Source organism: Delphinus delphis, chromosome 11 (genome assembly GCF_949987515.2).
Source record: "Delphinus delphis chromosome 11, mDelDel1.2, whole genome shotgun sequence".
NCBI lineage: Eukaryota > Metazoa > Chordata > Mammalia > Artiodactyla > Delphinidae > Delphinus > Delphinus delphis.
In genome coordinates this window covers 7,615,672-7,687,547 of record NC_082693.1, presented here as the reverse complement: position 1 = coordinate 7,687,547, position 71,876 = coordinate 7,615,672, and the positions used below count along the sequence as shown (strand labels likewise).

Here is a 71,876-nt window from a genome sequence, read left to right as displayed (position 1 = left end):
AGGTCTCAAAGAAATAGGACCTAAGAAGTGGCCAGAGCAAGCAGCTTTTATACTTTTTAAACAAAGAAACAATAGATTTGTGAAGAATTGATAGGACCAAGAAACTCAGACTTTGGGAGCTAAATTAGAGAAAAATCTAAACATAGTTTGGAATTGGGGTAGTAAATTAAAGAAGTAACAAGGTTCGGGGGTGGTGGTGGTGGGATGAACTGGGAGATTGGGATTGACATATATACACTAATATGTATAAAATGGATAACTAATAAGAACCTGCTGTATAAATAAATTAATTTAATTTAAAAATTAAAAACAAAAGTAACAAGGTTTGCTTACACCGGCTTCTTGGTCAGAATCCCCTATTTCTGAGGATGGCGGTGGACTTCTACCTGCATTTGTGGGGAGTGCACCTTTCACATGAGAGATTTATTTCTTGTTTTCAGGGAGACAGAGGGGAGGGTCAGAGTGTCCTTCTTGCATTGATCGTGTCTTAAGTAAGTTTAATTCAAAATAATCAATATGCCGTTGAGGCGCATTTTGGGGCAGTCCACCCTGGGCCCCAACATACCTTTCTGATGAGTTGGTACGTATTATGTCATTTATTTTTTATGTACATGAAAGAAACTGAGGCATAGAAATGTGAAACTACTGGTTACATAACCAGTGGGTGGAAAGGGGATTCAAATTCAGGCTGTGTCTGAAACACAAAAGAATCTGACAAAGGTCTAAGGAACTTGGATTTGGAGATTCCTGGGCCTCTAACAAAAATGCACGCTGGCCCGCTGGGGTGCAGGAAATGCCTTCTCTCTTCATCTGGGTGGTTGTTGCTTGAGTTCTATGCGTCAGTGAAAATTCATTATGCTGTGCAACTTGAGATTTGGTCACTTCACTGTACATTATTTCTCAATCGGAATTTAAAAAGGAATGTTACCATATGATATCACTTATATGTGGAATCTAAAAAATGACACAAATGAACTCATTTACCAAACAGAAACAGACCCACAGACAGAAAACAAACTTATGGTTACCAAACAGGACAGCAGGGCCATGGGAAGATAAATTAAGAGTTTGGGATTAACATATATACACTACTATATATAAAATAGATAAACAACAAGGACCTACTGTATAGCATAGGGAACTATACTCAATATTTTGTAATAACCTATAATGGAAAAGAACCTGAAAAAGAATATATATACAAATATGTGTAACTGAATCATTTTGTTGTACACCTGAAACTAACACAACATAGTAAATTAACTATATGTCAATAAAAAATCCTTAAAAAAGAATCCTTCCTTAAATTTGAATTTCTTTTTCAACACCCTGCTAATTTGCCCTAGCTCTGACTTCTCTCTTGAGGTGAACTTATTTACTCCCGGGGGGCAGGAACCTCCTGTTCCCTCTTCCTGTCACTTCTTTATAATATTGGAATACTCTGGTGTCCTGAAGTATTCTAAGTACAATATTTGGATGCAGTATTGTTAGGGTTTAACAGCTTCATTTCATCCCAACACCAGTCAACTAGAGGAACAACTAAGGTGCTGGATTGTTTCCCTTATTCCACCCCCACCAGCATCACCAGCATCACCATCACCCTCCTCAAACTCCTCCACAATCGCCTACTTTTTAAACTTCTCCTTCCTCATTCTCTAACACCTACTGAGAAACTGGGAAGCTTATTCTCTTCTGGGCCAATAGTATCACCTGGTTTCAGAGCAACTGTATACATTTGCTAAACTTTGGTAGACATTCCTAGAGGGTCCTCCCTTCCCTGGGGGCTAGACCTTATGGGGGTGAAAAAAAATCCATTTTTCCTTGGGGTCAAGGATCCCCTGAGGGTAGGGTGGGGAAGGGAGTGATGCTGTGGTGTCAATAGCGTTGCACAGGGTCAGGATTCTGACAATGTGATTTGATAATGGTTTCCCCTTCCGAACTCGCCACTAGGAGACGTTAGAATTTGGGATACAGAATAATTTAGTCCTTGCATATCAAAAGCCTTTAGTTAGAGTAAGATCTGACGAATCCAAATCAGAACCACAAGGAAGAAATTTGGGGTTTTTTTGTTTTTTGAGAGTTCTTGTAATTTTCCAATTTTCTGAATATCAGTGTTTTAGCCACTGGAGCTGATTTATTAACTTAATAAATATGCATGAGATTTTTTTCCCTACTGCCAAGCATTGTATTCTAAACCAGTGTTCCTCAAATTTTAGGGCACACAAGAATCAGAGATTCTTAAAAGACAGTTTCCTGGGCTCCACTCCCAGACTCTGATTCAGTAAATCTGGGGTAGCACCCAGCCCAAGAATTTGCATTTCTGACAAGCTCCCAGATGACACTGATGTGGTCAGAAAGCGGAACCATTCTTTGACTAGCATTGCACTAGGGTTATAGTAACAAACCAGGCTCTCAAGGAGTTATTATTCCAGCCAGAATCCAAATAAAAAAAACTATCCCTAAAGTGCAAAGTGACAGCTGCCGTGGGAGGAGTTAGGTGCAGAGAGAAGCACCTAAGTCACTGGAGAAGGGAGACTACAGCAGGTGACACCTGATCTGAGTCTTGAAAGACTAAAAATGAACCAACCAAAGAGAGGGGAGAGAAGCATTCAGGACAGAGGGTTTGCTTGGGTCGAGCAACTTGCCAGAGCTTGAAATTGGCTTGAGAGGCAGGCAGAGAGCAGGCTGTGAGCTTATTCAGAAAAGACTTAAGCAGAGGGATAATATGGTTGAACTGAAGGTAAATCATTCTGGAGCACAGTGGGTGCTCCGGAGTTAACCTGTGGAAGGTGAACTGGAGGTCTGCAGAGGTCTGGGCAACAGATGATGCCTGAATGAGGGTAAAGCGGGTGGTACAGAACATCCAGGGGACAGACTGGTGAAGTGTTAGGAAATGAATTGATCATGACAGAGCTATTCTTAACTACATGAAGTTTCAGACGCTGGAAAAAGGAGTCAATGATGTGTCACATATTTTCCTGTTAGTTGAATCTTTTATGATGATGTCTCACATATTTTCCTGTTAAGTGAATCTTTTATTGGACTTCCAAACTTGTACTCATGGCAAGGTCACTAAAACAAAATTGGGCATGAGTAATTTACTTAAGCAGGATGATAGATACATTTTGAGGGTTTATCACATTGTCTACTAGGTAAAAAGCTTCTTTTGGGGGAAAAAAAAGGTGTGTTTGTGCTCTTATAACACGCGAAGTAAGTGGAGAATATACTGTGTAATTCCATTTGTAATCTCTAAACCAGCAGTTTTGGTGGTTGTATGGTTCATTTTTATAACACAAGTAATTTAAGAGTAATCTCCCAGAGGAGCCAGAAGGATTATTTGTTGCAAATTAAAAGTCAGCTCTTTTCCAAGAGTTCCAAGGTCATTGAATTCAGTTTAGGGAACCTGAGGCAAAGAGCATTGTTGTTTTTTAAGGGTTATTTTGAATATCACATTGAAGTGCAATTTAATATTTAAATGTTAGGAAATGGCTCCTACCCTCTATTTACTTACAAAGTCCTAGATCTTTTTAAACCCATTCCTTCATTAACAAACAATGATCGAGAGCATCTACTATTGCCTATTACTGTTCTATTAACAGTCCTTCTCAAACAACAGCTTGCTAAAGATTCACCTGGAGAACTTTTTTTTTTTTTTTTTTTTTTGCGGTACACGCGGGCCTCTCACTGCCATGGCCCCTCCCGCCGCGGAGCACAGGCTCCGGACGCGCAGGCTCAGCAGCCATGGCTCACGGGCCCAGCCGCTCCGCGGCATGTGGGATCTTCCCGGACCGGGGCACGAACCCGTGTCCCCTGCATCGGCAGGCGGACTCTCAACCACTGCGCCACCAGGGAAGCCTGGAGAACTTTTTAAACAAAGATTCCCAGTCACTCCTACCAGAGATTCCTATTCAGCAATTCTGACGTAAAGCCCATCCATTTACGTCCCTAACAACTCCCAAGAGATGCTGATGATGCTGGCCTATGGACCACACTCTTCTAGGGCTGGAAAGAGCTGCCCTCACAGAATTTATATTTCAGTGGTGGTGGGAAATAGATGATGACAGATAGATAGAAGATAGACAGATAGATAGAATATACATTATGCAAGATGATGATAAGTACTATGAAGATAAGTCAAGTGGAGGATAGGGTGGGGGAGACATAATTGAGAATGGAAAATTAAAGATTTAAAGGAAGGGAGAGATCAAGCTGGGTATAATTCTGGGGGAGGAACTGATCAAGGGCAAAAAGCCCTGATTCTGGAGGTTTCCTGGTTTGTTCCAGTATCAGGAGAGGGAGGCCAGTTTTGTGGGGATGAGGGAGAACACAAGGACACGAGACAGAGGTCAAGTACAAGGCCAGAAGAGGGCTTCTGTAATTCAGTATATTGACTTGTTACTCTGAATGTGAGAAAACCTAAAGGAGGACTGTGGGCAATGTGTGACATGTCTTTAAAAAAAACCCATCATTCTGGCCAATACGTGGTGACTAGATCATAGCCTGAAGGCTAGGGTGCAAACAGGAAGACTAGTTGGGAGGCTACTGGAATAATCCAAGCGATAGATGGTGGTTTGGGGAGGGCTGTAGCCTTGGAGACACTTAGAAAAGGTCAAGTGCAGCTGGGGCTAGCACACATGCCAGTGTGAGCTTACTCTTTTGCCAGAGAACGCAGGTAATTCAAGCCCCCAGCTCTCCTGTGACGCAGGCAGTAACAAAATAAATGCATGTTCTTTATAAGAAATAACCATTTCTCGCTACTCTCATGATTTTCTATGCCCTAGTGCATGTGATGATCAAAAACTCTCTCAATGGGCTTCCCTGGTGGCGCAGTGGTTGAGAGTCTGCCTGCTGATGCAGGGGACACGGGTCCGTGCCCTGGTCCGGGAAGATCCCACATGCCGCGGAGCGGCTGGGCCCGTGAGCCATGGCCGCTGAGCCTGCGCGTCCGGAGCCTGTGCTCCGCAACGGGAGAGGCCACAACAGTGAGAGGCCCGCGTACGGGGGAAAAAAACCTCTCTCAAACAGTGGAAAAAGGAAACATGGGGAGAAAAAAAAAAATTAAAAGAAAGAAGCAATTAGATTCTTCTGTATTTTGATGGCATTAGTCAACAAAGATGCCTTTAGGATTTTGCCCTGAGTAACTAGAAGGATGGAATTGTCATACACTGAGATGGAAAAGACTAGAGGAGGAGCCTGTGTAAAGAGAAACACTGAGAGTTTGGTTTGGGAAATATTAATTTTGTGATGCCTACTAGAAATTCAAGTGGAGATGTTAAGTAGGCAGTTGGATAGATAGAGACTTGAGTTTGGGAAATAGGTCTGGGGTAAAGACATACATGTGAAAGACAAAAGCCTATATTGGTAGATGGTATTTAAAGGCATAAGATAGAATTCCCTGGTGGTCCAGTGGTTAGGACTCTGTGCTTTCACTGCCGAGGGCAAGGGTTCAATCCCTGGTCAGGGAACTAAGATCCTGCAAGCCTCGTGGCCAAATAAAATAAAATAAAGTCATAAGATAGGCTGAGATCACCAAGGTAGTGAGTATAGGTAGAGGTTTGAGGACTAAACTTGGGTACACTCTAATTTTTAGATATAGGGGTGAGGAAGAACCAGAAAGGAGACAGAGAACCACCAGGTTAGTAAAAGGAACACCAGGAAAGTGTAAACTAATGAGGGGAAGAGATTTAATTCAAAGCTTAGTTTTTTGTTTTTGTTTTTTTACTATTCCTGTGGTCACTGTTTACCTCTTAGGTCTCTCAACTCTAATTTCCAAGGACTTATTAAACATCTCCATCTGTATTTATTTATTTATTAAAAGCACAAAGCTCAAACATACTACATATCAGACCCTGGGCTAGATGCTAATTAATGTGGCTACAACACTGACACAAAAGTGCCTTATATGCAGCAAGAGCTCACTATAGATGAGTTCTGTCATTTTCTCTCACAATCCCTTCCACTGCACCTTGCCTTCGAGCCATGTTAAGTGACAGTATTGAAACCCATCATTTTCTCTAATGCCTTTGCCCAAATTGTTCATTTTCTGGAATTCCCTTCCTTATCCTCTCAACATTTTTCTATCTCAGCTCAAGTTAAGATCCTCCAGGAAGTCTTCCCTGGCTCCCTTCCCCTACTCCCATCTTCCTTGTTTATTCTCCCTTAGCATCTCTTGAATACCTCCTGGCATTTGTTTGTTTGTTTGGTTGGTTGGTTTTCAATACTTATTGCACAACATTGTAATTGTCTTTTTGGTCTATTTTGACTACTCTACGAAACTGTTAGCTCCTCAGAAGTAGAGATGACATTTATTTATTTTTTTCCCTCTCAGGCACGTGCTAGGCACTCTTTTACTATTAGTTGACCCAATGACAAATAAATATTTCCTGGCCCATCAATGTTTGTTATATCACTAAAATATATACACACATGTGTATATGTATATTGACAAGAAACTCAAGTTTACCTGATGGGGTGAAGAGTAAAAGCAATGATCCATCAATAATAAATTCAATAATTCCACCAGTAATAAATCAATAATAAATTTTATAATTCCACATCTTTGCTGTATACCCCATGCCTGAGAACTGGGGGGCGGTGAAAGTCTGTGTTGCTACTTGTGATGATTGCTACCGCCCCCTTATCCTTGACAAATGCAAAGTTAGCAGCGCCCGCTCTCTTAAAAGACTGTGTGGCCCAAAGTGCATTTCTTATCCATAAATAAAGAATAAATCATATCTGTAAAATGTTTCTCCTTTCTCATATTCAGCTTTTTTTTTTTCCTTCTTCTCAGATGCTGCTCTTAGAACAATAAAATTTACAATCCGGACTTCACTGAATCACTTTTTGCACTTGAGGCTCTGGACCCGAGTCCCCTATAACACACCCCTCCTCCACCCACCCAGAGCACCCCGACAAACCCGGGGTCTCTGACAGCTTCCGAGGCATTCTCAGCCTTATTCAAATTGCTTTCCTGGACAAAGAATGTAGTAAGCCTGCCTTCCAGCCAACAGCCCCCTGCCCTTTGGTCTTTCTCTCCGGAGGCTCTTACCTTAGATACAATGGGGCCCAGGTGGGGGGATGGGGTAAATTCGTCTCAGGCTTTCATGCAAAGACTCCCATCAGCAAAGAACAAAACTTCCCATACCTGCAGTTTAGAGAGCTGCAGGCAAACCAAAGTATTTGGTGTCCTTGACTGTCCCCATTTACCAAACAGTGCTGACTGAGAGCCAGGAAATCAAGTTTCCCCCTTTTAAATTTATTTTCCCCATTTTATTGAGATGTAATTGACATACAATGTTGTATTAGTTCAAGGTGTACAAAGTAATAATTTTATATATATATATATATATATTGCAAAATCATCACCACAATCAGTTTAGTTAACATCCATCACCTCACATTCCTTTTTTTTTTTTTTTCTTTTTTGGCCATGCTGTGCGGCGTGAGGGATCTTTGTTCCTGGACCAGGGATGGAGCCCATGCCCCCTGCAGTGGAAGCACGGAGTCTTAACCACTGGACCTCCAGGGAAGTCCCTCACATTCCCTTTTTTAAAAAAATCATATTCTATTTCTAATGAGACAGAGGCTATCTGCCTGAGGCACAATGTATTCCACCCCTCCAGAATGATGGTCTGAGAAGACAAAGAAAAGATTACATAGAATTTCATCCCCTTGTGTGGACCTGGCAATACTCCTGAGCTTGCAAGGTGGCATCTTTGAATTATGAGCAAAAATCAGCTTACGTGGGAGCAAAGCCCGCAGGTGGAGACCAGAGCAGCAGAGTGCATGGGAGGATTAGCCAAGAACTGTATCTTAGGAAAATATATAATTGGAATTTGCTAAGGGTTTACTTTTGGGGATAGGAGATTGGGAAAAAAGAAAAAAAAAAATCTTAGAATTCCTGAATGTTGAATTTGGGAATGGGGAGGAAAATTGAGAACCATAGATTGTTATACTTCTGCCCATAAATATGTTAGTGCTGGAACCCAATATTAAAAACTGTTCCTCTGGAAAACAAACCAAAAAAAATAAAAGAAGACGACGAGAATGAGGATGGAGTGGGGGGTTGAAGGGACTGACAGGATTGCCAGGCCAGAGAAAGAAAAGCTAATTTAAAAAAGCGCCAACATATATACACTACCAAACGTAAAATCGATAGCTAGTGGGAGGCAGCCGCATAGCACAGGGAGATCAGCTCGGTGCTTTGTGACCGCCTGGAGGGGTGGGATAGGGAGGGTGGGAGGGAGGGAGACGCAAGAGGGAAGAGATGTGGGAACATATGTATATGTATAACTGATTCACTTTGTTATAAAGCAGAAACTAACACACCATTGTAAAGCAATTATACTCCAATAAAGCTGTAAAAAAAAAAAGAAAGAAAGAAAGAAAGAGCCAGAGGGGAAAAAAGACAAGAAGATGACTGCTTGGGAAGGAGGAATAGACAGGAGGGCGAACACTGGTTCTAAAATGAACCTATCACATTTGTTCTGGCAAGTCCGTTACAGGAATATCACCTGCCTAGAGAACGTTCTTTTTTCTCCCTGTTTTCAATTGGGTTCGTTTACAGGTCAATAAATTTTATTATTTTATATCTAGGAGTCCAGTAATGTCCCAGGTAAAATAAGAAGGTGGTGCTTTCATTCTATCACACAATGTTAGATTTCACGTTCTCTAGATTAAAATAAAAATCACAACAAAAAGGTAATTTCAAATTTAGAGGTCATGGATATAGGATCCTGAAAGAATTTCTATTAACAGCCATGTTTGTAGATCACTGATGTGTCAAATGAGTATTTAACACTTCACTTTCCTTGATTCTTACAACACAGAGAAGGTACTTTTGCCCCTATTTATAGATGAGGAAACTGAGACTTATTAAAGTGGCTGAGCCAAGATTCTATCCAGTAATATGTGTATAAAAACAAATTTAAAATCCTCCATAGTAATGGTTTATGTATAATGACTAACCCGGCACCCAGGGTCCTAGGTCCGCAGGTTCTTTCCTCTGGCTTTTGTCTTGCTGAAAAGGCTTGCTTTTCTGAAAGCTAAAAAAAACAAGAAAGAACTTAGGTGGGAGTTGAAAACAAGTACTATTTTTTAACATCAACCGATGCCTTAACATTCAGTATGTATTTTATTGTGACCTTAGAGTGAACCAAAGAGGAAAAGGGCGCTTGTTGAAGTTTCTGCATAACTAGCCTGATTTTGAGACCCCAAGGGGTCTCAAGTCAAGGGCATTGTCCTAGTGGGAATTTCAACCACCTTAGCTGGGCCTCAGGAACTGGAAGTGCATCTTTGATTTTAAAAGGTGGAAACAGGGTGAACCGAGAAGGACTTCACTGCTGGGTTTATTTTGTTTCCAGGTTCCGAGGTCCCAGTTTTCCAGTTCCCCACCCAGTCTAGGCTACTCAGCAGCTCTCTTTTGCATTACAATGGCCTTGGTGAGGCTGGCAGACAGGATTAACTCGGAATTCGCAAGGGTGTGTGTGGGCGTGGGGCTGCCAGGAGGGGCGGGTCGAAGTATGGCTGAGCCTTACTTATAAGTCTAGAGCCTCCACAAATTTTTTTGTCATTTTCCTACACTGGGCTGGTAGGCTTCTGTTATCACACAGGTGACTTCCCTTCATCCCATGTTTTTAATACTTTTACACCTGGACATCTTCACCTTTCTCTAAGCTCTTCTACCTAGATTCTTAAGCCTGGACTTTTCCTACCATCTATCTAGCTCTTTGGTTTTCTCCCTCTCCTTCAATTCAACAACATGAGTGTGGACCCAGCTTGTCCCCAAAGCCTCCGTGGCCCCGAAGCATCCAATTCTAGGGAATCTTCACCAGTGCCTGAGATTTATGGGCCTGAAGAAAATTATGTGTCCTTGCAAATGTCATCTGCTGAGACCCACGACATGGAGACTGGTAAGAAAATACTGAACCCTTGAGAGGCTAAGTTCCTTCAGGGAAAGGGAAAGAAGGAAAGAGGCTAAGGGTTATCTGTTTCCCTCTTGAGCCCATCAATATAAGCAGGTGTCATTATCTATTCATCCTCTCGACACCTCTTTTTCAACGGTAACTTGATGGGGTCATGCCCTTTCCCCAATGTTCCGGGCGATAAGAGCTGTGGACGGAGAGACGCGGGATACGGGACTCAGCCATTCAACTGTACGCGGTGTATTTGAGAGCTTACGTGTGTAGGCGCTGTGGAAACGCAAACGTGATGCGATAAACTGATGTGTAAATCTTAACGTATATGGAACGCACCTTTTGGAAATGTTTTACCTCTACTACAGTAGCGGCTGGCTCTTCCCCTAACCTCTGGATGTGAGGACATTATTGGGCAGCTGAGCTTGTAGGCACCTGCGCTATGCTCAAGTCTCCTAAATCCCGAGGAAGTGTTCACCCCATTTTACGGTGGATGATTCCAAAAGGTTTAATATACCGACAAAGTGGCGAGAGCTCAGATTTGAAATCCAGTGTGGCTTTGAATTCTATACTCTTAATATTTAGGCTTCTAATTGGTAATTTTGGGTGTGAGAGGTGCTCGGGATATTGTAAGGCTGGCACAAACTTTTTTGGAAATCAGTTTGGCAGTAGTTGTTACAAATGAAAACTGTAACAGTTTTCATTAGACCAACCTTTACCCAGGCATGCTATTTTTAACATTTATGGCATAAAATAGCTTAAAATCTGTTTACATTTATGATTACTACCATAGAAGTAAGTTGTGGAGAAAGGAATAAGTAAACAAAATAACTTATATTTGAGTGCTGGATTTTAATGTTACCCTGTTTTTCCAAATTTTGTGTTAACGTCCTTTTATAATTTCAAATGTTGAAAATACAGCTACAGCGCTGGATTGTGAGACAAATAGCTCGGGAATGAGCAATGGACATGTCCTCCTAGCAAGCCAAGTGCAAGTCTGTATAGATAATTTTTTTTTTTGCGGTACGCGGGCCTCTCACTGTCGTGGCCTCTCCCGTTGCGGAGCACAGGCTTCCGGACGCGCAGGCTCAGCGGCCATGGCTCACAGGCCTAGCCGCTCCGCGGCATGCGGGATCTTCCCGGACCGGGGCACGAACCCGAGTCCCCTACATCGGCAGGAGGACTCTCAACCACTGCGCCACCAGGGAAGCCCTGTATAGATAATTTTTAAGACATGCTCCATTTCTAGTCATTAGCTGAGGACTTTCCTTCTTAGATCTACTTATGAAATTGTGAAGTCTTTTGCCTTTTAAAGCCTGTCCATTTATTCCACGACTAGGGTAGAATTGGAGTTAAGCACTGGGTATACGTCTGTGCAAATAAATCTAAGTAATACAGGAAATAAATTTTTAGTTACAAAGTCAATAATATATGCCAGGCCCTGTGCTAGACCATTTTTTATGTTACCTCATTTTGTTTTTAAATTTTTTATTTGTTACCTCATTTTAATCAGTGAAAGAGACTCCGTGAGATATACTGTACAACACGGGGAATATGACCAGTATTTTATAATAACTATAAATGAAGTATAACCTTAAAAAATTGTAAATCACTATATTGTACACCTGTATTTATATAATGTACAGCAACTATACTTCAGTCAAAAAACCACCAAAACAACCTACGATTAGCTTAGTCCAACTGCGAAAACAAACAAAAAAACCATGAGGGAGGAATAATTTTGGAGATGAAATCACAGAGTCTGGGTTGAAACAGGAGCTTTATCAGAATTCACATTTCCCGATAGTCCTGGTATTAAGACCGGGCAGCAAACTTCATGTTATAGGGTCCCCAGAACCCGGATCATCTGTTAAAATTAAGTACGTGGGAGTTCCCTGGTGGTCTAGTGGTTAGGATTCATCGCTTTCACTGCCGTGGCCCATGTTCAATCCCTGGTCAGGGAACTGAGATTTCCCCCAAGCCACGCGGCTCCACCAAAACAAAAAAATTAAGGAGGTGATGATTAAGGTACATAAAGGAAGTTGCGGAAGGACACAAAGGTGGGAGTCAAATGATGATTCTGACCTTTGAGAACAGCCAGGGTGTGGGCTCCTGAGCTTTGACTGGCAGAAAGAAGAGGTTTGCGTCCCCCTCCGCTTCCCAGCAATACATATTAGCCATGTCCCTGACATGCAAAATGGCATTTGTGCAAAGGTTAGCAAAGTGTTCAGGATTGCTTAAAAATAAAGTTATTACTTATTATCTAGCTCTGAGGACTTTAACAGTGCTTTGAAAACAATAAACGTTCAATATTTGAAGTTTTAGAGAAAAGTGTCATTTTGTTCCCAACAGTCTCTCCTCTTCCTTCCTTCTCCATGGATGTGCTTATTCAGGACAGTCCTGATTCTTCCACAAGCCCCAGAGTAAAACTACTGGCCACGGCTGCAGACAAGAGCACAGAGAAGAAGGAAGAGAAGGTCCTGGTCAAGAAGCAGAAGACCAGAACCGTGTTCTCTCAGACGCAGCTGTGTGTGCTCAATGACAGATTTCAGAGGCAGAAATACCTCAGCCTCCAGCAAATGCAAGAACTTTCCAACATCCTGAACCTTAGCTACAAACAGGTATGGTTGTTTTCTTGTTTGATACAACAAGAAATAAGAAACAAGGTTAATTTCTATGTACTCTGTTTATGCACCCCTACAAACAAGCTAACTTTTTTTTTTTTTTTTTTGCGGTACACGGGCCTCTCACTGCTGTGGCCTCTCCCACTGCGGAGCACAGGCTCCGGACATGCAGGCTCAGCGGCCATGGCTCACGGGCCCAGCCGCTCCGCAGCATGTGGGATCTTCCCAGACCCGGGCACGAACCCGTGTCCCCTGCATTGGCAAGCAGACTCTCAACCACTGCGCCACCAGGGAACCCCACAAGTTAACTTTTAATATGAAAATGGAACTTTTTGTAATGTGTTTTGTGGCAATGTGTCAATTTTTTTTGGCATTCTTTTCTTTATATTCTTTTCCATTACGGTTTATCACAGGATATTGAGTATAGTTCCCTGTGCTATACAGTAGGACCTTGCTTATCCATCCTACATGGAACAGTTTACATCTGCTAATCCCAAACTCCCAGTGCATCCCTCCCCCACCCCCTCCCCCAATGTGTTATAATTTATTTAACCACTTCCCTTGTTGCACAAACCAGAATTGTGAAAATGTTTCCAATTTTCCTTAAAAAAAGGAAGAATATATCCCCCTATCTTCCGAGTTAGAAGAGTCCCTAGGCAACACTTGTTCTTATTAAAATTAAAATTGTATGTTTTGTTTTTATCTGCTAATCATTTTTCATATATTTATTGGCCATTTTATTCAGTTACTGGCGCCATACTTGGAAAGTCCTATTCCATGATCTTATTTTATATATATATTCTTCTACCTCTCTGATCTCATTTTCTAACTCAGAGTTTACAAAACCATCTGCAAAGTTTAGTTTATTCTGTGCTGCAACATAATTTGATATTTTCTAAACAGCTGTCCTCCTTGTGGTATGTTTCATAATTCCTGAATTAAAATACCATTATCACATTAAGTGTAAATGTGCTTATATGGAGGTGGGCTTTTCATTGCAAACCAATTACCTTTAACTGTGACTAATGGCGTGGGTAGACATTTAAATGTGAACTTCCTAGTTAGTAGCAGACTTGTGGTATGTTCTGTTCTATCTGGTTAGGTTTATTAAACATAAAGTAGCCCACTGACTTGAGGGGCTTGAAATTCACTCACAGATTGAAGGTTTAAGAAAGGACTCTAGAAGTTAAAATTTTGTTCTGAGTTTGAGATAGTTGTAGCTATCGGAAAAAGCAAACCAAAAAAACTTAATATTCTTTGATCCCAGTACATCCTGCATTACTAGTATTTTGTGTTTTCCTGTTACCTTTTCCCTGCAGGTTAAGACCTGGTTCCAGAACCAGAGAATGAAATGTAAGAGGTGGCAGAAAAACAACTGGCCCAGGAATAGCAACATTGTGACTCAGGTAACAGGAAACTTATTTTTCTGCTCTTTCCTAACAAGGACTTTTTAGATAGATTTGTATCCATTGCTGAAGCATGCAATCCCAACTTCAGACAATTCTGATTTTCCTTGTACCTTTTCAATTAATCCATCCTTCTCTTTCAAAAGGGCCCAGCAACTACAGAATACCCGGGCTTCTATTCGTACCACCAAGGATGCTTGGTGAACTCTTCCGGAAACCTGCCCATGTGGGGTAACCAGACCTGGAATAACCCAACTTGGAGCAACCAGAGCTGGAACAGTCAGTCCTGGAACAACCAGAGCTGGAACAGTCAGACCTGGTGCCCCCAAGCCTGGAATAACCAGACCTGGAACAATCAATTCAACAACTATGTTGAGGAATTCCTGCAGCCCCAGATCCAGTACCAGCAAAGTTCTCCTGTCAGTGATCTGGAGGCCACCTTGGAAACTGCCGGGGAAGGCTATAACATAATACAGCAAACTGCTAAGTATTTCAATTCCCAACAGCAAATCATGGATTTGTTCCCAAATTACTCTCTGAACATACAGCCTGAAGATTTGTAACGATGGCTGTATTATTCAATCTCAATTTGAGCCGTGACTGTATTACTTCCCTAGAATTTTTCTTTTACAATTACGTCTCTCTGCCTTGATAAGCTGCTTTTCATTGTGCCTTTTGTGTCAATTTGGGGGTGTATGATTGGTGTCTAATCAAAGAGGTTTCAGAAGCATTGGCTTCTACGGACAACATGATAAAAGATGACTGGCGGCTACAGATAACTAGGTTATAATACTGTTTTTCGGATATCTTTAGGATCTAGAACCTAACCTCAAGAATAGGGAGCAAAAGTACAAAGATGTGTGAAGAAGGATTATTCGTATTTTCTGGGATGGGGAGGCTTTACTTGTTAAGAACCTCAGTTGTTAAGGTGAAGGGTTAAGCTACAATGTGCTTCACTGATTTCCTCTACCCCTTTTTCCTTATTATACTTACAACCCCTAATTTTTTCCACCACTCTAGTATTTGTAGAAAGATGTTTTGATTTGTCCACATCATAATACTACCAGTTGGCTGGTTCATTTATAAGTACAAATAAATAAAAAAAACTACCCATTTTACATTTAGTTGTCTCTCCCCTGATTTCACCCAGTGATTCAATGAGTAAAAATCTGACTAAACATGGGAATAGTTTTTGATACGGGGGGAAGAAGTTAATCTAGACATCTGGGAGACTACTATCTTAGGAGTAAAGGAAAGGTAACCAAATATACAATACTAGATGACTAATTAAACCCGAACAAACTTATTTCCTCCTCGTGTGTGTAATGTTGAAACAAAATTTGTGGTTGTTTGCAGTTAAAGGAGAGTGCCACATCTGGAAGATCGGGAGCAAAGACGTGATAAACAAGAGTTCTTAGGTTTGTAAAGAGGCTAAATGAAGGGCAGCCAGGGGCGAGGCAAATAATGTAAGGTAGAGGGAGCTGAGGGAGGAGGGGGAAAGGTGGACGAATTAGAATCTCCCCCTGTAACTCACATATGAAAGGTTCTGTGACTGCTCTTCTGCCAGAAAAAGCTATGTTGAAATAGGTTTTCTTTTCTTTTTCCTCTTTTTGGCTGCGCCAGGTCTTAGTTGCAGAATGTGGGATCTTCGTTGCAGCATTTGGACTCTTACTTGCAGCAGGCGGGCTCCTTAGTTGTGGCATGCTTGCAAGAGATCTAGTTCCCCAACCAGGGATCAAACCCTGGGCCCCCTGCAGTGGAAGTGCTGTGTCTTACCCACTGGACCACCAGGGAAGTCCCCAAATAAGCTTATTTTTAAATGACAGCTTTGACTTCTTTTAATTTTTTTTTTTTTTTTTTTTTTGCGGTACACGGGCCTCTCACTGTTGTGGCCTCTCCCGCTGCGGAGCACAGCCTCCGGACGCGAGGCCCAGCGGCTATGGCTCACGGGCCCAGCCGCTCCGCAGCATGCAGGATCTTCCCGGACCGGGGCACGAACCTGTGTCCCCTGCATCGGCAGGCAGACTCTCAACCACTGCGCCACCAGGGAAGCCCGACAGCTTTTATTTTTTACGACACTGTTTAAATGTGTAGACCAGCTACACAGCACAGGTTTTGTTTTGTGTTCTTGTTTTTTTTTTTGGTGGGGGGGGCCTGTGGGATCTTAGTTCCCTGACCAGGGTTTGTACCTGCGCCCCCTGCAGTGGAAGCGTGGAGTCTTTACCACTGGACCGCCAGGGAAGTCCCCCCAAAGCACAACTTAATGCATTGTTTTAATGTATCAATCTACTAATGTTTAACATTAAAAAAAATCATAGATCAATATATAAGTAAATTCTAAGGCTGATTTGGAATATAATTTTATCTTTTTTTCAGGTAAACTGTGTTCTCTCCTTAGAAGGAACTATGCCTGATACTAACCCTTTTTTTAAATGTCCCTTTCCCATCCTGGCTGGCCCCAAGTTGATCTGATTGGAAGCCCTTTAATTCCTCACTCTGCCTTCTTGTTCCATGGAAATCTCCAACTTGCTGCAGCAGCAGAGATACTGAGAATAACCAGAGAGGTTTTCTTAGTCATTTCCCTCGTGGCTTCCCCCGGTTTTCCAATGTTGCTCTATAATACTGTCAGACCCAATGAGTTTAGACATTTGACTAAAGAGGAAGTCAGGGATAATTAATTTCTGCCAAGACCTAAGTTCACACAGTATTCATTTTGACTGGCAGATATTTTTGCCAAGCATCGTGTTAACTGAACAGAGAATGGAAACAGAAAGCATTGATTGTGCTACATGAAATCACTGTCAGCACTTTTTTTTTTTTTTTTCCGGTACGTGGGCCTCTCACTGTTGTGGCCTCTCCCGTTGCGGAGCACAGGCTCCAGACGCTCAGGCTCAGCGGCCATGGCTCACAGGCCCAGCCGATCCGCGGCATGTGGGATCTTCCCAGACCGGGGTATGAACCTGTGTCCCCTGCATCGGCAGGCGGACTCTCAATGACTGCGCCATCGGGGAAGCCCAGAGAGATGGATTTTTGATGTTCATCATTTTATTTGCTTTTGGAAATTAGCCATTTACAGAAATGCCATTCATCTATTGTTTCTTTCTTTTTTTAAGATTTTTCTTTAATGTGGACCATTTTTAAAGTCTTTATTGAATTTGTTACAATATTGCTTCTGTTTTATGTTTTGGTGTTTTGGCCCCGAGGCGTGTGGGATCCTTAGCTCCCTGACCAGGGACTGAACCCGCACCCCCTGCATTGATTGGAAGGCAAAGTCTTAAACCACTGGACTGTCAGGGAAGTCCCTCATCTATTGTTTCTTATCCCCAGTAGGTATTAAAGGTAAAAATCCTAAGGCGGCAGGATAGTAAAATCCACAACCACCTAGGAACCAAAGAAAGTTTTTATTTTTTTTATATATATTTGTTTATTTTTGGCTGCGTTGGGTCTTCGTTGCTGCGTGCAGGCTTTCTAGCTGTGGCGAGCGGGGGCTACTCTTAGTTGCAGTGTGCGGGCTTCTCATTGCGGTGGCTTCTCTTGTTGCAGAGCACGGGCTCTAGGCGCACGGGCTTCAGTAGTTGTGGTTCGCGGGTTCTAGAGCACGGGCTCAGTAGTTGTGGCGCATGGGCCTAGCATGTGGGATCTTCCCAGACCAGGGCTCAAACCCGGGTCCCCTGCATTGGCAGGTGGATTCTTAACCACTGGGCCACAGGGAAGTCCCCCAAAGGAAGTCTTCAAAAAGTCTTTTTTTAAAAGACTGGATATTTTGATTGCAAAACTAAAAGAATCTTACTATTAAAAACTAATTTAAGCAACAGAGAAATACATAATGAAGTGAATCTAGTAAACATTAGCAATTTAGTATATTCCTACAGGTGTTTTTAGTATATGTAACATGGGTGGTTTTTACAGGTCAATTTTAATGGGCTGTTAATACATTGTAACAGGATTATACCATACATTCCTCTTCTGAAAGCCTTTTTTTTTCCACTTGGCATTACACTTTTCAGCCTCTTTGCATGTCAAAATTTAGAGATCTATCTGAGATACTTTAGATGAATGTTAAAACCTGACAACTACATTCAAGCACATTAAGATTCCCTATTTTCCTCATTAAATGTTTTAGCCGAGGTTGAAATAGTTTCTTCCTTCAATATTCTCTATCAAAGCATTTCTGATAACGAAAAGAGTGAAATTCAGGTAAGCATGTATCTTTCCCCACCAATGAATTTAACTGCTGTATTGACTCATGCTAACTGCTGTATAATATTACACATAATTTGTTTCTGTTTTGATTATTTGCCATTACAAATTATGTTGCTGTTAACGATAGCAATTTAAAGTCTTTCAGTTATCCTTGCTTTTGGTCATGGGATTACCAAGTATATAAGTATAATAGAAGGGAATAAGGTGAAAAAGGAAATTATAAAGTCACCTGCCAGCCTCTCTCATCCTTCCACATCCCTTTTGAAAATCTTGCTCTCTTCATCCTCCTAAAGGAGGTGGATGTTACTTCCAATGTCATATTTACTTTATTATATTTTAGCTTTTAAAATTCACGTTGTCTTGATTTTCAGCTTGCGTCTCCATTTCAGTTTGTGACTGAAGAAAAGAGGCACGCTAGGTTGAATTTGCCTGGGTCTTCTGAATTCCACAGTCTGGATTCAAAGCCCAGAAGTGGGAGGAGTATAGACTTTGCTTAGTGAATTTCAAGCACCCAGTTCTCGGGGTAAAGGACAAATTTCATCCTGTTCTGAATAATCCTACTATTCAGAAAACTTGGTGTCTACAGGGAAAAAAACGCCATGACTTTGAGACCCAAAGGTAAAGGCAGACAACTGCGAGACGAGGCAGGAAAGGGGGGAGGGCCCTTAGTAAATACTGCATGCCTCCCGGGGCCCAGTGAGCTTTGCCTCAAGTGGGAGATAAAGGGAATTTGTTAGATAAAGAAGCAGTTGGGGCCGACAAAAGCTTCTGGCACAGGAAGTTAGTTCGACCGAAATGTAGGCATTTGAATAGATTCCTCTGTGTGAGGTTGAAGTGAAACCAGATTGAAAAGCAGCAGCTGGTGGCGAGCTTCTCCTTAAGGGCTTCCCAGTTCCTGGGTGGTTGATGTCTACCCTGTGGTCCTGGGAGAGAGTGTCCTTGAGAATTTTAAAAGGTTAAATGCCTGGGAAATTAATGCAAAGTAGCTCTACCTCCAAGTATTAACTGCGAAGCAAGCTACTGAACAGAAAACCTCACAGATCAAATTGAGATGCTAGAATCCTATTAAATGAATTAAATTCACATGGCACAAAGCACGGGGCAGGAGATGGGTCAGTCTAATGCACTTGGGGTCTCAAGAGGGACAGAAAGTGTAGCAATGTTCGTGAGACCCATCTCTCGGATGCATGATGTGACAATGACTGAGGATGGAGGACGAGAATTTGAGATTGAATTAAGGCCACGGTTTTGCAGAAATGTAGCTGGACAGTCAGGCAGGCTTGCTCTGTCTAGGACATTGAAGGCGGCAGGTACTCCTGGCCACAAACATAGTTCTCCTTAGCTTGATGAGCAGCCGTGGAGTTTATTTTCACAACTTAGGCAGAATACAAGTGGAGTTGGAATGGGTGTCACCAATGGATGGCCAGTTTAAGAGCTATGGATGTTGGGTGCCTCTAGGACATAAGGATATTTAGTGATGGAATAAATAAGAGTATTGGGTTCCTCTTGCTCCTCCCATTCTGTTCTGTGTTCTGTGCACATGTACATCTAAATCTCATGTCTTATTTAGCTATAGTTAATGTGCCATATAGGTTACGTAAATTTCATTTGTTTTCCATAGTCAGAGTGAATATCCTCAGACAATACAGTAAATGCGCTTTACACCGATTTACACCCATTAGCCACACAATTCCTGTCCTTCTGCAACTCTTCCCTAATTCTTAGTTAGCCTCCCCCAGATCCTAGATATCATTTCTTAGGTCTCTTATCCGTCCTCAGCCACTAAAACCAACAATCCATTCCCCAAACTGAAAGGTTTTGTGGATTCCTTCAGTGCTGTCTGATGAACCATTAAACACAAGTGCGCCAATTCCCACAGATTCCCTGATCAATTTCTATCTCGTTAAGTCAATAAAAATGGTTCCTTTTATCTACTGAGACTCTACCCTCTACAGATAAAAATCCCTTAAGTATCTGCTATATCAGCCTTTGTCAGGATAAGAGAAAGATGATTTATTATTCTTAATTCCATGGATGGCTCTTTGCCTTTCCTTACGCTGTTTGCATCTTCCAAAAGAATTGTAAAAAAATCGAGTTTCAGGGGCTTCCCTGGTGGCGCAGTGGTTGAGAGTCCGCTTGCCGATGCAGGGGACACGGGTTCGTGCACCGGTCCGGGAAGATCCCACATGCCGCAGAGCGGCTGGGCCCGTGAGCCATGGCTGCTGAGCCTGCGCGTCCGGAGCCTGTGCTCCGCAACGGGAGAGGCCACAGCAGTGAGAGGCCCGCGTACAGCAAAAAAAAAAAAAAAAAAAATCGAGTTCAACTTGGAGGAAAATACTTATAAAATTATTTTACATTTATACAGGCCTCTTTTATGTAGGAAAATAGTTAAAAATTTTATTTCATATGATCCTTAAGCTACCCTCTGAAGCTAACTACCTTTTTTTTTTTTCAGGGAAAAGAAAGTAGAGTTTATTGGTGGGCATGGGTAGGGAGGGGGCAGCGCCAAGGCTCTCACGAGTGTAGGGCCCGCCATTTGTCCAGGGGGCCACGATTAGGGATGTACTTGACCCCACAGCCATCTGGAATGAGCCGCTTTTCTGCCACCATGTTTTCAAGTTCATCTGCATTAAACTTAGTAAAAACCCACTTCTTGGAGGTGTGGATCTTCTGGCGGCCAGAGAACTTGAACTTGTAAGTACCATTTATATATAAAAAAACTGAACTTCCCTGGCAGTCCAGTGGTTAAGACTCTGCACTTCCAGTGCAGGGGCACAGGTTCCATCCCTGGTCCGGGAACTAAGATCCTGCCATGCAGCAGGGGCAAAAAAAAAAAAAAAGGAAAAAAACTGACATTCTGGAAACTTAAGTAACATCCAGTGTTGTATTAGATATTATCTTAGAGGACTCCAGCTAACGTTTATAGCAACTATGAGCCCGGTACTGTGATAACTACTTAAATTTCATTCTCTCATTTAGTTTTCGTAAAACAAGATGAGATATTCATTTTTTAAAAACTTTTTATGGCATGTGATTTTTAAAAATATATTTTATTTACTTATTTTTGGCTGCGTTGGGTCTTTGCTGCTGCGCACGGGTTTTCTCTAGTTGCGGCGAGCGAGGGCTACTCTTCGTTGCGGTGCGCGGGCTTCTCATTACAGTGGCTTCTCCTGTTGCGGAGCACGGGCTCTAGGCGCGCGGGCTCAGTAGTTGTGGCGCACAGGCTTAGTTGCTCTGAGGCATGCTGGATCTTCCTGGACCAGGGCTCGAACCCGTGTCCCCTGCATTGGCAGGCGAATTCTTTTTTTTTTTTTTTTTGCGGTACGCGCGGGCCTTTCACTGTTGTGGCCTCTCCCGTTGCGGAGCACAGGCTCCGGACACGCAGGCTCAGCAGCCATGACTCACGGGCCCAGCCGCTCCGCGGCATGTGGGATCTTCCTGGACCGGGGCACGAACCCGTGTCCCCTGCATTGGCAGGCGGACTCTCAACCACTGCGCCACCAGGGAAGCCCGGCAGGCGAATTCTTAACCAGTGTGCCACCAGGGAAACCCAATAATCCACATTTTTAACAAGTACCCTAGATAATATTCAAGCACAGTAAAATCAGAGAATCAGAGTCTCCTGAAAAGAATGTGAATTCATTTTTACAACAAAAAAATCCTACCGGAGGAGGTTCCAGGCTGGTGAACATATGGAGGTGCTGGGAGGGTGATGTTCCTGGAGAGGGCATGGAAGCTCCACACCTCTCCCCCATACCTGGCCCTGTACATCTCTTCCATCGGGCTGTCCCCGAGTTATATTCTTTGTAATAAACCAGTGATCAAGGTCACAATAAGTACATGGCTACAGCTCCTTCAGGAGGTGCACATATGCTAAACCAGGCATCTTCATTTTTACATAAACCTGAGAAAATCTGGAAAATAGAATTTAAAAAAAACCACTTTTGAGAAAATCATAATTATTTTAGCCAAAAGGAGGTAAATATAAAATAAATTGGATCAGTTTAGGTATGAAAAAAATCCTACTGGATTTCTGTAGCTAATTTTGCAAACTTTTACACTAGTTTGGCCCATCTTTTACAGTCATTCCTTTTTCAATGCTCAAGTTGTATTGTCTTAGGACAATGAAAGTTCCTTCAGGTTAGTTGTCCATGTACTTTTGTTGGGAGAACACTGGTCATATCGTTCCTTGTTGGAGGGACAGCTGGCTGTTCTGGCCCATTTTATACATTCCCCTGGAATTGGCCATTTCTCCAAGGAGCCTTGTTACTTTTACTGAGGAATGATATTCAGAGACCAAAATTCTCATCACTGATGTTGCCTATGGTTACTCTGGTTCCCAAGAGAGCTGCTGCTGCTGTTACTGGCTTTACATGCAGACAATTAAAAAGCCAGAAAAATTTCAGAAGCCTTTCAGCAGACTTTCCCTCACATATTACCCAGAATTGATATAAGCCCATGATTAAACTAACAATTTGACCAGACAAATGAGATCAGCATACTTGATTTACATCAAATAAGATTCACCTCCTGATAAAAAGACAATGGCCTTTACAAAGGAAACAAAAGCAAAAATAAACAAATGGGACCCGATTAAACTTAAAACGCTTTTTGCACAGCTTTTTCTGATGACTGTTGATTTTCAACAAAAGGAAAAGACAACCTACTGAATGGCATAAAACATTTGCAACTTATTTGACCAATAAGGAGTTAATGTCCAAAATACATAACAGCTCATACAACTCAATATCAAAAAAAAACCCAACCCAATTAAAAAATGGGCAGAAGACCTGAACATTTTTCCAAAGAAGGCATACAGATGGGGACTTCCCTGGTGGTCCAGTGGTTAAGAATCTGCCTTCCAGTGCAGGGGACGTGGGATCTGGTTGGGGAACTAAGACCCCCCCATGCCACGGGGCAACTAAGCCTGCGCACTGCAACTGGAGAGAAGCCCACACACCACAGCTAAGACCCGAAGCAGCCAAAAATAAATAATTTTTTTTTGAAAGAAGGCATCCAGATGGCCAACAGACACATTGAAAAGATGCTCAGCATCACTAATCATCAGAGAAACGCAAATCAAAACCACAATGAGAGGGCTTCCCTGGTGGCGCAGTGGTTGAGAGTCCGCCTGCTGATGCAGGGGACACGGGTTCGTGCCCCAGTCCGGGAAGATCCCATATGCCGCGGAGCGTCTGGGCCCGTGAGCCATGGCCGCTGAGCCTGCGCGTCCGGAGCCTGCGCGTCCGGAGCCTGTGCTCGGCAATGGGAGAGGCCACAACAGTGAGAGGCCCGCATACCGCAAAAAAAAAACAAAACAAAAACAAAACCACAATGAGATATCATGTCACACCTGTCAGAATGGCTACCATCAAAAAGATCACAAATAGGGACTTCCCTGGTGGTGCAGTGGTTAAGAATCCGCCTGTCAGTGCAGGATCCCACATGCCACAGAGCAACTAAGCCCGTGTGCCACAACTACTGAGCCTGCGCTCTAGACCCCGCGAGCCACAACTACTGAAGCCTGTGCGCCTAGAGCCCGTGCTCCTCCACAACGAGAAGCCACCGCAATGAGAAGCATGTGCACAACAACAAAGAGTAGCCCCCGCTCGCCACAGCTAGAGAAAGCCCGCGTGTAGCAACGAAGTCCCAATGCAGCCAAAAATAAATAAATTAAAATAAATAAATTTATAAAAGAAAAAAGACCACAAATAACAAATGTTGGTGAGGACGTGGAGAAAAGGGAACCCTCCTACACTGTTGATGGGAATGTAAATTGGTGCAGCTGCTATGGAGAACAGTATGGAGGTTCCTAAAAAAACTAAAAATATAACTGCCATAAGATCCATCAATTCCACAGCTGGTATATATCTGAAGAAAATGAAAACACTAATTCACAAAGACACATGCACCCCAATGTTCACAGCAGCATTAGTTACAATAGCCAGGATAGGGAAACAAACAAAGGATCCATCAACAGATGAATGGATAAAGAAGATGTGTGGGGGTGTGTGTGTGTGTGTGTGTGGACCTGGAGGGTATCATGTTTAGTGAAATAAGTCAGACAGAGAAAGACAAATACTGTATATTATCCTTTATATGTGGAATCTAAAAAATAAAACAAATGAATATAACAAAACAGACTCACAGATATAGAGAACAAAGTAGTGGTTACCACTGGGGAGAGGGAAGTGGGGAGGAGGAAGATAGGGATAGGGGATTAAGAAGTACAAACTACTATTTATTGATATAAAATAAATAAGGAGACTTCCCTGGCGGTCCAGTGGTTAGGGGTCCACCCTTCCACTGTGGGGGTCACAGGTTGGATCCTTGGCCTGGGAGCTAAGATCCCACAAGCCGTACAGCATGGCTAGGAAAAAATATAAAGCTACAAGGATATATCGCACAGCACGTGGGATATAGCCAATATTTTCTAGTAACTATAAATGGAGTATAATATTTAAAAATTGTGAATCACTTTGTTGTACACTTGAAACTTATATAATATTGTAAATCAACTATACCTCAATTTAAAAAAAGTCAGTGGCATCTAGGACAAGTTAAACCAATAGGGTATGAGTAGAAAACGAACAGTTTCTGCTACATAGTAATGAGTGTAGAGCTGCTGCAGATACACAGTTGTAAGGTTAATTTTACAAGGTAGAGTGCCCATGAATACTACCAAATATATAAGGAAACTGCATATTTGACTGAGTTCACTTTAATATTAAGTTTAAAAAGCAAGCCAAAAAATCATATGAATAATTTATTCTATTTGGATTTAAAAATACATGCCACAGTATATGAAAAAAAAGTTCTTGTAGGTTACAAGTATATACCCAGAGTTTGCATTTCAGATGAGTGGATAAATGATGAATTATTTAGGACATAGAAATAATAATTGCTTTTTAGCTTGGGTGGTGGAAAACTGATAGAGTCCTGCTTCATTGTTTGGGTCACCTATATTTTAGATTTGGTGCACCACCCCAAGAAACAGTAGTAGGGATATGTTTTTAAGTTAATAATAAAAACTCTATATTAAAGAATTTCAATTAATTTACTAATAAAGGAATTTCTTATGACTTGATTTTTAAAACTTTCATAATTCAGACATCTGTTTTGAAATTTGAAAAGAAAAATCCACGTTTATTGCACAATGTTAAAAAAAAAGAAATTCTGAAGGATGTATAGTTTTTTTTTTTAATGCAATTTCTTCCATCATGTCTGTCTATTACCCCTCTCCAGCTCTCATGCATAAGTAACTTTAGAATTTGGTGTATATTGTGACTACAGATCTCTCTACATAAATGTGTGTGTGTGTTAGTAGTTTCATATATTCTATCTCAATTGCTGAGACATTGATTATATTCAGATTATGAAACCAGTTCACAAAGGAAAAAAACTTGGAATGTAATATCAGCTATTATGTATTGTGTAAAAATGTTTCACTTTATCAACTGGCTTATCCCAGGGGACAGCAAGTATTTGATATCAAGACCAAAATAAATTTAAAATGCATTAAGGTTTGCTGTGAGGATTTAATTAGGTAATCATCTGATATGTTTTTTTTTCTAGCTCATAGAATATATGCAACAAATGTCAGTTATGTGCATGGAAATATAAAGTATGAATACCCTTGAGCATTTCTAGGAATTTATGTAAGGCATTATTCAGACAACCACACAACGATACTCACTGCAGCATTGCTGGTAATAGATAGAAAAAAAAAATGTTTACGTTTAAATGTCCACCAGTAGGACTTTGCTTAAACATGTCCTGATATAGCCAAATACTGCAGTATTTATGCAGCCACACACACACAAAAAAAAGGATGAGGCAGATTAAATGCATGGGGAAAAATTTCCATTGCTTATTAAGGTAAAAAGGCAAGTTATTTTACAAGTTAAGGTGATTCTATTTATGTAATATACAGACATAAATAAAATGTGGTAAAGATAGATATATACCAAAAAGCAGTGTTTATCTTTAGGAAGGAAAATTTCGAGGGAATTTTCACTTTCTATTACTGGAATCTTTTTAGAGCATCTATTATCACATAAAAATAATAAATATTTCTATTTGGGAAGAATAAGAGTAGCATCTATGGAAATAAATAATTACCAGTCAGTAAAAGTAACCTTTTTGAAATATGAAAATAGATCATGTATTTGTCTTATTACCTTTAGGGAAGGCTAGAATCCTGGAACTCTGGGTTCTGAACCACAGATTAGACAAGTCTGCTTTGGGCAAAGCCACCAAAGGCGGCATGAAGCTCACTTGGCGGGTCACACCTCTTCCCAGCGCTCTGGGCTCACCAATTTCCTGTTTTAGAACCTTGGGAAGTTTCCTTCTCCTCACCATACCTTCCAGGACAAGGGAATGGTTGCCTAGGCATGTTCAATTAATTGCGTGTAGTTCAGATGGAAATCCACGTACAATGGTAATTAGATGTACATAGATATGCCTGATAAATGACACTTGTTTGACAAGTGACTCATAGTGGTTCTGACCCCAAGTAGTGAAGGAAACACGCAAACGTTTTGGGCAGAGTGTGATTAGGTATTGTGATGAAGGTACAAATAAATGGCTGAGGACAAGCAGAAAAGAGATCTGCTGTTATGGGCTTTTAACTGAAAGCATTACCCATCTCATTCATATTGATTCCGTGCATCAGCAGGAAGATGGGGCGGGAGGGGGGGGAGGGCATCAAAAAAGAAGTATGAGAAAAAATACAAACCCCAATATTCTATTCCAAAACGTACAGGGAGAACATGACCAAACCCACGTAATGATTAATGCCATAAATTCACTCATGTGTTGAACGAATATTTATTAAACATTGCTATTTGTTATAGACGCTGTTCTCTTTTTTTAATTAATTTTTTAAATTGAGGTACAACTGACATATAACATATTAGTTTCAGGTGTACAACAGAACGATTGGATATTTGTATTATCGGGGAGTGGGAAATTTCCCCCTCTGCCCCTTGGGTTCTTGTGGCCAGACTAATAATAAAATTAACACAAGAAATATTAACAGGAGAAAAAGAAACATTTTAATTCATGTGCCTGGAGGTTTCACGGAAATAGGACCTAACAAGTGGCCAAAGCAGCCAGCTTTTCTACTTTTTAGACAAAGAAACAATAAATTTGTGAGGAATTGATATGATAAAGAAACCTAAGTTTGGCGTGCTCAGTTAGTGAGGAATCTAAATGGAGTTTAGACTTGAGGAAGTAAAGCAAAGAAGTAACAGGCTTCTTGGCCTGAATTCCCTATCTCTGGCAATAAGGGTGGGGAGCGAACCTTTCAAAGGAGAGATTTATTTCCCGCTTTCAGAGAGAAAGAGCGGAGGGTCAGAGTGTCCCTCTTGCATTGGTCATGTCTTAAGCAACTTTAATTCAAAATAATGAACATGCCATTGGGGAATATTTGGGGATGGCCTGCCCTGAGCCCCAACAGTGTATACTGCAAAATGATCACCGCAATGAGTCTAGTTACCATCCATCCCCATACGTAGGTACAAATTTTTTTCTTATAATGAGAACTTTTAAGGTCTACTCTCTTAGACCAATGTTCTAAGCGCCAGAGATACAGCCGTGAAACAACCAGAAAAAAACACCTAAAAAAATATTAGAACCAGGAAACTGTAGCAATTCTAAGCATTCACTATGTGTTTGCGACTGTATTTTATACTATCTCCAAGATTACAATTTCAAATAATTTGACTCATTTTCATTCAACATCACACATCATATCCAGAATGTTTTTATAGTGAGAAAATATTAACACTTTTGGTAAGACTTTGTTACGTGAAGGAAGGTTATAAATTGTATAAAGCAGTTATTGATTATAGCATCCATTTCAAGATGGCCTAAACAAGTTGGTACAAGGTAACCATAGTTCATAAAAGGAAATTGCCCATGTGCAAAATCCACTCAAATATTTGTCAAGAATAAAGGCTGGGGCTTCCCTGGTGGCGCAGTGGTTGAGAGTCCACCTGTCGATGCAGTGGACACGGGTTCGTGCCCCGGTCCGGGAAGATCCCACATGCCGCGGAGCGGCTGCGCCCGTGAGCCATGGCCGCTGAGCCTGTGCTACACAACGGGAGAGGCCACAACAGTGAGAGGCCCGCGTACCGCCAAAAAAAAAAAAAAAAAAAAAAATCATTTCATTATTCTATCTTTTTTTTTTTTTTTTTTTTGACTGCACGGCGCAGCTTGCAGGATCTTAGCTCCCCGGCCAGGGATTGAAACTGGGCCCTGGGCAGTGAAAGTGCGGAGTCCTAATCACTGGACCACCAGGGAATTCCCTATCACTCTCTTTCAATACTATTTTTTTTTGCGGTACGCAGGCCTCTCACTGTTGTGGCCTCTCCCGTTGCGGAGCACAGGCTCCGGACGCACAGGCTCAGCGGCCACGGCCCAGGGGCCCAGCCGCTCCGCAGCATGTGGGATCCTCCCGGACCGGGGCACGAACCCGTGTGCCCTGCATCGGCAGGCGGACTCTCAACCACTGCGCCACCAGGGAAGCCCAATACTACTTTTCTTGAAGTATATTTTATCTGATATCCTCCCATTCTATTTTGAACCTATGCCAATCCAATTTTCAACGACATCAGTCAACCAAAACTGTTCCTCTCGAGATCACTAACAATCTCCATATTGCTAAACCCAATGGCAATTCTCAGTCCTTATCTTACTAGGCTGTAAGGAAGAACTCAGCCTTTCCATAATAAAAATAACTCTAAGTCACGTATTAAGATAAAAATTAATAAAAAAGATGCTTACTGTCTAACTCCCTTGGAAAAACATCATATAATATCTTTATAGTTTTTCAATATTATACTCTTCTTTGTTCTTCTAAAGTGTTATTCCGGGACTTCCCTGGTGGTGTAGTGGTTAGGACTCTGAGCTCTCACTGCCGAGGGCCCAGCTTCAATCCCTGGTCAAGGAACTAGGATTCCATAAGTCTCATGGAGTGACCAAAAATAAATAAAGTTTTGTTCCTTTTGTTTTCAAATGTATATTTGACCTCTTTTACAATATGTGTTATCAGTACCTCTTTTACATGTATGTTATCAGTAGACCTTTCCAATAACCTTTTTGGAGTTTACTAATTTATGATAAGGTCTACCTTTTCCTTACTTGCTAAACATTAAATGTCTCATCTTCCACACTGATGAAGCCCCTCTTTTTCCACCTACTATTGCCTAATGATAGGTGTGCCTCACCTTGGAGTGGGTCTTTGGTGTATTCATGTATATAAAGGAGAGCCTATAATTTTCATTGAAAAGCTGGGGTGCTGGTACCTAGGTCCTATCTGTTAAGCATTTTACTTACTTCCTATACTACAGTTCTCATAAGTGACAGTGTTTTACTTCTACTAGAAAATTGGCACATTCCTGGACGAATCTAGAGCAACACAGCTCCTGAGACCAGTGGAGGTGGGCTTCCAAGATCTGAGCTAGTGTGTATATGGCATAATCCCTTGGTGCCCTACTTCCTTCAGGTGCCAAGAAAACTCCATTTTTCTGAGCTGTTTTCAGAAAGATACTGCTGTTTTCAGGTCAGGATAATAAACTGACCCTGTCTGTCTGTTTACCCATCTCCATGTAGCTTCTTTGTTACTGCTTCTTACTTGAACACCAGATTTCAGTCTACTATTTTTGGACCTAGACTACATCTACTTTGTATCAATATGGCTTATCCCAAGGGTCAGGATGGGAGCCCACTCCTACTTAGTTCATTGTAAACTATTATGTTTTTCTTTCTGCAAATTTGGAATTGGTATACCAGAAAAAACTTTGGTGTTTTCCTTTTTTTCTTGGTTTATTCTGGCAAAATTTCCAACATTAATGTAAAGCTCTAATTAAATTTCAACCACCCTCAGGGCTCTGATGAGGTAGAATGGAAACTATGACACTAAGCAAGGATGTAGTAATTTAGAAACAAAATGTGCTTTGAGTCATTATATGCTTCTAATTATCACGAGTATCCTGTAAACTGCAAGTTAATGAATTGTGGAGTGCAACCCACAGGAAATCCTCCTTGAGCCCAGGAAGATTCCAGCAGTTCACCTTTAACACCTAGAGGGCACATTGTAGTCTTATTTTCAAGGACTCACTTCCAAGCTCTTTTTCAGAATGAGCACAGGCTATTTTCTTGTCTGTCTTCTCTAACGGAAAATGGCCCCAAATGATTGGTAAACTCCTGCAGAGCAGGGCATTGCATGCCACTGTTTACCCAGGATCGTGCTTAGTGCTCAATAGAAAAACATGCATAGACATCTGTGATAAGGAAAAGAATGAAAAGAAATAGAAATGAAGAGAAAAAGAAAGACAAAGGCAAGAAAGCAGTCTAATAAGTGGCAGGGGGTCTTAGCAAGAATGAACCTCCCAGTCAGAAACAGACACATCTTACCTACACAGATAAGAGGTGAATGTTTGGGTCCAGGGAGTCAGGATCCTTCTGGGAGTGCAAGCAAATTTTTGAGTTTGTGCATGTATGTTTTTCTCAGTAGAGTCAAAAACTTTTATCAGATTCTCAAAAAGTTCGACTAATACAGAATATAAGCTGTATTCAGAATCAGCTGTTACCAACCCCTGACCCTTCCCCTCCCCATCCCACCTCTATGACTGCAGTGATGATTTCACAGGTGTATACATCATAGATGTATAAATTACTGAATTGTACACTTTATGCACAGTTTGTGGTATGTCAATTAAACCTCAATACAGCTGTTTTTGGTTTTTTTTTTCACTAATTTATTTATTTATTTATTTTGGCTGCGTTGGGTCTTTGTTGCTGTGCGTGGGCTTTCTCTAGTTGCAGCAAGCGGGGACTAATCTTGTGGTGCGCAGGCTTCTCATTGTGGTGGCTTCTCTTGTTGCAGAGTACGGGCTCTAGGCACACGGGCTTCAGTAGTTGTGGCACGTGGGCTCAGTAGTTGTGGCGCACGGGCTTAGTTGCTCCGTAGCATGTGGGATCTTCCCAGACCACGGCCTGAACCCGTGTCCCCTGCATTGGCAGGCAGATTCTTAACCACTGAACCAACAGGGAAGCCCTACAGCTGTTTTTTTAAAACTCACTAATAGGCAGACAAACAAGCCACTTTAAAAATGGGCAAAATATTTGAACAGGCACTTCACCAAAGAAGACACTCAGATGTCAAATAAACACACGAAAAGTTGATCAACATCACTGGTCATTAGAAATCTGAAAATTAAAGTTACAATGAGATTCACTACACATCTCAGGGATGTCTTTTGGCTAAAATAAATAAGATTGGTCATATCACATGTTGGTGCGGAAGTGGAGCAACTAGAATGTTCATACAATACTGCTAGGATGTAAAATGGTTCAACCACTTTAGAAAACACGTTGGCCATATTTCATATCTCAACTCGTGATGATCAGTCAGGATTGGGAGCCAATCCTGGGCTGCGTTTAGAAAGATGATAGGACCTAAGATTGAAAGACTTAAATTCTAACTCAACTCTCTTGCCTTTTATGGTAATGTTGGGCAGCTGCCTGAACCCCTCTGAACCTCAGTTGCCCCAACAGTAACATCAAATTAATAATAACTGCCCTTTCCATTTCAGGGTTTGGGGGAAAGTAGATATGCAACTGTCTTGTAAACTAGAGGCAGCCATACAACTGTTATTATTTATTATTAATAATAATAATAATTATTATTATTAATAAATAATAAATAATGCAGCAGTGGGCAGTGACCCAAAAAGGCAGAATTAAGTATGTTTCCATTAAGAAATGAAGGAGTTACCTGGTCACTTAGTTCTAAAGGAAACTGCTGAAAGTAAATTTCTTGGGACTTTTCTTTCCCATTCCTTGCAATTATTTTTTTTAATTTTTATTAGAGTATAGTTGATTTACAATGTTGTGTTAGTTTCAAGTGTACAGCAAAGTGAATCAGTTATACATATATCCACTCTTTTTTTTGGCTGCGTTGGGTCTTCATTGCTGAGAGCGGGCTTTCTCTAGTTCTGGTGAGCGGGGGTTACTCTCGGTTGTGGTGCACGGGCTTCTTATTTCAGTGGCTTCTCTTGTTGCAGAGCATGGGCTCTAGGTGCGAGGGCTTCAGTAGTTGCAGCAGGTGGGCTCAGTAGTTGTGGTGCAGGGGCTTAGTTGTTCCGTGGCATGTGGGATCTTCCAGGACCAGGGATTGAACCTGTGTCCCCTGCATTGGCAGGAGGATTCTTTTTTTTTTCTTTTTAATATAGTTAGGCAAATCCATTTTTTAAAAAATAAATTTATTTATTTATTTTTGGCTGCGTTGGGTCTTCGTTGCTGCACGTGGGCTTTCTCTAGTTGTGGCAAGCGGGGGCTACTCTTTGTTGCAGCGCTTGGGCTTCTTATTGTGGTGGCTTCTCCTGGTGCACAGCACGGGCTCTAGGTGCGCGGGCATCAGTAGTTGTGGCATGCAGGCTCAGTAGATGTGGGGCATGGGCTTAGTTGCTCCGCGGCATGTGGGATCTTCCTGGACCAGGGCTTGAACCCGTGTTCCCTGCATCGGCAGGTGGATTCTTAACCACTGCGTCACCAAGGAAGTCCCTATCCACTTTTTTTTAGATTCTTTTCCCATATAGGCCATCACAGAGTATTGAGTAGAGTTCCCTGTGCTATACAGTAGGTCCTTATTAGTTATCTATTTTATATATAGTAGCCATTCCATACACTTTTAAAAAAATATTTATTTGGCTGTACCAGGTCTTAGTTGCGGCACGCAGGATCTTTGTTGCGGAATCTCTCGTTTCGGCATGCAGGATCTAGTTCCCTGACCAGGAATCGAACCCAGGCCCTCTACATTGGGAATGCTGAGTCTCAACCACTGGACCACCAGGGAAGTCCCTCCGTACACTTCTAAGGTTAATGTATCAAGAGTTGCCAAGACCACCCCCAGGCTCAGTGATTCACTAGGAAGACTCATAGGACTCAGCACAGAGTAGTACTCACAGCTAAGATTTATTATAGTGAAAGAGTACAAAGCAAAATCACCAAAGGGTTCGTAGGGCAAAGCCTGGAAACTGGGTACAAGCTTCCCCGAGTCCTCTCCCAGGGCAGTCATGGGTATACTTGATTCTCCCAGCGATGACTTGTGACAACATGTGTGAAACACTCTCTATCAAGGAAGCTCATTGGAGACTCAGCTCCCTTGCCCCTTCCACACAGTTATTTCTGCCTTACTCTATTGGCCAAGTCAAGTCATACGGCTGAACCTAAAGTTAAGGGGAAGCATATCTCTCCCTTTTAGTAGAAGGAACTTGTCTTTGTTCATTTGGGCTGCTAAAACAAAAATACCAAATACCAAATACCATGGGTGGCTTATGAACAGCAGAAATGTATTTCTCACAGTGCTGGAGGCTGGGAATTCCAAGATCAAGTCACCAGCAGGTTCAGTGTCTGGTGAGAGCCTGCTTCCTGGTTCGTGGACTGCCATCTTTTTGCTGTAATCTTACATGGTGGAAAGGGCAAGGGAGCTTTCTTGTGGGGCTTTTATAAGTGCACTAATCCCATTCATGAGAGCTCTGTCTACATGACCTAATCATCTCCCAAAGGCCCCACCTCCTAATACCATCACCTTGGGGGTTAGGATTGCAGTATATTAATTTTGGGGGACACAAACATTCAGACCATAACAGAACTACAAAAACCACTTGGTAGAGAGCATGGAATTGGGTGTAGGGTGGGGTGGGTGAAGAATAGGGGCCATACATATTCCACTTTCCCACATAAAGTCAAACTGTTTTCTAAAGTGCTGGTACAACTTTACACTCTTTTTTTTTTTTTTTTTTTTTTTTCCGGTACGCGGGCCTCTCACTGTTGTGGCCTCTCCCGCTGCGGAGCACAGGCTCCGGACGCGCATGCTCAGCGGCCATGGCTCACAGGCCCAGCCGCTCCGCGGCATGTGGGATCCTCCCAGACCGGGACACGAACCTGTGTCCCCTGCATCAGCAGGTGGACTCTCAACCACTGCGCCACCAGGGAAGCCCACAACTTTACACTCTTACTAGCAGTAAAGACAGTCCCCATTTTGCATTCTTGCCTGCAGTTGATATTTACAGATATTCAAAGGTCTGCCAGTCTGGTAGGCACGAATAACAAAAGGAAAACATGGATGAACTGGACTTAATCAAAAATTTAAAACTTTTATAAACTATCTTAACTGCTGTGGTCTGAATGTTTGTGTCCCCCCAATTCATATGTTTAAATCCTAATGACGAATGTGATGGTATTAGTTGCTGGGGGCCTTTGGGAGCTGATCAGGTCATGAGGGTGGAGCTCTCATGAAAGGGATTAGTGCACTTATAATAGCTCCATAAGAAAGCTTCCTTGCCCCTTCTGCCATGAAAGAATACAACGAGAAGACTGCAACCCAGAAGGTGGCCCTCATCCAAACAAGCAGGCACACCGAGCTTGGGCTTCAGCCTCCAGACCAAAACTGTGAGAAATAAATTTCTGCTGTTCATAAGCTATCCAGTCTACAGTAGCTTGTTAAAGCAGTCCAAAAGGACTACGATATTAACCATTTTTAAATGTACAGTTCAGTGGAGTGAAGTATATTCACATTGTTGTGAAGAAGCAAATATCCAGAACGTTTTCATCTTGCAAATATGAAGCTCTATACCCATTAAACAACTCTTGTTTCCCCTTCCCCCAGCCCCTGGTAACCACCATTCTCCTTTATGTTTCTATGAGTTTGACTGCTTTAATATTTTTTTCTTTTTTTAAAAAAAATTTGGGGACTTCCCTGGCAGTCCAGTGGTTAACACTCCGTGCTCCCAGTGCAGGGGCCCCAGGTTCCATCCCTGGTCAGGGTACTAGATCCTGCATGACACAAAGAAGATCCCACATGTGGCAACAACGATCTCGCACGCAGCAACAACGATCCTGTGTGCCGCAACTAAGACCCAGCGCAGCCAAATACATAAATTTAAAATATATATATATATTGAAAAAAAATCTTTTTTTGGCTGTGCCGTGCAGCATGTGGGATGTTAGTTCCCCAACCAGGGATCAAACCCACATCCCCCGCATTGGAAATGAGAAGTCTTAACACTGGACTGCCAGGGAAGCCCTGAGTTTGACTGCTTTAAATACCTCGCGCAAGGAGAAGTATACAGTACTTTTATTCTTGTGACTGGCTTATCTCACTTAGCATAATGGCCTCAAGATTCACCCATGCAATGGGATATGCAGGATTTCCTTCCTTTTGCAGCCTGAATAATGTTCCCTTGGATGTGGGGCTTCCCTGGTGGCGCAGTGGTTAAGAATCCGCCTGCCAATGCAGGGGACACGGATTCGAGCCCTGGTCCGGGAAGATCCCACATGCCGTGGAGCAACTAGGCCCGTGCGTCACAACTACTGAGCCTGCGCTCTAGAGCCTGTGAGCCACAACTACTGAGCCCATGTGCCACAACTATTGAAGCCCGCATGCCTAGAGCCCGCACACTGCAACGAAGAGTAGTCCCCACTCACCACAACTAGAGAAAGCCTGCACACAGCAACAAAGACCCAACGCAGCCAAAAATAAATAAATAAAATAAATTTTAAAAAAATTCCCTTGGATGCATATTGGACACTGTGTTTATCCATTCATCCATTGCTGGACACTTGGGTTGCTTCCACTTCTTGGCTATTGTGAATAGTGCTGCTATGAACATGGGTATGCAAATATCTAAGACCCTGCTTTCAATTCTTTTGGTCATATATCCAGAAGTGGGATTGTTAGATTATATAGTGCTCTATATTTAATGTTTTGAGGAAACTCCATAGTATTTTTCATAGTGGTTATACCATTTTACAAGCCCACCAACAAAATTTAAAACTTCTGTATGTCAAAGGACACTATCAAGAAAATGGAAAGAGGGAATTCCCTGGCAGTCCAGTGGTTAAGACTCCACGCTTTCACTGCTGAGGAACAGGGTCTGATCCCTGGTCAGGGGACTAAGATCCCACAAGCCGCAGTGTGGCCAAAAAAAAAAAAAAAAGTTTAAAGACAATCTACAGAATGGTATTTGCAAATCATATATTTGATAAGAGACTCATCCAGACTATATAAAGAACTCAATAAAAATAATAAATAAAAAATAAAGAGGGCTTCCCTGGTGGCACAGTGGTTGAGAGTCCGCCTGCCAATGCAAGGGACGCAGGTTCGTGCCCCAGTCCGGGAGGATCCCACATGCCGCGGAGCAGCTGGGCCTGTGGGCCATGGCCGCTGAGCCTGTGCATCTGGAGCCTGTGCTCTGCAGCAGGAGAGGCCACAACAGTGAGAGGCCCGTGTACCGCAAAAAAAAAAAAAAAAAAAAAGAATAGCCAAAGCAATCTTGAGAAAGAAAAACGGAGTTGGAGGAATCAGGCTCCCTGACTTCTGACTATACTACAAAGCTACAGTAATCAAGACAGTATGGTACTGGCACAGAAACAGAAATATAGATCAATGGAACAGGATAGAAAGCCCAGAGATAGACCCACACACATACAGTCACCTTATCTTTGATAAAGGAGGCATGAATATACAGTGGAGAAAAGATAGCCTCTTCAATAAGTGGTGCTGGGAAAACTGGACAGCTACATGTAAAAGAATGAAATTAGAACAGTCCCTAACACCATACACAAAAATAAACTCAAAATGGATTAAAGACCTAAATGTAAGGCCAGACACCATCAAACTCTTAGAGGAAAACATAGGCAGAACACTCTATGACATAAATCACAGCAAGATCCTTTTTGACCCACCTCCCAGAGAAATGGAAATAAAAACAAAAATAAACAAATGGGACCTAATGAAACTTAAAAGCTTTTGCACAGCAAACGAAACCATAAACAAGACAAAAAGCCAACACTCAGAATGGGAGAAAATATTTGCAAATGAAGCAACTGACAAAGGATTAATCTCCAAAATTTACAAGCAGCTCATGCAGCTCAATATTAAAAAAACAAAACCCAATCCAAAAATGGGCAGAAGACCTAAATACACATTTCTCCAAAGAAGATATACAGATTGCCAACAGACACATGAAAAAATGCTCAACATCATTAATCATTAGAGAAATGGAAATCAAGACTACAATGAGATATCATCTCACACTGGTCAGAATAGCCATCATCAAAAAATCTACAAACAATAAAGTGAGAGAGTGGCATGGACATATACACACTACCAAACACACTACACACTACCACAAAGTGAGAGAGTGGCATGGACATATATACACTACCAAACGTAAAATAGATAGCTAGTGGTAAGCAGCCGCATAGCACAGGGAGATCAGCTCGGTGCTTTGTGACCAGCTAGAGGGGTGGGATAGGGAGGGTGGGAGGGAGGGAGATGCAAGAGGGAAGAGATATGGGGACATATGTATATGTATAACTGATTCACTTTGTTATAAAGCAGAAACTAACACACCATTGTAAAGCAATAAAGGTGTTAAAAATAAATAAATAAAAACTCATGTAACTCAATTAAACAGAAGCAAAGGACTTGAATAGACATTTCACCAAAGAAGATATAGAAATGGCCAATAAGCCCATAAAAAAGATGTTCAACAGCATTAGTCATTAAGGAAATGCAAATGAAAACCACTCTGAGATATCATTTCACACCCACTAGGATGCATAAAATCAAAAAGTCAGATATTAATAAGGGTTGTTCAGAATGCAGGGAAATCAAATCCCTCACACACAGGACACAAATATCTACCCATTCAATTACATTGACTATCTGCATAATATTCTATTACAGGATGGTTCAAAATTTAGTTTTACCAGTTTCCTATCAGGACATTTAGGTTTTTGGGTTTTTTTGCATACGCAGGCCTCTCACTGTTGTGGCCTCTCCCATTGCGGAGCACAGGCTCCTGACGCGCAGGCTCATTGGCCATGGCTCACGGGCCCAGCCGCTCTGCGGCATGTGGGATCCTCTCGGACCGGGGCACGAACCTGTGTCCGCTGCATCGGCAGGCGGACTCTCAACCACTGCGCCACCAGAGAAGCCCTGCATTTAGGTTTTTATATGACTACTTATTCTCTTATTTTCCTTTTTGTTTTAATCTTTTTATTACACAGATTTATTTTTACATAATTTATATATAAGGTTCACCCACTGAAAGCGTACCATTCAATAATTCTTAGCATTTATACAGAGTTGTGGAACCAGATTATTAGATGAATAATCTAATTTTAGAGTGTTTCCATCACCCTAAAAAGAAACTTTGTACCCATTAGAAGTCATTTTTTATCTCTCTGTGTCCCCACCCCCCTTTGTTTTTCTCCCCTTAGTTCTAGGTCACCACTAAGCTACCATCTTTCTATAGATTTGCCTGTTCTGGAAATTTCATATAAATTGAGTCATATAATATGTGGTCTTTTGTGACTGGCTTTATACACGTGTGGTTTCAAGGGTCATCTATATTACAGCATGTATCAGTACTTCATTCCTTCTTGTGACTAAGTACTATTGCATTGTACGGATATACCACATTTGGTTTTCCGTTTATCTGTCAATGGATATCTGTCAATGGATATATGGTTTGCTTCCAGTTTGGGGTTAGTGTGAATTATGCTGCAACAAACGTGTGAACAAGTTTTTGTGTGGACAAGTTTTCATCTTTCATGGGTAATATATCTAGGAGTGGAAATGCTGGGTCATACAGTAACTATTTTCTTTATAAACTCTACTTATTTTGTCTTGTTTCTTCTCCAAAACACATCTTTTTCAAAATATTCCTCCTCTGACATATACAAATGGTATGCAGATAAGGAAATACAAAGACCGAAAAAATGCTCAATCTCGTGATAAAAATGCAAATTTAAAATACAGGACTCGGGATTCCCTGGTGGCACAGTGGTTAAAGAATCCGCCTGCTGGGCTTCCCTGGTGGCGCAGTGGTTGGGAGTCCGCCTGCTGATGCAGGGGACACGGGTTCGTGCCCTGGTCCGGGAGGATCCCGCGTGCCGCGGAGCGGCTGGGCCCGTGAGCCATGGCCGCTGCGCCTGCGCGTCCGGAGCCTGTGCTCCGCAACGCGAGAGGCCACAGCGGTGAGAGGCCCGCGTACCACAAAAAAACAAAACAAAACAAAACAAAAACTGGTACCCTTAAACCTTATTGGGTATTTAACTTTAGTCCAGTTCTGGAGCATATAGTCAAGAGACAGGGTGCCGGTTCCAGTTTTGACGATTCAATTTTTTAAAAGTGAGATTTGAATTTAATCTCTGAAACCTATGCCAACTCAGATGATTTAGTCATATCAATTAAGTCACAAAGCTTAGAGCAATCCAGAAAGGGTAGTTAAATTCTCTTCAGAATAAGAAAGGCGGGAAATACCTGCCTTTGAAGGTCTGCACTTCGCCAAGCGTGTCCTGCGTCTTAGCCCGAAATGGCTTCAGCCGCATGGAATCTAGCGGGCTGCTGGTGCCGCCCGAGCCTGCGCAGCGAAGGCTCGCGGGAGACCTGGCGCGGCCGAGGCCCCGCCTCCTGCAGCGTCCGCGGTTTGGTCCAGAGCCCGCCCAGCCTCCCGTGACTGCGGGGCGGAGGAGGGGGCGGGCGCAAGCAAAGGCCCTAGGCCAGCCCTGGAGCTGGAGCGGTGGGAGCGGAGGGAGGTGGACGACCGGCGGGATCCGCGGCTTCAGCGGTGCCGCCGCCACCGTGGCCCGCCCGGATCACGGACAGATGTTACTAGATTCGTTGGTGCCACCCTGGGACTTGACATCCAAGAGGGCGCGCGGTGAAGACCTAGAACGTAGAGCCAGAGCGGGCCGGCTCAGGCTTCACCTGGACCCTCGATCCAGACATCGTCCTGCAGCTCAGAGGCCTCAGGCGCAGAGGGGCTCCCTCTGCATCTCCCCCTGTCTCACTTGCTGGGTCCTGGGCAGGGGCCTCCAGCGCAAGCTCAGCTGGAGCCAGCCAGTTGGAACCTTGGCCAAATTTCTGAAGCAGACACTTTTGGGACCCCACACCTCCCCACCTCCTAAAATGGCACTTTGCAACTTGAATTGTATCTGAAGTTCAGAAGGCTCTGGGAGTTGTGGAAGAAGGAGACGCTGTCAATCAAGGACCCCTTCAGCCAGCCATCTAACAATTGTGCCAGTTATCGATTTACTGCCTCAGCTCCAAATTCGTCCTTCAAGACCTGTCTCGTGGGCCTTCCCCGGTGGCTCAGTGGTTAAGAATCAGTCTGCCAAAGTAGGAGACACGGGTTCGAGCCCTGGTCCGCGAAGATCCCACATGCGGTAGAGCAACTAAGCCCGTTCATCACAACTATTGAAGCCCGCAGGCCTAGAGCCCGTGCTCCGCAACAAGAGAAGCCACCGCGATGAGAAGCCCGCGCACCGCAACAAAGAGTAGCCCCTGATCTCAGTAAATAGAGAAAGCCCGTGTGCAGCAACAGAGACCCAATACAGCCAAAAAAGAAGACCTGTCTTGTGGTAATGCATGGAATTCCATTTATTTACTTACTTATTTCTTCATTCATTCATGCTGCGCTGGGTCTCCGTTGATGCGCACAGGATTCCTCTAGTTGCGGCGAGCGGGGGCTACTCTTCGCTGTGGTGCGTGGGGCTTCTCATCACGGTGGCTTCTCTTGTTGCGGAGCACGGGCTCTAGGCGCACGGGCTTCAGTGGTTGCGGCGCGTGGGCTCAGTAGTTGTGGTGCAGGGGCCTAGTTGCTCCGTGGCATGGCACGTGGGATCTTCCAGGACCAGGGATAGAACTCATGTTCCCTGCACTGGCAGGCAGATTCTGAAACCACTGCACCACCAGGGAAGTCCCTGGAATTCCCTTTAGATCATCTCTTAGCGCGTTGAGTGCAATCAAGTTTTCTCAGTAGATGGTGCTAGAAGGATATTGTAGAGGGAAGTGGGCTTCTGCTGGTTCCAGCGGCTACACCACAGATCAGCAGGGTGGATGAGCGAACATTTGGTGGTGTCCTGCCCCAGCCAAGCACGAAGAATGCAAGCACCCTCAGCCACCTCATGGCCCCGGCCCACGTCTGGCAGTCGCTATTCACCCCAGGCCCCAGGCCTCTCACCTATTGGAGAGTTGTCGACTGCTTGCCTGAGGAATGCACACCAGCTCTGGCCTGTGTAATCTAGCAAACTCCTCTGTTAGCCAGTAGACTGCTACTATGCCTTTTCCAGTGAGATCTGAACCTCAGCTTTGGGGAGGTGGCCTCCCAAAGTTGTCCTTCCTTGGATACTCTCCCTCAGCCCTGGGATACCATATTGAGTTCTCTTCCATCATTTTTAACTTGTTCTTATCGTAGCCTGATTTTTTTTTTTTTTTTTTTTTTTTTTTAGTTAAACTTTCCCTGTTTAAGTCAATGTGTGGTTTTGGTCTTCTTCTTTATGTTTTTAGTTGTAGAAGTTTTGGTATTCTGATAGGAGCCAGACTGATATACTTAATAAAAATCAATTATATGTCAGGCAGTGTTCTAGGCATAACAAGACAAGGTACTTGCTTTTATGGAGCTTATCCTCTGCAGAGATTAACTAAACCCTAATCCACAAAGTAGACTCAGCCATACAAAATTCTGAGGCAGAATATTCCAAGCACGAGAGGATACATGTCAAGAACCTGAGTGATCATGAACTTGATGTACATGAGAACTAGAAAGACCAGTGGGGCTAAACTTCAGTGAGCAAAGAAAGTAACAAGAGCAAATCCTTTGAAGCAGCAAACCCTTTAGGCAAGGAAAGCAGAATTTAGTGTCAGGACAGTTATGAGAATGAATGCAAGCAGATACAAAAAGCTACACCAGGGTCATAAGAGTAAACTAGGCCATATGGTCACCCAGTTTATAGGCCACAGCAAAGAAGTCTGGGTACTATTTTTTTTTTTGCTTTTTTGTTACTCAAAAATCTCCATTTTTATTTCATTTATTTACTTATTTTTATTTTTTTGCCGCACCGTGTGGCTGGTGGGATCTCAGTTCCCCAACCAGGAATCAAACCCAGGCCTCTGCAATGAAAGCGCCAAATCCTAACAGCTAGACCACCGGGGAATTCCACCCCCAACAACAAAAAAAATCTCCATTTTAAAATTTAGCTCTCTGACTCTGTTCTTTTGCCTTCAACACTCTTGATTTTCTGCCCAATAAGGAAAGCATGCTTGATCCTGTCATGGACACATTTACCTCCCATGGACCCACCACAGGTCCTGCTGACATGCTAATTTATCTATCTATCTATTTATTTATTTATTTATGGCTGCGTTGGGTCTTTGTTGCTAAGCAGGGGCTTTCTCTAGTTGTGGCGAGCGGGGGGGCTACTCCTTGTAGTGGTGCGCGGGCTTCTCATTGCAGTGGCCTCTCCCGTTGCACAGCACAGGCTCTAGGCACGCAGCCTTCAGTAGCTGTGGCACACGGGCTTAGCTGCTCCGCGGCATGCGGGATCTTCCCGGACCAGGGCTCGAACCCCTGTCCCCTGCACTGGCAAGCGGATTCCCAACCACTGCACCCCAAGGGAAGCCCCTGACATGCTTTCTCATTTTAGACAACCTTATAAAAAGTTTAGGTCTCACAGCACGAGCCCCTCAAAGTCAGCCTGGGCACACAGTATATGTAGGTTTTGGGGTTCCAGATGGCCTAGTTTTGTTAGAGGCTGTTGTAGGACAGTCTAGGACGTACCTCAAACGCTGGGCCATTCTGCATGCCTCTAGATACCATCCCCTGGATACTATTTTAAGTGGAACTGGAAGGCTTTGGGCAGCGAGTGACATGATCTGATTTTAAAAGATCACTCTGATCATGTGAAGAATGAATTATAAGGAAGCAAAGGTGGAAAAAGGGAGCCAAGGCAACCACAATTTTGGGGAATACGGTGCACTCACTGGGGCTCTTTCAGGATAGCCAGGGTGTTTCATCCTTTCATCCCCTCTAACACACAGAGTACCACAGTGTAAGGACTATGTTGGGGGTAAAGAAGCCTTTATGGAGCTCCTGCCTGGGCTAGTAGAAATATCTGTAGTAAATGAATGGAAACTAGGGAAGGGAGTGTCAGAACTACATGAAAGGAAAGCATGGAGGTGTGGAGTGCCTGTAGTGGGTATGAGGCGTTATTTTCTGTTTTCTAATTATTTATTTATAACTAATTTTATTTTTATTTTTTATAACTCATAGCACTCTTATTTACAAAACAGAAACAGACTCACAGACTTCGAAAACAAATTTATGGTTACCAAAAGGGAAAGGTGGCGGGGAGGGGGACAAATGACGAGCTTGGGATGAACATACACACACTACTGTATATAAAATAGATAATCAACAAGGACCTACCGTTGAGCACAGGGAGCTCTACTCAATATTCTGCGATAACCTATATGGCAAAATAATCTGAAAAAGAATGGGGATATATATATATAGAGAGAGAATACATATGTATAACTGAATCACTTTACTGTACACCTGAAACTAACACAACATTGTTAATCAACAATACTCCAATATAAAATAAAAATTAAACAAAAAAAGAAAGAAATGGTGAATCGAAACGAAAGGTAGCAGGAACCTTGCCCCTGGAGGGGTTGTTAAGCCAGGGGACTGTTTTTCCTGTAGTCCACTGGAAGCTATTGAAGAATTTTTAAGCAGGACAGTGATTTAAATGTATATGTATATGTCATATGGATGCCCTGACATCAGTGTAGGATGAATTTGAGAGATTGAAGACTGGAGGAGAAAGGAAATAGGTAGGAGCATAAGAGAAAAATCAGAAGAATTCTCACTGGGGAAAGCAAGCAACATAATTTATTAAGTATGCAAGGCAATGCGCTAGGGCTTTTCCATTTCATCTGCATAATAAACAAGTATTGCTATTTTCATTTGTACGAGACTCTCGTAGAAGAAACTTACTTAAGGTTACAACAGGTACTGGGTGGCCACATTGGGATTAAAGCTGATTTTGTTGTCACAGGAAGGACCGAAACAAAACAAAAAAGCCAAGCCTGTGATGTTATATATACATTCAGAATTTTTATTTCAAAACAAAGAACCATAGTAACAATAATAGAAAATCCGTTTGGAAATTATTCACAATCTGGTCACTGAGAAATGGGAAGACCTCCACACTGCATGACTGCCGAGCCACTGGTTCTGAGGAGCCAGAGTGGAGGTGCAGTTAGAGGAAACTCAGCCGTTCCAGCAGAGCCCCACCCCACGGCTCTGTGAGTTTTTATCCAAAGGCTCAAGGACCAGAGGGAATGGTGAGAACTTAGAACCAAAATCCTGGCAACAGGCAAGGGTTTGGCTAAGGGGCCTGAAATATGTAAGCACCAAAGAGGGAGAGGGAGATCAAGCAACATATGAAAAAGGGAAGAAGGGCCCAATCTCCATTTCTAAAAATACTGGGTAACTGGATGGGCGTGGAGGTGTCCATGGCCTCTGGCAAGTGTAGACCCCTCCATCTCACCTAACTCTCTGAACCGCCCCGAATTTAGAAGCTTCAGTTTGTTTCTTACTGCCTTCAAGGAATGCCTCCCTCTCCCCTGTGACTCCCCTCCAGCACCCCCCAGAGGCACCGAGTCCCGGAGCATGGAGTGAGTCCTCCACTCTCAGTCTCAAAATTTAGGGAGTTCTCCCCTTCCTCTCCAAAAAGGAAAGGCAGCCAGGTAAGACTGAACTCTAAAGTTTGAAAGAAAACCATAGATTCAAATTCTACCCAGCAGAGGCAGTGCTATCGACATTCTATCCAAAAGGGGGCCTTAGGAACATAGAGGAAACAAGTTACCCATAAACTACTTCCACCCAGAGCGAGGTGACAGTGCACATACACTCACGCTCAAGTGTGGGCTCCACTGCACATCCACGCATACTGTCAAGTGTGGTCTGTGGGAAGGTTCAAGTCCCTGGAAGGACACTTGACATAATACTATGGTAACATGGTAACAAGGGTAACTTGACATGGTAACAGACATAAATGAGCATGAGATGACCCTAATGTAACAACATACTTCAACTGGATAATAATCTTTCTGGAAAAATCCTCTCCCAGAGCTGAGGTTACAAATTCCAAGGTAGCTATGCACATCTCTGAATTCTTTTAAAGCTATGGCTTAAAACAAAATAAAAATCAACATCTAAAATCTTCTAAAGAACAAACTGAAGAAATAACAAACCTCTACCAAGAACCAATATTTTGGCTTGTTCATTTGGAAGGCTCTCCCACCAGATGATAGGAGTATTAAAAAAAAAAAAAAGTGAGTTCACTACAAAGAAGCCATTTGGTCCAGTGAGGGGAAAGAGGATTTCTAGAAATAACCATCCCTTCTCTGGACTCCATCCAAAATTAGAACCCATCAACTACCATTAACTACAATGCCCATCTTAGTGATAATCCTAGATTTCAAGTAATACTACATATAATCTTAAACAAAGGAAAAAGTTCCAAAGGATCTAATAGCTTCTTCATACAGGCACATGACTTTTCTGAGATTTGAGTTTTCACCTGAAGGACAGAAATTGTTAAGAGGCAACGTGCAAACCTCACGCACCACGTCATACACCCTGCAACAATGCATCACATTTCTCCCTGAATTTGTCCCTCTTATTGCACCCTAACCTCTTCGGTATTAAATCTTCCACCCCATAACCTCTTTTTTTCCCCCCCCCCCATAACCTCTTTAAGCACCTCCCTCTAACCTCAATTTCCTCATGCTTTTATTATTTGGTAAAATTACTTTATACTTACAAAAATAAATATTTATGCAATAAAACCAGAAGATCAAATAAATAAAACTCAAGTTAGTTTGCTCTGCAGAGCCGTATGGAAGTGAGGAAGACGGTCTTATGGAATCCCTCTCTGCCCTCCACATTCTTACGTGTATCTGCTTCCTGGTAAGTCGAGGTCGGAGGAACTGCAGCCTCATGCCCACTCCCCTAGATGCCCTCGAGAGGCAATAGTAGAGCCTAAGGGAGCAGGAGCTGGCAGAGTTGTCATATGCCAAGCAGCCAATCCCTCCTGAAATGAAGGCAGGTTCCCTTGGTCTCTCCTGAACAGAAGAGATTGTCCAAGAAATGAAAATTTTAAAAGCCTTTGAAGATAACAACTAACCCCAGCATTGGGATCCTCTGAGCGCCCAAGGGTGTGTGGGATGAGAAAAGAATTGAGTAGCAGCATTCAGAAACGGTCCTGGGTTACAACCTGATGAGGTCTCTCCCCTGCTTAGGGAGAGGTTGCTTTTTCATGACAGGAGGGAGGTGGGAAGGAGGCACTGCTTAGACGTTGGTGTCCTTCGTGGGCTGGATGCTGTTCATCTCCACGATGGGACCTTTCTCACCTCGGTTACCCGCCGGCACCGACCCTTCAAAGGCTCGTGTAATTTCCTCAAAAGTCCTGCCACGAGTCTCAGGGACTTTGAAGAAGGTGAAGACCCAGAAGATGACAAGGAAACCCGTGAAGATAATGAAAACGTAGGCTCCTAAATAGAACTAGGGAAAGGCCACAAAACAAGGAGAGTCGGTGTCAAAATCTGGTTGCTGATAAACTCCAGTTTCCCTCGCAATCGTTATTTCCAATGGGCCTGAAGCCATAACCCTTCTAAGACTTCATGAAGACAGTAAGGTTTCTTCAGAGACTTGTTTATGATTTCATTGGTAGCTTACTATATTTCTCTGCAATTTTTTGTCATTCCTTTTCCGAGTCATTGAAGTTAGCCGTTTCCAAATACCTATTGAGTTATTTTAGGCCTTCTGATTATGAGTTTTAAGATCTGGGTTTCTGAAAGACTCATGGGAACTGGGAATGCCTTCTAGATGTCCACGGCTGGTTCCTTTACTTAACAAATCAGCTCTAGGCCATCTTATAATAGGACCCACCTCATCATCAACATCATAAAGCCATTAAGGCTAAGCCAGATGATGGATTTTAAATACTGGTTTGGAATCCTAAGGCTTATTATTACCATTCTGTTTCTAGGCAGAACTATGTATTCGCTGGTCTCGAGATGGGCTGGGTGAGTTTTAGGTTACTTACTGCAGCTGAGGGGAAGAGCAGTCCAACCAAGAAGTTGGAGGTCCAGTTGGAACAGCCAGCCACTGCCATGGCAGCCGGGCGGGGTCCCTGGCTGAAGAGTTCAGCCACAATAAACCAGGGGATGGGGCCTGGGCCAATTTCAAAGAAGGCCACGAAGAGTAAGATGGCCCCAATACAGATAAAGCTCATCCAACCGTAATTATCCTACGAGAAGGGAACAAAGGAAAGTTAGTATCAGAGAAAGCAGGCCCCAGGCAGCATCCAGCTCCCCAGAGATGAGCACTGACTGATAATGAAAAGTTCCTTCCGTCCCGCGGTATAAGGGAGTTACTGGACCTAGAAGCCTTAGGTCCTTGTTTCTTTCTTCTTTTTTTGTTTTGGCCTCACCATATGGCATGGGGTATCTTAGTTCCCCCACCAGGGATTGAACCCGTGCCCCCTGCACTGAGAGTGCAGAGTCTTAACCACTGGACCGCCAGGGAAGTCCTAGAAGCCTCGGGTCTTTGAAACCTAGCAGTGTGATCACAAGTGTCATTCTGCACTGAGACCATCTTATGAGCTGTAAAAGGGGAATAATGACCTCAAGGTTTCTTTAAGAATTAGATGAGATAATGTATTTTACAAACTATATGTTATATAGATATAGGGATTATAGCAATTTAATCATCTATCTCTGCTAAGCCACTTGTCTTAAAACTCTGGGCATGTTGCCTCTCCCAAATGTCATTTGTCTGATCTCCAAACCTCAACTACCCACCCCCTCACCTTTCCGCACCACCCCCTTCCCACCCCCTTCCTTCGCAAAGAAGACTCACCTTTAATAACAAAGAAATCGTCATGAGGACAGAACAAAAAGCCATCCCTCCGAGGCCTATCAGGTGTAGCGTCCTCCTCCCTGCCTTTTCTACCAGGAACACCTAAAAGAATAAAAAAGAAATATCTGCATTCCCTTTCATGAAAACAACTATATGAGCTCTGGAACCTGCCTGACGAACAGCAGGCTACCTGCTATAGTTACACTTGCTCTCTTCCAGCGTCAAGTTAAAAGCACCCTACAGAATCCCCTCTATACTTCCTCTTGCCCATCCATTCCCTATGTGTTTGAAGAGTGAAGACTGTCTTACCCATTACCCATTCAATAGCCCTTTTCCCCCAAAAGGAATTAAAGGAGAAAAAGTTTAACTAAATGACGGAAGGGGGGTGTGGAAGGACATGCAACCCATCCTTGAACGTGTGTAGCAAGAATTCTTCTCCCACCTCAACAATGATCAAAACATCCAACTTACAGAAACCACAGTGAAGATGGTATTAACCACGCCTGCACCAATAGTGGCGTAGATCGGCTCCTTGACACCTGCATCTTGGAAGATTCCTGTCGAGTAATAGAACACCTAACAGGGAACAAAAGATGCAACTGTGAAATACAATTGTGCATAGCAGTTACATGGAACCCTCCAAAAAATCAACTCAGAAAAGTCCCAGAAGTTAAGGAGTACTTCCCAGGGATTTTGTTCAATCACGGTATCTTTTCCGCAAACAATGATCTTCTGTTATCTTATCTCTATTCTCTTCTTCAGTCGTCTTCAATTCTAGCTACTTATTTCCACTTTTTTTTCCTTCTAACTATGCTTCTTCTTACTGCTCCATTTAGCCTCTTCCTTAAGTTTACTTTAGTAACTTACATATAAAGGCTTAAGTCCCTTTAAGTTTTTCAATTACACTTTTCCAATAGACTTACTCCAACTCCCACCCCGACCAACAATGACAGGCATTGATGTCTCCACTTGATAGTGAAGAAACTGAAGAGTAACCTCAGCCTGATCGTGATTTAGAAGCAGAACTTGGGCTGGAATTCCAGGGACTAGGTCTTTGCAAGTGTTTTACAAACTAACACCAGCTATTATTTTAATTGAATAGACACTATTAAATAAACTACAATTTAATGTATACTATTTTTATTATTTGCTCAACACTGTGCTAATACGTAGGGCTGCTGCAACTACCACAGCTAAAGAGATGTCAAAACACTGGCCTCAGACCTCAAGATAACAAGGGAACAGGATCTAGATGGCTCAGTCCCTCAGGTTTGGTTTAGGGGTTTATGATTTCACCCAGAGTACCTGCCCTCGTAGCAGCCAGTATTCATCAGACTTTTTGATGAACATATGCTTCGACAATGGGAGTGACCGTCTCCAGAAACAAGTCTTCAAATCCCTACAACCTAAGATAGAAACTATGTATATTTTCCAAAATAAGATTCAGGCTGAGCTCTTGGAAACTGAGATATAGGGTGTCATCCTCATTGAAAACTGCTGCTCTAGGAGAGAAGCATGGAATTAAAAAAAAAAAAAAAAAAATCGAAGAATATTTAATAATATAAAGCTTGTGAGGAAAGACGTTTGAACAGTTAAAACCAGAGATGAACAGCTATGCCAATTCTCTTCCTTATATAAAAGCTCACATGTCAAAAACCTAACACGTTATATGCTCATCTCAAGCAAACTTCTTACAGTAAAATCTTGCTGCCTGGCGCCATGGAGCTAGGCCACATCATCTTACCTGAAGGCAGTTTACTCTGCTGGGTAAACACTATCCAGCCTCTTACCCCCTCTGCCTTTAAGGGAAATTAGAAAACATCCTTTGTTCAAAGGTAGGTTGGAAAACTGACTTTCACACACCATTTCCTGAAAGGGCGGAGATAGGGGCTGGGCGATGGGTAGGTCCTACCAGCAGAGCACTCATCTATCATTTGTAACTTTCCCGGGGTGGTCTTTTTCTGATCCTGTTTTGCAGGGCTTCGACTCGGGGGAGGCAAGCAGGCGCCTGGGGTATAGAATTGAAGAAGGCGGTCCTTCTCAGGACACGTCTTGTATCTGGACACCTCACTCTAGTCCCAGCCTCGCTGTTCTGGAAAGTCTTGAGAGTATATTTGAATTACAGTGGTTTTTCAAATGTGGAAATTGGAGATTGATATCCATCAAAACCACCTGAGAGGCTTTTTCAAACTATCTTTCCTCCCAAGGTCTGATATGACAGCCTCTGAGTCCTCAGGAGATGCACTGCGATTTCAAACACAAGTATCCTTGTGGTGCGTTAGGCAGAAAAGGCTAAGGACAAACTTTGTATTTTGAGTTATCATGTGTTTTGCAAAACGCTTTGTCACAAAACGATTTGATCACACTGATCACATTACGATGGGAAACCCTCAGGGCGTGAACCAGTACTTAGAAGGGGGACAGGGGTGGGTGTTCTTCATATCCAAATATTTTATCTGCAGAAGGACAGGTGTAGGAATACCCTCTCTGCCCACAACCAAAACTCAAGAGCAGAAGCTGATTTTTGCATAGAACACAATGGCTACCTGCCCACTGCTAGCTTGCATTTTGCCTCACACTTAACTATCATAGTCACTATTCTAAGTTGTAAAAAATATAGAGAATGATAAGCCCAGCTCACTCTGAGGTTGCCTGTGTGCCCACACACCTCCTAATTGCTCCCCAGGGCTTTACACTGATTTTAAATTGTACAGTCCTGGGAAAAAACCCAAGGTATAGCAACTCTCAGATCTGCTTTGATTATATGGCTTACGTTATCACCGATAACATCATGTAATAAGACAGATCAGAGTTAAAGAGGACTGAAAATTTCTAAAATGAGTGGTCAAAGAAAGAGGATTAATAAAAATTGACAAATTGTGATACTCTGTATATTAAAAACAAAATCTGGAAGAGGACAAACGTTAACTATAAGTTCCAAGGCTAAGGGTGACAAACTTTTAGCTGATTCTCTCATCTTTCCACATGGAAAACATGTACTATAGATAATTTTAAGAAATAGGAATTCCCTGGCAGTCCAGTGGTTAGGGCTCCATGCTTCCACTACAAGGGGCATGGGTTTGATCCCTGGTTGGGGAACTAAGATCCAACCAAAAAAATTTAAAAATAAACAAATAAAAATGAAAAAATTAAAAAAAAAAACGAAATGGAAACCTGGGTAAAGAGCATGTTTTGAGAGGCTGCTCTGTGGCAAGCATTGTGAGGGACCCCTGGATATAAAAGAAGGTGAGCAACCAATGCTATTCACCTCTGGTCAGGTGTTTTAAGTGGAATATTGTAGGACACGTTTGACAGACAAGTGGGCACTCACAGCGTTGATCCCCGAGAGCTGCTGAGAGAGCTGGAGCATGATGGAGATGAGGATGGGCTGTCGGTAGCTGGGGGCTCGGAAGAGTTCCACCACAGTGACTTTTTTTTCCTGTGCCATCCTTATACTCTCATCTTTCATCTCCTGGATGTCCTGAGCCACATCCTGGGTGCCCCACAATCGCTGGAGAACTGGTGAAAAGCATGAAGAGGAAAGGTTAATGGTAAGGCGCTGTCCCGAATTCTTTTTCCCCATGAGACGGATGGGAAGAAGCCGCCCAGATGAGCCCTGCATCTGGCGGCTCAACCAGCATCTGGCTTTAACTCGCCTTCTCACCCCATCCTTCAGGGGCTGCAAGTTTCTGACTTAAGCACAATCAGACAGGGAAAGATGACGAAAACCAGATCCAATGTCCTCATCCTAAAACAAACCACAAGCCTAAGGTTCCTACAGTGAAGGCGTGAAGGGTACTCACTCTCCTTAGCGCTCTCCTCTTCCTTTCTGTTAATGAGCAAGAATCTAGGACTTTCAGGGCAAAATGGAAGGGCAGCACATTGGAGGATGGCTGGGATGATGGTGAAGCCCAAGAGCAGCGGCCAGAGCTCTTTAGTCCCCAAGATGTTTTTTAGACCAAAGATCTAGAAACCAGACAAAGACAATACTATAAATTCCATACTGTACAGGCTACAAGTTGATTTTAAAAAAATGTTCAGAAGATCATCTGTTCTTTCATCACGGGAAAAGATAGTCTCTTCTACTTTTTCTACCCTGCCTGCTTCCTTAGCTGTCTGTGAACTATAGTAATATTAATTAATGTCTGAAACATATATAGTTGAATGTGTGCCAGACGTTCTTTTTTTCAATTGAAGTATAGTTGATTTACAATGTTGTGTTAATTACCGCTGTACAGCACAGTGATTCGGTTATGCATATATATATATATATATATATTTAAAGAAATATATATTCTTTTCCATTATGGTTTATCATAGGATATTGAAGACAGTTCTCTGTGCCAGACATTCTCTTGACTGTCTTCTCTATGTAAATTCATTTAATGAGTTGTGAAACTAACACTCAGTAAGTTCTAGAGTACCTGGGCCACCAGAATCCCAATAACGATGCCCAGCTGGTTGAGAGTGCCAAAGGCCCCCCGCAGGGCCGTGGGAGATATCTCTCCAATGTACATGGGCACGAATCCTGTGCAGAGTCCACAGAAGAGGCCAATAACCAGTCGGCCCAGGATCAGCATTTCAAATGACTCCGCTATTTTGCAGAACCCCATAAGGCAACCACCAGCGATGGCCAACAGGTTGACAATAAGCATTGAATTGCGCCTGAAAGATTAAACAAAAACAAGTGAAGTTAGCAAAACAGACCTGATCCCCCCCTTCTTTCCTAATCATTCTACTCTTCTCCAGGCTCACATATCTTTTGGTCTAATTTTTCCACTTTCTAGTATCAGAACATATCTGGTTGGGATAATCAAGATCAATGGTTCTTACACCTCAGTATGCATAACACTCACCTAAAGAATTTGTTTAAGATTCTCCCCTCTACGTCCTAGCTGTAGGCTAGAATTTTAGCAAGCACTTTAAGGCCAGTTGTTCTCAAAGTGGTCCACAAACTAACAGCATCAGCTAGAAATTTACTAGAAATTAAAATTATCCCACCCTACCCCAGAGTAATTATTAGGCCTGAATCTGGGTTGGAGCCCAGCAATCTGTGGGACTAGTTTTCCCTTGATGGGAATTTGAGGTTCTCTCATTCAAATGCATCTTCACCTCTCTGCTCTAAGCCTCAATTCTTGTCCTCAATGCAACCAGTATAGACCCCTTCCTTGCCCAGCTTCTGATCAAGACCTGCCAAACTGGGACTTCCCTGGTGGCGCAGTGGTTAAGAATCCGCCTGCCAATGCAGGGAGCACAGGTTCAAGCCCTGGTCTGGGAGGATTCCACATGCCACGGAGCAGCTAAGCCCGTGCACCACAACTACTGAAGCCCGCACGCCACAGCTACTGAAGCCCACGCACCTAGAGCCTGAGCTCCGCAACAAAAGAAGCCACTGCAGTGAGAAGCGCGCGCACAGCAACGAAGAGTAGCCCTCGCTCACCACAACTAGAGAAAGCCTGCGTGCAGCAACCAAAACCCAACTCAGCCAAAAAAAAAAAAAAAAAAGTATTAATACCTGCCAAACCGGTTGACAAAGAGTCCAACAGAAAAGGAGCCAACCATACCACCAACGGAGAAGATGGCCACAGACAAGGACCACAGGGACGTGAGTACCACCTCAGAGGGAGGGTTTTTGAACCTCTCTTGCAAAGTGTAATTGAGATAGTCCTTTATGATCTGCAAATTAAAATGGTTGGTGGGAGAAGAGACGGTTACAACTGGAAGAGAAAAGAAACAAACATTGGGGATCTTCCCCTCCCTACGAGAACAGCATTACAGTTACTTTCTAGGTAGCGGATCAAGGGAATAAATAGATGGCAATGGATGAGACAGGTAACACTGGAGTTAATGTTACCGGCTCTGAAAAGAATAATTTTTTATTTGTCCTGAAAATTCCAGTAGGTAGTAGTACTGATGTACTCTTGTTTGGTGACTATCCCAGCCACCCTCCCACCCTGAGACTTTGTAACTAACCCCTAAGAGATAATAAAGGAAGTGTGTCACCGTAGGGTGAGAGGAAGAATGGGTACAGTCCAGGGTACAGGGAGCCCCTGAGCCTTTTGCCTTGATCAATGATTCAAATAGACCCCCACCAATATCATTCCCCCTCTAGGTCTTAGCCAAGCTACCTACCAAGTGTGTCTAAACTTGTTAATTCTGGAAACACTACCTAAAGGAATAATTATCCTATTCCAAACTCTAGCTGCCTGGCACTCACCTCCTCAGGAGCATTGATGACTCCAGTGTTGTAGCCAAACTGGAAAGAGCCTATTGTAGCAATCGTGATGGCAAAGATCAGAGGGGCGGTGACCTGGGGGGGGGGGGAGAGGAGAGAAGAAACAGTCAAAACTCTTGATGGATGGTTGCCTCTTATTAAGAAGATGTATATATCAGAAGAACTCAGCCTGTGAGCGGTATGAAAACAACAAAAACTTAACGATTTAGGTAATGAATGAGGAACACGAAAGAACTGAAGAGCTTATCTGGAAATACATGGGTGAGCATGCAGAGTAAACTTGGGGAAAGTGGCAAGAGAATTTGAGAAAAGGGAGAAGTTAAGATAACTGGGTTAGTCGGTTTGGAAGCATTCAGAAAACAGCCCCAGGTAAGAGCAAGCATAGAACTGTGCTCAGGAATAGAAAAAATTGTGAGGGCACAGTAAAATGCCTTAGGATTGCTAAGAACAATTGACTCTGGAAACAGCTAGATCCAGCGTATGCTCACCCGTACCCCAGATTCCACAGAAGCCCGAGTACTGGTGGTGTGTCGTCATCACCAGGCTGGTCTTAACTGCATCACGTAATCTACAGGATCAACCTACTGTATCCTTGGTCCCATCTGAAATTCTTCCCGTTCACTTAATAATGTACTGTTATCCCCCACCCACCCACCAGGGGGCGAGCACAAGCTCACGCCCAACCCCAGATGGAGACATTTTGTGAGGGGCTGTGCAGTAATCCACCCAGTCATCACTCACCTTGCTGGGAATAATTCCAGTGGGCGTGATCTTACTTTCCACCTCAAGGTAGCTCACTTTTTACGCCTGAGAACCCCAACCCCTCCTCACCTTAAACTCCTTCCCTCTCAGGTCAGACAGTGGCAGGCCAGGAGTTTCAGTTCCCCAAATTGACCTTGCCTCCCAGGCATCTAGTACCCCTGAAGCCCCGCCAGGGCACCGCGTTCTGTTTAATCCTCTCCTTTTAGTAAAAACCTCTTCTTTTTCTCTCATCATTTACTATTCTTGAGGGCCTTCCCACTTTTTCATCCCTTCTCTTCTTTTATTTTCAAGTAAGTTACCTTAGTGAATGAAAATACCTTTCTCCCTACAAATACTGCATCCATAACACAATAATACATTAAAATATTGTGCACTCACAATCGACCACAACAGGAAGGACAACTGGAATTCTCTCTCCTTAGTATCCAGGGAATCCCATAGGTCATAGAACAGATGGCTGGACACCGACCCAGGCCCCAAAACAAATCCCAGGTCCTTTCAAGGTCTAAGGCGTCCAGAGAAATCCTCTTGCTGGTTCTCAGACCCACACTCGTAATCAACACAACCAAGCAGCCCCTGATCCCCTGAACACTCAACCGGTTTCATCCTCACATTCTCAGTAGCCTGTAATTGTATTAAAGAAAAAAAAAAGAGAGAGAAACAAACACAACTTCTCCAGGTGACTTTCCCTACCACAGGAAGGTGAATCAAACAGGGATAAATCCTTTATAGGAAATGACATCCAAAGAGAACTGGTGGAACTGCGGCACTGCAGGCTGGGGAAGAAATGGAAAGGCTCTAAGATGGCTAGGAAGAGAGCACAGCCATCACCATTAAGGCTTGCCTTTCGGAGCGTACCCCAAACAAGCAAAAACCAGTAACTGTATCGTTCTTACCTTCGTTGTCCCCATGGCCCTAAATTAATTCCTTTCAATCTTCAATAAAGATCTGGAAGTGGGATTCCAGAGACCCCTCTTCCAGCCAACAAAACCTCCAAAATGTCCTTCTCAGCAGCAAGTTTTCAGGCAGGTCCTCGGTACCGCTCCAACGTCTCCTCACGCACCCTTAGGATGGGCACCTACTTATAAGCTCCGCAAAGGGCGGAGCCTGGGCGACAAGCCCCCAGCCCCACCCCGCCCCCGCCCCCAGTGATCTCCGGACCTCCCGGAATTTTGTGACCTCAAGCTCTGCCCCCACCCTAGACCACACGCCCCCATCTCTTTAAAACCACATCCTCCACCCTCCCTACTCCGTGGTTTTTTTTTTTTTTTTTCCGAAGCTCGTCCTCCTTTCCTCTTCTAAGAGCAGCTACAGCCTCTTAGTTTCACAGACAAAAATGCTACCAGAAAAGCCTGGAGGGAGGGCAGATACACTTTATTTTTTGCTCTCGCAAGTGCTCAGAACTGAATCAATCCGTAAAGAGATGAGGATAAGCGCTATCTATATAAGGAAAGTCGAGTGGGTGCTCCTATATGAGAGTTAACGTTGGTTGACGGAGTGTAAACTGAAACTATTCCTAATCCTATGAATTTATCAGCTGCTCTTTGATTGTAGGCTGTGTCTACAATCTTGAAGGGGAGGGAAGGACAGTCTGAGAGAAGGAAAGCGAGTGAAGGAAGAATTGGAAGAATTTTTGGCTCTACTTGTCCTCTGATGAGCATACTGTCTCCTGGGAGAAAACCTGAGTGTCTAGGAGCCAAACCAACTCTCCTGGGCAGCAGAAAAGAGAGAATCAGCTGCCCATGGGACACAATCCAAACTCCTGAAAATACGGCATTCACCAATGCCCCACCCATTCTGAATTCTACCCATTCTGCAGTATTTTGCCTCTAGTCTCGGGTTTACAGTACCTAGAGAGAGGGAAATGATCAAATTCCTCCGTTCAACAGGTATTTGCGGAGCACATACTACCCATCAGACGGATTCATCAGTATATGGGACACAAAAGTCCTGGCCCTCAAGGAATTTATGGTGCTTCCCTTCTGCCACTTAAAACATTAAAAAGGGACGAGGCCAACTGATTCTTACACAACTGGAGTTAATTAGCAATATCCTATTCCTTCTGGGCTGTGAATTTCTTGAAAGAAAAGGGTGAGATAAATATCTGATTTCTAAGCCATACAAGCAAAGCGAGCAAGATTGAGTAGGAAAGACAGGTAAGAAAACTGTGAGCACAGGAAGATGAAGGAAAATAAAAGGAGAGAGAAGTGCTCCCCTGTGAGAGTTAACGAAGGAGGACGAGTTCGTCGTAGGTAGAGCTGGGTGGCTTTGCTGGGGGGAAACATCAGTAGTCAAATTCCTAATGCCTGTTAATCTGTAGCCTAGCAGGCCCTGCAGGGGAAGGGCGGGTGGGGTGCGACAAGCCGGTAAAGAGGTAGAATTATGCGAGAGGAGCCACTGAAGAAAGTGCACCTTCCCTTGGGGTTTTGGTTGGGAGCCTGGAATTCAAACTGGTAGTACTGGACCTGAAACAGACCACATCGTGTGGTCTTTCCTGAAATGAGGATTTTTAAAAAAAAACTGAAGTATAACTGACTTACATTATCATATTAGTTTTAGGTGCACAACATACTGATTCGGTATTTTTATACATTACAAAACGAAACCACTAAATGAGGATACTTTCTACATCTCATTGTTAGCTGAGAGAACTGGCGATGAGTGAAACGTGACAACCAAAAAAACCTTCCCTGAGGTCATTCCTCCCCTCCCCCTCTCTCTCAATCTTCCAGGAAACCCTGAGCCTAGAGGCCCCTTTAGTTACCACAGCAACTGAATTTAGCAGCCAAAGGACAAAATATCCTGTATGGCGTCGCTGCCAATAAACATTCAATCTGAGTCATTTATGTAATATTAAGTTTTCTGAGTGGCCGCATTAAAATTTTTAAAAGAAAAACATAGGAAACAAGAATAATTAATTTTAATAATTATTTTATTTGACCTGATATAGCCAAAATAATACTATTTGAGTTTGATTAAATTACAATTGATTTATAAATATATTAAACTATAATTGATTAAATTATAATCAATTTAAAAATTATTAAGATAGTTTACTTTTTTCCTACTAAGTCTTTGAAATCCCGTGTGTATCTTACATCCCCACTTAGACTCTGTTTTCTACAGCTAAAGTAATATGTCGTTCTAATCAAAACAACGAAGTTGTGTTTAACGGGAAAATATTTTAAATGAACTAAAATTAGCAATTCGGTTCCTCAGTCCCACCAGCCACATAAGTTCTCAGCAGCCCCAGGAGGCTGGAGGCTGGACCCTGAAGCCTCACAGCGACATGTGCCCACGCGAGTCTTTTCTCCATTCTTTGACTTTTATTTATTATTTGTCTCACAATGTCATTCTTCTTCTTCTTTTTTTTTTGTCCACACAGCTTGTGGGATCTTAGTTCTCTGACCAGGGATCGAACCCACACCTTTAGCAATGAAAGCGCAGAGTCCTAACCACTGGACTGCCAGGGAATTCCCTCACAATGTCATTCTTGGCTCTAAATCACTGTATTTTATTTCTCCCTCTCCCTTGCCTTAGAATAATTATTCCTTAACGTTTTGCAAGAGTAAATGGCACCAGTGAAAGTAAAAAAGTAGGTCTTTTTGCCCTTCATTCACTCAGAGCAGGTTCCAATGTAACTCCAGAACACAGTTATTTTTCCAATACTTATTGAAAGAACAGATGAAATAATTGTAAAGGCCTAGGATTATACCTGTCCCAAATAACTTGTGTAAAACCAGTGTAGTGAAACAATACTGAGGGTCAGGATTTAGATGTCTGAAATCTGTAGGTATTTTCTGTTTGGTAGAAAAATAGGGAGGGTGAAGGGGAGAGAGATCTGAAACCTGTTTTCTCTGGCTAAACTCAGTCTGAGAAAATTATCTTTAAGGAAGCTAAGCAGCTTAGAGGGAGAGAGAACACTTCTATCAATGTATATTTTTAAACGGTAACAGCTGGAATTCAGCTGGATCTCAGGAATCTAAAAGTATGCTGAATATATTGAGATGAATACTCCTTGAGCAAGTGGGACTTAATATAAGTTCCTGCTTCTCAGAAACCAGATCAGGAACGGGACTTGTCCCCAAGGTGACAGGGACCTCCAAGTTAGGCAACCCTCACTGTGGGCCACAGATAACAGTTGCTCAATACGACTGTTTGCTGATGTGCTGGGGGGATTGGCTGGGGGACTGGGGTCTTGGGTGCACTTTGGAAGCAGGCACCACGAGATTCCAAGCTCCACCCAGGCTGGAGCCGCAGCTCTGGTGACCAGTCTCCACGGAGAATGCCAGCGGAGGAAAGGTGGTCGATAAATTTCAAAATGGAATAGGTTGGGGAGGAATGTTATGAACTCCCCACCTAACAGTTTAATGGAGGTCTGCTTAGAAGAATGGGAATGAATGAATCATGACCTGAAATCTCTTAGATCCAAAGGCAGGTAATCTGCCACCTTGGATCTCAATCTCCTTCTCAGGTTGCCCTGTGAGAGGATGTTTGGTAATATGATAACCAAGCAGGAAAACAAACAGAGCCAAAATCCTAAAACCAGGGAACAAAGGGCTGTAAACACATTTACCTTGTCAAAGTAAAGACAGAGAAAACTACCTCTTCAACAGGACAATGTAAATGGCATTTCAAGGCACAGAAAAAGCTAGTGACTGCTTTAAAGACATCCAAAGCCAATCCTACTCTTCGCTCGCGTTTGTAATGTTCCTCATAAAGAACAACTGTTGCATAGAATGTTATTTGTTAATTTTCTTTTATTAGGTTGGGTGTAGGTGGAGTTTATTTTGAATCTGAAAAAACCTTAGAAAATAAACTCTCAGGGTGAAGAAAGAAAACATTTGAGAAATGTTGATTTTCCTGTCTGAACTGGGTTGCAGCTATTCATTATTCCAACCCATCCTGAAGGACGGAATCCCAGCTCCCAGATCCTTATTACTTTCTTCCCTCCTCCAATATTCAAAAGGTAATCCGTCACACACCAGTGCTAGAGGAATTACCTTAAATCAAAAATATAATTGCATCATCTCCTAATCAAGTAACTTGAACAAGTTATTGAAAAAGTCTAGGTCCGTTCTGTCCAATAGAAATATAATGAGTCACACAAGAAATTAAAAATTTTCCAGTAGCTACATTAAAAAAATGAAAAAAAAAGAGCTGTCAGTTGTAATATTATATTTTATTTAACTTAATATACCCCAAATATTCTCATTTCAACACATATTTAATATAAAAATTATTTAGATATTTTATTCTTTTTTTTTTGGTATTAGATCTTCAAAATCCAATCTTCATTTTACACTTACAGCACATCTTAATTGAGACTAAATTTTCAAGGATCAAGGAGAAATGTAGTCCTATTAATTAGGCTGTGTTTAACAAAAACATTTTACACAACTTAAAACTTTTTTTTACGCTGCTTCAATTTTTTTTTAATTGAAGTATAGTTGATTTACAATATTATGTTAGTTTCAGGTGTACAACATAGTGATTCAATATTTTTATAGCTTATACTCCATTTAAAGGTATTACAAAATATTGGCTATGTTCCCTGTGCTGTACAATACATCCTTGTCGCTTATTTATTTTATACACAGTAGTTTGTGCCTCTCAATCCCCAACCCCTGTTTTGCCCCTCCTTCCCTCTCCCCACTGGTAACCACTAGTTGATCTCAATATCTGTGTGTCTGTTTCTGTTTTACTATTTCATTTCTTTGTTTTATTTTGTAGATTCCACATATAAATGATAACATACAGTATTTGCCTTTGTCTACACTGCTTCAATTTTTAAATACAAACTTTTTTCTTTAATGTTTCTTTTTTTATCGAGGTATAATTGATATACAACATTATATTGGTTTCAGGTGTGCAACATGATTCAATGTTTGTAAACACTGTGAAGTGATTACCTTAATAAGTCTAGTTAACATCTGTCATCATATACAATTACAGAATTTTTTTCTCTTGTGATGAGAATTTTAAAAATTTTAAAGTTAGCAACTTTCAAGTATACAATACAGTATTATTAACTATAGTCGTCAATGCTGTACATCACTATAACTTATTTATTTTATAACTGGGAGTTTGTGCCTTTTGACTCCCTTCTATTTTGCCTCCCCCAGCCCTTTGCCTGTGGCAACCACAAATAAACTGTTCTCTGTACCTATGGGTTTTTTTTTTTAGATTTTACATGTAAGTGAGATCATATAGTATTTGTCTTTCTCTGCCTGACTTACTTCACTTAGCATGATCCCCTCTAGGTCCATTCATGTTGCTGTAAATGGCAAGATTTCATCCTTTTTTATGGCTGAGTAATATTCCATGGACACTTAGGTTGTTTCCCTATCTTGGCTATTGTAGATACTGCTGCAATGAACGTGGGGGAGCATATATCTTTTCTAGTTAGTGTGTTCATTTTCTTTGGATAAATACTCAGAAGTAGAACCACTGGATCATATGGTAGTTCTATTTTTAATTTTTTTTTTAAGAATTTGGGGATTAAAAAAATATATATTTATTTGGCTACGCCAGGTCTTAATTGCAGCATGTGGGATCTTCCTTGCAGCAGGCGGGCTCTTTTAGTTGTGAAATGTGGGATCTAGTTCCCCCACCAGGGATCGAACCTGGGCCCCCTGCATTGGGAGTGTGGAGTCTGTAGTCTTAACCACTGGACAACCAGGGAAGTCCCTATTTTTAATTTTTTGAGGAAACTTCATATCATTTTCCATAGTGGCTGCACCAATTTACATTCCTACCAACAGTGTAGGAGAGTTTCCTTTTCTCCAGATCCTCACTAACACTAATTATTTCTTCTCTTTTTGATGACAGCCACTCTAACAGATGTGAGGTGATATCTCACTGTGGTTTTGATTTGCATTCCCTTAATCATCACTTAATGATTAGTGATGTTGAGCAACTCTTCATGTAGTTTTTTGCCATCTGTTTGCCTTCTTTACAAAAATGTCTATTCAGATCCTCTGTCCGCTTTTTAATTGGAAGGATTTTTTTTCTTTTGCTATTAAGTTGTATGAGTTCTACTTTTTTTTTTTTTTTTTTTTGCGGTACGCGGGCCTCTCACTGTTGTGGCCTCTCACTGTTGTGGCCTCTCCCGTTGCGGAGCACAGGCTCCAGACGCGCAGGCTCAGTGGCCATGGCTCACGGGCCCAGCCGCTCCGCGGTATGTGGGATCTTCCCGGACTGGGGCACGAACCCGTGTCCCCTGCATCGGCAGGCGGACTCTCAACCACTGCGCCACCAGCGAAGCCCCTACATATGTTTTGAAATATTAACCCCTTATCAGATACATGATTTGCAAATATTTTCTCCCATTCAGTAGGTTGCCTTTTCATTTGTTGATGATTTCCTTTGCTGTGCAGAAACTTTTTAGTTTGATGTAGTCTAAATACAAACTTAAATGAATTAAAATGGGACAAAATTAACAATTTTCCTCAGCTGCACTCACCACATTTCAAGTGCTCAGTACCCAACCTATCATTCCAGTATTGTCTAGAGCATAGACTATACACCCAAGAAGTATATCTCCTTTTACCTAAGCCAAACGGAACTATTTGTCAGTTTTCAAACAGTTTCAAACATTTCCTGCCTCACAGTTTTTACTTTGCTATTGTCTCTGACTTAAAAATCCTTTTCACTCCTGCTTGTAAAAATCGTTTTCATCCTTCAAGGGTCAATTAAAATGCGAGATCGTCACAGCCAAAGGAAGGCCATTTGAAGATTATACATGTTATGGTACTCCATTCTATCTTGAATTTTAGATATCTAGGTTGGAACTCCATGGGAGCATCATCTGGTTTGGGTTTTCTGGTCTGGTCCAGAATAGAATAGGGTTCCAATACGTGTTAGTTGAATCAATGAATGGTTGTATGTTGATTTTAATTCTTTTTAAAGAAGATTAATTAATTAATTTTGCAGCATGCGGGATCTTTGTTGTGGCGTGAGGGATCTTTTAGCTGTGGGTGTGGACTTCTTCCCCGACCAGGGATCAAACCCGGGCCCCCTGCATTGGGAGTGCGGAGTCTCACCCACTGGACCACCAGGGAAGTCCCGTTGTATGCTGAAGTTGTAGAAATATGTGGAAATTGCCAGGTGATGGAAAAACTGATGAAGTCCTTTCAGAGAGATGTAGGATCAAGGCAATGGAACAACAGTAAGAACAGGTTCAAATTTAACTGAAGCACTGCTTCCTCTAGAACCTTTCCTGATTCCTCAGTCTGCTCCTGCATATTTTAATTGTCTTCCTTGTCTATCTCCCTCATTCACATTTCCCTTAAGAGTAGGGATTTTGGACTTCCCTGTTGGTGCAGTGGTTAAGAATCCGCCTGCCAATGAAGGGGAAACAGGTTCGAGCCCTGGTCTGGGAAGATCCCACACGCCACGGAGCAACTAAACCTGTGAGCCACAACTACTGAGCCCGCACACCACAATGAAGAGTAGCCCCCACGCGCCGCAACTAGAGAAAGTCCGCGCGTAGCAACGAAGACCCAATGCAGCCAAAAATAAATAAATTTAAAAATTAAAAATAAATAAATAACGTAGGACTCCTGTTTAAAAAAAAAAAAGAGTAGGGATTTTTTTTCTTTTCTCCAGTCTCGGCTCCACATAAGGCTGGACATGTGAATAAACAACTGAATGAACGAATGAACAAATTAAAACTTATCGATACGAGTTCCTATTTGCTTGAGGAAGGGCATAGTCATGTTTCCTGACCACACAAACAGGACAAGGCTGGCAGTGAAAGTAAACTCAGTGAGTGACATGAACCCATAACCAATTATGTGGGGCTCTTTACACGCCTGAGAGCGATCATTGAATATATAATATAGCACTGCTGCAAGACTAAACCACAGACTATTGTGCTCATAACTGACCTGCTAAAATCATTCCACATGGTATGATGAAAATCAGTCCACATGGGACAAAATATTGACATCAGGATTGCTTTGGAAAATCTGGGGAATCTGGTCATTATGTTGATTTTAGAGGTCTCACCAACAGTCTGTAATTTTTATAAAAATAAATATATGTATTCTTTAATTTTTGGCTGTGTTGGGTCTTTGTTGCTGTGCACGGGCTTTCTCTGGTTATGGTGAGCGGGGGCTACTCTTCGTTGTAGTGTGCGGGCTTCTCATTGCAGTAGCTTCTGTTGTTGTGGAGTACGGGCTCTAGGCACGCAGGCTTCAGTAGTTGTGGCACGCGGGATCAGTAGTTGTGGCTCGTGAGCTCTAGAGCACAGGCTCAGTAGTTGTGGCACACCGGCTTAGTTGCTCTGAGGCATGTGGGATCTTCCCGGACCAGGGCTTGAACCCGTCCCCTGCATTGGCAGGTGGATTCTTAACCACTGCGCCACGAGGGAAGCCTCTGTAATTTTTTAAACTTTTAAAGTTTGTAACTGCTTAGCACATAAAAAGATTTCATGTTTGTTGTATTGATTACAGAGCACAGAGAGACACAATACTCTTTTTTTTTTTTTAAATAATAAGTTTCAATAGGACTTTAAACCTGCCAGCCACAGGCCCTTTCATTTTATCGTAGCCACTTTTGTCACTCAGATGCATTAAAACATTGTCTATAGTTTTAACAGCTGATGTCTTAATGTTGACCAAAATTCTTTTTGAATTTCATTTAAAGAAATTTTTGTTGGGACTTCCCTGGTGGTGCAGTGGTTAAGAATCTGCCTGCTAATGCAGGGGACACGGGTTCGAGCCTTGGTCCGGGAAGATTCCACATGCCACGGAACAACTAAGCCCGTGCACCACAACTACTGAGCCTGTGCTCTAGAGCCTGCAAGCCACAGCTACTGAGCCCTCGTGCCACGACTACTGAAGCCCGCGTGCCTAGAGCCCGTGCTCCGCAACAAGGGAAGCCACCACAATGAGAAGCCCGCGCACTGCAACGAAGAGTAGCCCTCACTCACCGCAACTAGAGAAAGCCGGCACGCAGCAACAAAGACTCAATGCGGCCAAAAATAAAATAAATAAATAAATTTTTTTAAAAAAAAGAAATTTTTGTTTTTGCCTAGTATCACTAGTCTCCAATGCCAGGATCCGTTGTGGGCTGTGACTCACAAGGAGGGTAGCACTGGTGCACTGCAGCCAGCTCCTGAGAGCCAGTTGTGCACACTGCTTCCCAGCTCTGTGTTCAGTGAAATCACGCAGGTAGCTAGACGTCTATCACAGTGTGGGTATTTATACCATGGAAATCGGCAAATGCTACAAATCAGATATTTCTTCTTTTTCTTTCTTTCTTTCTTTTTTTTAAGCCCAGAATCCTAACCACTAGGCCATTAGGGAACTACCTTTTTTTTCTTTCCTTCTTTCCATTTTTTTTTTTTTTTTTTTTGAGGTACGCGGGCCTCTCACTGTTGTGGCCTCTCCCGTTGCGGAGCACAGGCTCTGGACGCGCAGGCTCAGCGGCCTAGCCGCTCCGCGGCATGCGGTATCTTCCCGGACCAGGGCACGAACCCGTGTCCCCTGCATCGGCAGGCAGACTGTCAACCACTGCGCCACCAGGGAAGCCCCCATTTTTTTTTTTTTTTAAAGCACTGATTTAACAGTGACTCCACTGAAAGTAAATAAGGCTTCTTAGAGAAATAGCTGATTCCATACCTGAGGCTAAGAGATAGATAAGGCTGGAACATCTTACTGTGTCAGGAAGCGTAGAAGTTTTCAAAGATCAATGTAGCCATGTCAGAAGGACACAGGAGTCAATTTAAAAGGGACTCCTACTGGCCAAAGCTACGATAATTTGGGCATCAAAAAGAGAATACCGTCTGAGGTTAACATATTGTAAAGCTAAAAAATCCATAATGATACCAAAAAAAAAAAAAGGTAACATCATGTAGTCTAAAATGAAAGTGAATAGAACGTATTTCCGCTAAACCTTATTATTCAATCATATTTTTTTAAATAAAGAAATAAATTTATTTATTTTTGGCTGCATTGCTTCTTTGTTGCTACGCGGGCTTTCTCTAGCTGCGGCGAGCGGGGCTACTCTTCATTGCGGTGAGTGGGCTTCTCATTGAGGTGGCTTCTCTTGTTGTGGAGCACGGGCTCTAGAGTGCAGGCTCAGTAGTTGTGGCACGTGGGCTTCAGTAGTTGTGGCTCACGGGCTCAGTAGTTGTGGCTCGCAGGCTCTAGAGCACAGGCTCAGTAGTTGAAGCCCGGCACTGTTGTTTCTTGACTGCTCCTCCCTTGTCTCTGCATCTCTTCCCTTCCCTGATTAACAAGTGTTTGAACCTGACGTCTAGTACTCAGGGAAAGTCAAGAAACGGGGGACACAGAAAGGCTTTCATGCTCAGGGGCCCCATAGGGTCCTGCTCAGTTTCAGTCCCACAGATTAAAGGCTCAGTCTCACAAGACTGTCCCCACGTCAGCTGCCAATTGAAAGTCTGAGTTGTTACTTGTGCTTCCGAATGACTGGCTGTAAATTGGAGGTTCCTATCACCCGTTTCCTGGGTTCAATCAATGTGCCATACTGGCTCACAGAATTCAGAGAACGTTTACTTACATTTACCAGTTAATTACACAGGATATTATGAAGTATTCAGATGAAGAGTGTCACCTGCAGATTGGCACTCGCCATCTACCTCTACAAGGATCAAATTATGAGCTGCTGCAGGTGCTGACATTTAACAGCCCCCTGAAAGGAGTTCAGGGTGGAGAGCAGAAATGAGGCACTCTGTGCTCTGGGAAGAAAACTGGCAGAACAGGTCTTCAGATAGTTAGATATTTTCAGGAGCCGATTTTATGAGCCCAATTCTTGCATCTCCTCATACCTAGAAAAGCACTAAAATCCTTCATGGTGGCGTCTGCTCCTCGTGACTAGCAGAAACCTTCTGCCAAAAAATACGTGCTGGATTGCATGTACTTACACTTCACCAAAATCACATATATACTGACCTTCCCCCTCACCTCTTTGGAGCAGTTTCTCAGAGCTATCTGAAATGCTGTCTCCCGGGCTATAGTCCTCATTTTGCCCCAAATCAAACTTAACTCACAACTCTCACCTTGTGCATTTTTTTTTCTGTCAACAAGAGGTACATAGATAAGGCAAGGTCTGGAAAGATCCTAAGAGCAGAAACCTCTGTCTGCATGGAACTGGGATGCACCACACTCTCCAAATATGGAAATGATCATCAACCTGGAAACTCATCAAATCTCTTTGTTCCAGAGTTTTGTTTTGCTTTTTTTTTTTTTTTTGGCTGCGTTGGGTCTCTGTTGCTGCACACGGGCTTTCTCTAGTTGTGGCGAGCGGGGTCTGCTCTTTGTTGTGGTGTGCGGGCTTCTCATTGCAGTGGCTTCTCTTGTTGCGGAGCACGGGCTCTAGGTGCACGGGCTTCAGTAGTTGCAGCTTGTGGGCTCTAGAGCGCAGACTCAGTAGTTGCGGCATGCGGGCTCAGTAGTTGTGGCGCACGGGCTTAGTTGCTCTGCATCATGCGGGATCTTCCCAGACCAGGGCTCAAACCCGTGTCCCCTGCATTGGCAGGCAGGTTCTTAACCACTGCGCCACCGGGGAAATCCCTGTTCCAGTTTTTGTACAGTTTAACCTGTAGCTCCTCCTTGCCCCAACCTAGAGGTCAGTGGGTAGTGTTAAAAGTGTTAACCCTCTAATCGTTTGGTCTCTCTGGTGACCAGCCCCATCTTTAGGCTATCCGGGGGCCGCACCCTGAATCACTTCACTGGCATAAATTTAGGTGTGTCCCAACGGGCTCCTTATGAATAACAGACATTCCTACCAGTCAGGAAATTCCAAGGGTTTTAGGAGATTTTATGCCAGTCTTGGAGACAGAGACCAAGTATATTTCTTATTAAATCACCTAGCCTTAGAAAACAAATACAAATGGTTATTTAAAAATTTATAAGTAGTTAGGTATAGTTGAAACATAAAGGTATATGTGGGAGAATAGCAGAAAAAAGACTGACTCTTAGGCAAGGGAATATATGTGGTTTCTAAGAGCAAAGACTTCAGAGCCAGAGTGCCTAGTTATAAATCTGGTCGATATCACTTACCAGCTACGTGTCAGCCTAGGCAAGTTATTTTCTCATTTAATAAAATGGGTTCTTTGTGTCTATCAGACTCGTTAGTAGTTAATGCATGTTAACTGGTATGGTAGTCGTTTTCCTTAAGCGGCTCAGTTTAACACAGTGTTTAATAAATGTGTATTAAATAAATTATATAGTATAGATGAAAAGAATCTGAAATCTTTCTAAAAATTAGTAATGTTAAAACTTCAATTCTGACAGCCACAGGTCCCTTTTTATTTTATAGTAGCCGTAACTTCAAGGCCTTGAACTTTTTGAGATTCTAAGAAAGATAACTTTAAAGACTCCTGGCCCTGATAGAATTTTTCATATTCTCAGGGATGTACACTTTCTAAGAATACTTAAAATTACATCCACTTAAATTTAGGGTATTACCTTTGCCTTTGACTTGAGGCTATATTTCGAAAATCATTCTACCAACATTCTCCCTGAGTCAGAAAATGCCTTCTAACTGGTACATTTATGTTTAGTTGTTTTTGTATTGTTCATGAATAAAATATATGAGTAAATATGATTGAATAGGGACTTCCCTGGTGGCGCAGTGGTTAGAATCTGCCTGCCAGTGCAGGGGACACGGGTTCGAGCCCTGGTCCGGGAAGATCCCACATGCCGCAGAGCAACTAAGCCGGTGTGCCACAACTACTGAGCCTGTGCTCTAGAGCCCATGAGCCACAACTACTGAGCGTGCGTGCTGCAACTACTGAAGCCCGTGCACCGCAACGAAGGGTATCCCCCACTCGCCGCAACTAGAGAAAGCCCGTGCACAGCGACAAAGACCCAATGCAGCCAAAAAAATAAATCAATACAATAAATAAATTAAAAAAAAAATAAGGAAACAACAGTGTTGCCTTGGGACAGGATCCTGGCTCCGCCTCAAGGGGTACACGTAACAATAACTTTGAGCTCTTCTGAAAACCCCAACAAATGGAAGATGTTAACTACTTGACGAAGTAGTCTTCATTCCAGAGAGGAGGTCACAGTTTTATATCCTCGAGAACCACAGGTCATCAGGAGACAATCTGAGGCCAGATTAAGGGATGCAGGCCCTGCACACACCCTGATCCTTTATCAGCAACTCCACCCTTGAAGCATTGCTATAAAACTCCTCACCAAATCCCCCTAGGCTGGGACACACAGTTTTTGAGGCACGAGCCCACTGTGGCCCCCTTTGCCTGGCAAAGCAGCAAAGCTACTCTTTTCTACTTCACCCAAAAGTCTGTCTCCGAGATTCCATTCGGCACTGGTGCACAAGAGGCCAAGCTTTCGGCACCAGGATCTGATGCTAGGATCAGGTAGACAGTGTGGAACACTGTCTACACACAAGTAGACAGTGCGGGACAGTTAAACTGGTAGGGTAACCAGTTTGTGTCAGCTGAGAATTGGAGAATTGCTTGGTGGTGTGGAAAAACACACATCAGAGGTTGCCATAACATTACACCAGACTGGGTGGCTCAAACAACAGAAATGTATTTTCTCGCAGTTCTGGAGGCTGGAAGGTCAAGATCAAGGTGTTGACAGGTTTGGCTTCTCCAGAGGCCTCTCTCCTTGACTTGGAGATGCCAGCCTCTTGCTGTGTCCTCATACAGCCTTTTTCCCTGTGTGCATGCATCCTTGGTTAACTCTTTTTGAGGGTCTAAATTTCCTCTTATGAGGACATCAGTCAAACTGGATTGGGGCTCACCCTGAGACTCTCATTTTAACTCCATAACCTCTTTAAAGGCTGTTTCTCCTAATACAATCATATTCTGAGGTACTGGGAGTTAAGACTTCAACATGAATTTTGGAGAGACAATCGAGTTCATTATGTCATGCTTCTATTGGAGACTCATTCTTTTGTGCTCTTCTATCTTGAATATCCGTGCCAACTGACTAACTCCTGGTCAAGATCTAAGTAGATATAATTTCCTTTGTGCTATAACCTATCTCAAAAATACCTATGTGTATCCTTAGGACTGCTGAATATCTAAACAAGCTATAACCTAATTAGCAAATTACATAACATGATTATAGAAAAGATAAGGGTAGTGATTCATAGAAGTCTCAAAAGAAGGTCCCTTAGATAAGAAAATTATTTTAGGGATGTAGGTGGGTGGGACTTCATAAAATGGATTTTAGGTGATCCAAGTTCCTTTATTTCCTGAGAATCATTTCTTAAAATATTCAAAGATCACAACTATACTAGCATCCTTGAAGCTTTTTAAATGATAAAGCATAAAGTCAATATAAAAAATGTAAAATCAGTTTTTTGTCTGTTTAGATGACACCATCCATCTCTGAATCTGTCTAATCAGTCAACCAGCTCTCTCTGTTTGACATTAAAACACGAACAAACAAACAAAAACTCTAGTAATAGTCTAGGCTAGTCTACTTTATTGGTAAGCACATACTGTTGAGGATTTGTTATCCTTACTCGTTAATGTTACAGCCTATACTCCTAATCTAAATAGGTGTCTTGAAGTGTATGCTTTTGGTCAATATTTTATGTCTTAGAACATCTCTTTTTATATGTCTAGGTCTGTTGTTAATGTTAAACTGGGTATAGCAATCCCCCTTATCTGTGGGAGATATGTTCCAAGACATCTAGTGAATGCTTAAAACTGTGAATAGTACCAATCCCTCTGTATACTGTGCTCTTTCATATACATACATATGAGTATACAGTGTGCATACGATAGACAAAGGCATGATTCACTCCCTGGGTGGGACGGAGGTGGACAGCACAAGATTTCATCATGCTACTCAGAACAGCACACAATTTTAAACTTACAAACTGTTTATTTTTGGAATTTTCTATTTAATACCTTCAGGCTGCAGTTGACCGTGGGTAACTGAAACCTCAGAAAGCAAATAAAGCAAAAAACAGCAAATAAAGCAAAACAGCAAATAAAGCTAAGTGTATTTAGCATATACAAGTCTATTACCATACCATACCAGATTATTGTGTGTATTACTTAATATATTCTGAATATCTGAAAAAGTGATGAATAAATGTTTTTGAGAGAGTTGAATAAATAAATGGTAATTTCTAGAGAGTAATTTCTCAGGATTTGACTAGGACTGAGCATAGTTTTAATTGTATTTATAGCCTGACTGTCTCTAAAAAGGATACGTTAACAAACAAAAGAAGAGTGGCCTGTATAGCTGACTCACTTTGCTGTACAGCAGAAACAAACACATTATAAAGCAACTACACTCCAATAAAAATTAGTAAAAAAAAGAATAGTGGTCCTGTATTTCTTAAACACAAAATACTCATTTGATGATGGAAACAGGTGGTTAAAGTTTGATATTACTCACCACTAAGATGATTAATTCCCTCCAGACTCATTCTATAAGTCCAGCATTACCCTAATTCCAAAACTAGACAAGGACATTACAAGAAAAGACAGCTACAAACCAATATTTCTCATGAACATAGATACTAAAATCCTTAAAAAAAATTACCAAAATTTCATAAAACAATGAATAGAAATAATCATACATCATGACCACCTGGGATTTATCCCAGGTATGCAAAGCTGCTCAGTATTTGAAAATCAATGTACTCCATCACATGAACAGGCTAAAAAAGAAAAATCACATGATCATATCAATAGATACAGAAAAAGTACTTGACAAAATCCAAAGCCTATCACGATAAAAACTCTAAGTGAAGTAGGAACAGAGGAGAACCTTCTTAACTTGATAAAGAACATCTACAAAAAAAACCAAATCAAAACAAAAAAACCATGTAGCTAACAACATACTTAAATGGTTGAGAAACTCAAAGCTTTCCCACTAAGATCAGGAACAAGGTAAGGTTGTCTCCCCTCACAACTACTATTCAACATTGTTCTAGAAGTACTAGCTAATGTAATAAGACAAGAAAAGGAA

The 71,876-nt window shown here is 42.5% G+C and overlaps 2 protein-coding genes across 4 annotated transcripts; one reads left to right on the top strand and one right to left on the bottom strand.

Moving 5' to 3' along the window:
* The first annotated feature begins 9,760 nt into the window (after nt 1-9,760).
* On the top strand, nt 9,761-14,507 carry NANOG (Nanog homeobox). 2 transcript variants are annotated; one of them, XM_060024273.1, is made up of 4 exons: nt 9,761-9,911; nt 12,267-12,535; nt 13,858-13,940; nt 14,132-14,507. In XM_060024273.1, exons 1-4 carry the CDS (start codon nt 9,761-9,763, stop codon nt 14,505-14,507), a joined length of 879 nt encoding a protein of 292 aa, XP_059880256.1. The 2 variants fall into 2 exon arrangements, with proteins under 2 accessions (XP_059880256.1, XP_059880255.1); XM_060024272.1 differs by having other exon boundaries at nt 13,858-13,944; nt 14,091-14,507.
* Nucleotides 14,508-44,116: 29,609 nt separating this feature from the next.
* On the bottom strand, nt 44,117-55,983 carry LOC132433478 (solute carrier family 2, facilitated glucose transporter member 3). Of its 2 annotated transcripts, XR_009521148.1 has the most exons (11): nt 55,836-55,983; nt 54,160-54,252; nt 53,458-53,618; nt 52,367-52,607; nt 51,746-51,908; nt 51,274-51,461; nt 48,414-48,518; nt 47,943-48,044; nt 47,128-47,331; nt 46,207-46,583; nt 44,117-46,113 (listed from the first exon to the last, which is right to left on the bottom strand). XR_009521148.1 is itself a non-coding variant. In XM_060024270.1 (10 exons), exons 1-10 carry the CDS (start codon nt 55,848-55,850, stop codon nt 46,371-46,373), a joined length of 1,485 nt encoding a protein of 494 aa, XP_059880253.1. In that variant the 5' UTR covers nt 55,851-55,983; the 3' UTR covers nt 44,117-46,370. The 2 variants fall into 2 exon arrangements, 1 of the variants encoding a protein (XP_059880253.1); XM_060024270.1 differs by having other exon boundaries at nt 44,117-46,583.
* Nucleotides 55,984-71,876: the final 15,893 nt, after the last annotated feature.

Excerpts from the sequence above, each read along its gene's own strand:
- NANOG (XM_060024272.1), top strand. The coding sequence starts at position 9,761 with ATGAGTGTGGACCCAGCTTGTCCCCAAAGCCTCCGTGGCCCCGAAGCA. Across the intron at positions 9,912-12,266 it reads GACCCACGACATGGAGACTG|TCTCTCCTCTTCCTTCCTTC; the intron begins GTAAGAAAATAC and ends TGTTCCCAACAG. Across the intron at positions 13,945-14,090 it reads ATAGCAACATTGTGACTCAG|GGCCCAGCAACTACAGAATA; the intron begins GTAACAGGAAAC and ends CTCTTTCAAAAG.
- LOC132433478 (XM_060024270.1), bottom strand. Across the intron at positions 51,909-52,366 it reads TTGGGATTCTGGTGGCCCAG|ATCTTTGGTCTAAAAAACAT; the intron begins GTACTCTAGAAC and ends TCTGGTTTCTAG. Across the intron at positions 51,462-51,745 it reads AGAGGAGAGCGCTAAGGAGA|TTCTCCAGCGATTGTGGGGC; the intron begins GTGAGTACCCTT and ends GCTTTTCACCAG.